Source organism: Varroa jacobsoni, unplaced genomic scaffold (assembly GCF_002532875.2).
Source record: "Varroa jacobsoni isolate VJ856 unplaced genomic scaffold, vjacob_1.0 contig00415, whole genome shotgun sequence".
Lineage (NCBI taxonomy): Eukaryota > Metazoa > Arthropoda > Arachnida > Mesostigmata > Varroidae > Varroa > Varroa jacobsoni.
Window position 1 is genome coordinate 105,929 of NW_019214462.1, and position 52,275 is coordinate 158,203.

General features: G+C 38.3%; 4 protein-coding genes and 1 long non-coding RNA gene across 12 annotated transcripts; 3 read left to right on the forward strand and 2 right to left on the reverse strand.

The window, feature by feature from the left end:
• Positions 1 to 241: 241 nt before the first annotated feature.
• On the forward strand, positions 242 to 3,731 carry LOC111271207 (uncharacterized). Its single transcript, XR_002686746.2, has 2 exons — positions 242 to 960; positions 2,584 to 3,731. It is a non-coding gene; the product is annotated as an uncharacterized LOC111271207 (long non-coding RNA).
• Positions 3,732 to 4,522: 791 nt separating this feature from the next.
• Positions 4,523 to 11,214, reverse strand: LOC111271205 (CCAAT/enhancer-binding protein zeta). The gene is made up of 11 exons (XM_022851868.2): positions 11,034 to 11,214; positions 9,826 to 9,992; positions 8,893 to 9,084; positions 8,403 to 8,643; positions 7,595 to 8,081; positions 7,288 to 7,470; positions 6,713 to 7,156; positions 6,032 to 6,286; positions 5,539 to 5,848; positions 5,104 to 5,294; positions 4,523 to 4,972 (listed from the first exon to the last, which is right to left on the reverse strand). Exons 2-11 carry the CDS (start codon positions 9,974 to 9,976, stop codon positions 4,781 to 4,783), a joined length of 2,646 nt encoding a protein of 881 aa, XP_022707603.1. The 5' UTR covers positions 9,977 to 9,992; positions 11,034 to 11,214; the 3' UTR covers positions 4,523 to 4,780.
• Positions 11,215 to 11,392: 178 nt separating this feature from the next.
• On the forward strand, positions 11,393 to 26,873 carry LOC111271189 (CUE domain-containing protein 2-A). Of its 4 annotated transcripts, none has more exons than XM_022851837.1 (6): positions 11,393 to 11,472; positions 16,437 to 16,538; positions 19,594 to 19,728; positions 22,581 to 22,797; positions 23,139 to 23,383; positions 23,785 to 26,873. In XM_022851837.1, the coding sequence occupies exons 2-6, from the start codon at positions 16,444 to 16,446 to the stop codon at positions 23,942 to 23,944; spliced, it is 852 nt and encodes a 283-aa protein (XP_022707572.1). In that variant the 5' UTR covers positions 11,393 to 11,472; positions 16,437 to 16,443; the 3' UTR covers positions 23,945 to 26,873. The 4 variants fall into 4 exon arrangements, with proteins under 4 accessions (XP_022707572.1, XP_086828966.1, XP_022707570.1 ...); XM_022851835.2 differs by lacking the exon at positions 11,393 to 11,472 and adding an exon at positions 13,694 to 14,251; XM_022851836.2 differs by lacking the exon at positions 11,393 to 11,472 and adding an exon at positions 13,694 to 14,019.
• Positions 26,874 to 27,133: 260 nt separating this feature from the next.
• Gcn2 (eukaryotic translation initiation factor 2 alpha kinase Gcn2) lies at positions 27,134 to 36,826 on the reverse strand. Of its 5 annotated transcripts, XM_086972839.1 has the most exons (8): positions 36,680 to 36,773; positions 35,428 to 35,551; positions 34,746 to 34,884; positions 34,174 to 34,392; positions 33,635 to 33,790; positions 33,159 to 33,315; positions 32,704 to 32,889; positions 27,134 to 32,372 (listed from the first exon to the last, which is right to left on the reverse strand). In XM_086972839.1, the coding sequence occupies exons 3-8, from the start codon at positions 34,845 to 34,847 to the stop codon at positions 28,495 to 28,497; spliced, it is 4,698 nt and encodes a 1,565-aa protein (XP_086828965.1). In that variant the 5' UTR covers positions 34,848 to 34,884; positions 35,428 to 35,551; positions 36,680 to 36,773; the 3' UTR covers positions 27,134 to 28,494. The 5 variants fall into 5 exon arrangements, with proteins under 5 accessions (XP_086828965.1, XP_022707568.1, XP_022707565.1 ...); XM_022851833.2 differs by lacking the exon at positions 35,428 to 35,551 and having other exon boundaries at positions 36,680 to 36,826; XM_022851830.2 differs by having other exon boundaries at positions 34,746 to 35,529; positions 36,680 to 36,800.
• A 413-nt stretch (positions 36,827 to 37,239) lies between these two features.
• ClpX (Caseinolytic protease chaperone subunit) lies at positions 37,240 to 50,068 on the forward strand. Its single transcript, XM_022851834.2, has 8 exons — positions 37,240 to 37,561; positions 41,195 to 41,319; positions 41,983 to 42,193; positions 43,461 to 43,618; positions 43,963 to 44,667; positions 45,257 to 45,510; positions 48,049 to 48,348; positions 48,664 to 50,068. Exons 2-8 carry the CDS (start codon positions 41,253 to 41,255, stop codon positions 48,925 to 48,927), a joined length of 1,959 nt encoding a protein of 652 aa, XP_022707569.1. The 5' UTR covers positions 37,240 to 37,561; positions 41,195 to 41,252; the 3' UTR covers positions 48,928 to 50,068.
• The last annotated feature ends 2,207 nt before the right edge of the window (positions 50,069 to 52,275 follow it).

Below are 52,275 nucleotides of genomic sequence, written 5' to 3' on the forward strand. Positions count from 1 at the left end.
TTGAGTTCGTAACTTATATATATAGAACTGATATATATAGAACAATATAGAACTGATTACCTTCGATGTTGAAAACTCGGTATTATGTTATCCTGCTAGGAAATGCGAAGCAGCGAACTACTAAGTTCTGAACTTCGAACTGCGATTCACATTTCCACCCCATCATCTTGTGCCCACTCGCTTTTTTCTTTGACTGGCGTCATGTTTGGTTCCCCTACGATATTTAGAACAATAGCCTTGTGGGATCTCAGATCCATTTGAGATTTAAATTCTTCTTCCTTCTTTATCGTCTCCAGGATTTAGGCCAAGCCTCCAGTGGCTTACCTTGCCAGGGTCGTTCTCATATTCTTTTTGAGCTGTTGAACCGTCTTCACTATGACATCATGTTTGATAGGATCAACCTTTTGTTCTAACCGCAGTGTGTTAGCGTAAAAGTTGCTTTTTCTTTTTGTGATAAGAATCACGTTATTGTTAGCTGTGTTTCGGTAGCCGTGTCTCTCTTCGGTTTATACGCAGTAATTAGCCCATCAAATTTCTTCGCAGCATAGCATGCTCTGGCATAGTCTGTGGATACCTGGATACTAATCTCTTTATTGTGCTTCCTTCCGTGTTGTTCCGCAGGATACTTTCCTTTTCAAGTCGCTTACGCAACCCCATGTCCGGCTGAGCAACCCATCTTTGGGTGTCTTCATCAACTAGTTTTATCTTTTTGCGTTGTATTTGGATTTTTTTTAATGATAAAATTCCGCATCTGTTTAGCCAGATTAGTAGCGTATGGACTATTACATAGCAGAGGCTGACCGTTTCTCGAATCTCTCCGGATACACCGACCGCGTCCGATTCCATCAAGCGGCTCGCAGCTCTCTCCTTCAGCCGTTCTTTCATTAGGAGGATTTACAAACACAGCACTGCGTTCCAGACTCAAGTCTACGTGTTTTGCTGGCTGATCGTTCTGCCCAGGTAGGTGCGTTGTCGACAGCTACAATTTTGTCTATCAGTTGGGTCCAATGATTACAGGCGACCCAAAAAACAAAAATCTCCTCCGCAGTAACCACAGTTACATAACAGAGAGAAGGCTCTATACTGGTTGTTTTCGACAGCTTCAATCAAGGATCATCTGTTACAACACCTTTCGTAGAGACACTCACAGAAGTTCCACCTTTCAAGAGTAGATAGCCAATTGCTCAACCGCTGTACAACTGTGGTAGCCTTGAAGCACACGTTTGTACAGGAAGTACAATGCAGTCATTGTGAAAAATGTCTTGATTGTCCCTGGCACCAAACGCACTTTACAGATAAAATAGGCTCGAGACAGTAAGGAAAATCTTGTGATTTTCTAAACAATCGTTTTGTTTGTCAGTTCCCGAAATATTATTTACTTCATGCAGCCATGCAAGTACTGCCGTTTTTGAAATTTTTTATTTATATTAAAGCAGTTGAGGGTCAGTTTAACTGCTGAGCACTCAATATGTGTCTGGCATTGTGGAATTCTTATTATTAAATCTGGACTTCGTATAATCGGTGCTCGGTTCGAAACTGATTCGAACATTGCTTCAAGTGCAATGATTATATACACAATATGCCTTGTGAGAGGATTCTAGTTTGGAGAACTTGGTATTCCTATCTGTTTTATTAATCTAGTTGGTTTCGAGCAGTCAGACGCCATTTTCCTCTTTGTGTATTCAGCTAATACAATTGGGAGAAAATTACATATACCCGATTGTTGAATCTTGATTATGAAGGCAACAATTTTGTCCGAACCGGTCTAAATCTATAAACTTTGGTTTTGTGTTGTACGACATTTCATATGGAGATTTGCTAGTGAATTCGGACACTAATGTACTGTGCAGCGGGCTGTTTCCGCGCACAAATTTCAGTTCATCAGGAGACTGTCAGCATAGATTTTGCTTATTTGGTTCTTGCCTCACTTAGGCGTTCGGCTACTCCGTTCTGAGAGGTGAAGTATGGTTAGGTAGTGATTAGTTTGGTTCTCACTTTTTTAATAAGGTTTTATGGCTAACTAACGAGGTTCCTCCGTCGCTGTCAAGCGCCTGGATGTAAATCAGCAGTCTGAATATTCGATCGAAGGAAATAAAATTTCACAAAACTTCGAGTGGCCATTCGTTAGACAAAAAAGTATCTTGCATGTATGGATGATGTGTACTCGGGGCCACACAGATTATTATGAACAACTTGCCTCAAAAATTGGGCATGTTTCGGCTGGTGTGAAGTAGTAAAAGCTTTACTCTGCTTTTCCTGCATATAGGGATCACATTCGATAATGAAGTGGTCAAAAAAACGAAATCTGAAATTGTTTATTAGTGCGGGTCCAGGGCTATATGTAAAGATGCTTTAATCTGCAACTAATTAATCATGCACCCTGCAATATCTATCGCCATATCGGTCCTAAACACAAAGACGTTGCTTTTCTGGAAGTCTAAGGTGGTCCGCATATCATCGTTGTTTGTCCTAATTATCAGATAACGCCATAACGAAATTTAGGTCGTCCATAAACCAACTCATTGACAATATAGTACGTCGAATCCGAAGTACGTAGATAACAACCTCTGTTTTGATTGTTAGGGGGTGACCTTCATCTTGGACCTCGTAGTGGATGCTATCACAACCCACTGGCTGCAGTGTCGGACTTCCGTCAACTCTAACGGCCTGTTCTGCTTCCGTTCTATGGAGCTCTTGCCTATGTTTTGTGTTTCACATCCGATATCGCCGTTAGACATTATCCCACACGGTTGGTTTCCACCGCAGAACGGAGTATGTCTATGCACGGGTTCGAACCTAGATCACAACGTGTCCCCAAGGATAGCAGACAAATACGTTACCCACTAAGCTATCACGGAGATATGAACTCTGGCCTGTTGCTATGAAATATTCTGGTTTGGTGTGGCCCCTTCTTTCGTAACTGCAAACTTTTTCTAATTTTTTTTGTTGGGAACTTTGGCTTACGCGGATTTTTGCTTTTTGATATTCAATATTAATATAATATATATATATGAGATTTTTGATAATTCAAGCGTCAAGCATCCAACTGGCGCTTTCACACGCTACAACACCTGTATTCTCAACGAGGGCACTTATTGGACAACTTAGCTAGGGGGCTAAGCTTCGCATTACCTTCGCACCGAAAGAAACTGAAAGTTGTTTTTACATTAAAGGAGAAGACCTCGGAAAGAGAGTGGCGCAAAAAAATAAGATACAATGCGAGCAATACTGACGTCGCACTCTCATCTCCGGTGCGACGACAAGATATTCACACTTGTAAAACTCTATCATTGTGCGCGTGGAAGGTGCCGCATGGCTGCGTCGACAATACGCATTTGTCTTGGACGTCTAAAAAAAATTATGTTTTTGTTTATAATTTTCCATCGCCCACATTGTAGAAGACACGTTATGGTCCCCCATATCTATTTGGCATGCACAGTATAACAGTCCATGTTCGCACATATATGGCCACGTTCGCAATAAGTGCTTGAAAAAGTTCGCGGGAAAGGTGATGATGACTCACCATACGTGAGCACATGAATTAAGATGATATTAGAACTGCATTGAGCTTGCAAGACCTGCCTCGTATAATGCAAAATTTTGACGTAATGCTTAATCTGACTGAAATTCGTGTTCGCAACATAACGAAGTCGCATTAAATACGATCTACCATCTGTTAATATATTCTATTTTTATCTATGATAAATAAAGAGCACTTAATGGACAGAAAATGTGGATCTGATTTGATCGATATGATATACAGCTTACTATTATACTGCCTTATTGACACCTTAACAACATTTAAATAGGTATCTTCTTCTTGCAGCCACCAAGTTACGTTTGAATGCATAGCCTCACCACTTCGTTAAAAGGCGCGATAAAGCGGTTAACTGGTGTTAGCTAACACAGCGGTAAACAACGTGCCATTGATTTTTAGCACTGTTAAACGTGTGACTACCAATTTTGCCCTACGCACGTAGACTAAAGTAAGAGACCCAACGGAAAGCTGCTCATGGACAAATTTGTGGGTATTTATCTAACTAACGGCATATTGGTATGCATGGATCATACTGCATAAATATTTAACTAGTGTAGTTTAGAAAAGTCCCAAAAATGTGACATTTGTGGGTTTTTGACATACGGGTTGTTTAAACGAACAGTGGCACGTTGATGTTGTATTACTTACAGCACATTTTTTAGTTCTGATATCGTTTGAAGAGGGTTTTTGACAAAGTTCGGTTCTAGGGCCCGAATCAGAACGATACCTTTTAAATTTATATGTATCTGTTATGCATAAATATTTGTCGTATTTATTATGAACGAGAAAAACAAAAGTATGAATCGGCTGACTCGTCTATTAGTGATTTGTAAGTGTTATTGATGGAGCACTATAATGCGGGAAAAGAATCAGTTGAAACTAGCAAGACATCTTAAAATCAATAGCTCTACCGTGTGTGCGCACCCCATGCGCATTTTTGTAGTTCCAAATATATTGTAGCTTCGGTTGGAAAAAGTTGTAATATTACTTTCAACTTATTTATTATCTTTTCAAATACAGCAACATTGAAAGGATGTGTTCTCATATGGTACATATATCACTGATAGCAAGCATCGTCCTCTTGGACTTTTATCACAATACCTTTTTTCAGTTTTATTGTTTCTACCGGTCAAGTAGACGTTGAAAAAGCACTTTTTGTTTCTGTACTCTAAATTGTTCCTATAAAATTAAACAGTAATAATCAATTACTATGTGACAACAGTTCATGAACAACCAACCATTTTATTGATTACCCCTCTGTTTTTTACTCCCTTTTTTGGGAGCGTTAAATTTAATTATGTTCCTATGTGCTTTAAGAGTAGCGGCCTTCTTTACCACTTTTCCTTTTTTAAGCTTCTTGCCTTTCGGTTTTCGTTTCCCAAAAAGCTGAAAATGCCGTTTTCTTTCCCAGTCCAGTTGTTTGGCGTCCGATACCTGTCAACAAATAACAGTACATAATATGATTATTTTATCATTAGGATTGTTCTTGTAATCGGACACACATTTCCACCAAAACGACCTGTCAACGACGTAAGTGGCTTTGGAAAATATTCAATGTAACTAACCTTTCCTGCTGCGGTTTTTGCGGAAAGGGCGTGAAGCGAACCACTGCCATCTAAGCCGCGATTGCTATCCAGCATACTTTGGAACCTATCCGTTGACGCTGTCAGTTCACTAACTTTAAACTTCTTTAGTCTTACGTTCAACGGAAGAGAAAATCCAGGCAATCCTTTAATCGTCGGTTTTGGTTTGAAACCTAAAATGTTGTTAAATAAAAAACAAAAAAAAAACCTATTTTTATACAACTAAATACCAGTAGGTAGCAGCCATGAAGTAAAATTTCTTCGTGATTTATATTAGAGCCCGTGTAATTCAAATATGATATACTGACAATATTGGTATTGTACGATTTTCGATAAAGAAAAGGATTTCTGTCCCTTGAAAAAATTCACCAGAAGCTGGTTCATTAAAATCGTCGTCCACCTCAATGGCTCCATTACCCTTATATCCTTCCTCTTCTTGCTCATCGTCTGCCTCAAACTCGTTGTCTGCGTCCGTCCCACCCAGATGGTTTACAGAACAAAGTGTTTTATCATCAGGACATTTGTCATCTTCATTTTTGTCACCAGTATCTTCTTCGTTACCATAAACACTCTCAGCATCCATTCCTTCTTCCAATTCGTATTCGTCGCTGTTTCCTCCGTCGTATTCATCGTCACTCTTACTATCAGCATTCTCGTTTTCCTTGAGCTTCGCACGTCCATCCTTAAACTCCGAGTAGAAATCCCCGTTTTCACTGTCCATGTCCACCTATGTGAGAGAGAGACAAAAGATGTAAAACCGGAAGAGTCAGTAGACTGTTATCTTCTTTTTTTTATTATTGTTTGATTAGCAATCATTATTTTAGGGTAAGAATAGATGTGTTTAAAAAACGACAGTTCTCTCGTTCCTCCAGCTACGTTTGCAGCGGTGGATGTCGTATAGTGAACTCACGTGATTGTTAATATCGCCGAGAAACTCATCCGCCTCGTCTGAGTCTAGATCTTCAACGTCTTCATCCTTGACTCGGGCATTAATTCCTGTTCCATCCGTACGACGACCACTCTCTACAAAATACCTGAACAAGAAGGCTTCATCGACTGGAATAGCATTCTCATGTTTGGTCATGTACATCGCGGAGCCTACAGGTATGCTGCGAACACCCTTTGGCGCATAATGGTGCGATCGGCCGAATATTTTGTCGTGAGCCTGCGCACCCAAAGATATGAAACCATAAATTGTTTAGAATCTTATAGGTATCGAAGAAGTTCTTATGAGAAAAAAATTTCGATGCGACGCACAGAGATATAGCACACTTTTCATGGGAATAATGGACCTGCATAATTATGCAATAATGGTTCACCTTTACGGCAAAATCAAGGGACTAGCTAAGCTATTTGATTAAAGCAGTTCACGAATGTGGAGAAGATCAATAATACTGTATGAAAATAAGCTATCCATTTCTGCTAGGACATAGCCCTACTCGCATAAGAATTACAACGCAAAGTGCGTCTAATTTAGAGTTATCACCTAAGCAGCTTGTATGAGGCTATCTTACGTCATAGTCGAAGTTCACAATACACCATACTAAAAAATTAAAAAATGAGAGGAACTTAAAGGGTATAGGGGACATACCTCGTTACTTTGAGCTTTTGGATTTCTGTAGACAAATCGGTCAAGAAAATGCATTGTCGTAAAGTCTTTAAGCGGGTCACCGAAGTACTGGACTCCGCTCTTAGTTCGATGGAGTATTTCAGTGGCAAAAAGAGCCACCGAGGGATGGAAGTGCCTCGAAAGAGCGAGTAACTCGTAGCACAATGTGGTTCTAGCATGTGCTTTCAGCGGATTATCGGTGTGCGGATCGTAAATAAGAATGGCATCAGATTTAACATCACTGTTGTCGGCTTTCAGCGGCTTAGTGTATTTTCCGTCTGCGGTTGCACCAGCGAGACTTCCGGGCTTTGTTGGAACCTGAATAGCTTGTGGATAGTTAAGCAGAAGCTGAGGACGCTCCTTCAGAACGTGGGCGATAATAAGTAGCATTGAGCATGCCAAATTGGGTGGGTACGTTAAGCAAAGCTGCAAATATTGAGAAAAATCGTTAGCACTTTTTGTAATATGTATACATATTTATATATATTCAACAGCGGTATTATTGATATCGACCGTCTAGTGTATCAAAAGAGCTGACATAGAACAATTTTACGAACCTGTAGCATTCTTTTGATGAAAGCTGTCACCCGAGATGTATCTTTATCTGCTCTCACAGCCTTGTAAATGAGGTTAAACATCATTAACTGGTGATGTGTCATTACCATATTTGGGTCCTGAATTTTTTTATAGAGCGCGCTGTAGAAACGTGCCGTTAGGCCGGAGTTCTTCTTTGTCAGCACCTGTCAAAATCCCGGTATGATAGAACTAGCTAGACGACATGAATCTGTGGTATACTGTACATTTGTATGATAGTAGTCTCCTAGCCGAGTTCTAAACTTCATATAGGGAATATTAGAAACAAACCTGAAAAAGAAGCGTAAGGCATTGGATGGCGATGGAAAGTGTTGACATATATATGAGTCGAAACAGGACGTCTTCATTTTCGCGTGAAATAAGTTCCTCATTCGTAGAGCAAAACGGGAACGCGCGATTTACACCGGTCAACAGAACAGCCATCAGTTTCGTGTCTGCTTCACCGGCGGCAACGCAGATCTTGAAAAAGTTAAGGTAGATGTGTACAAGCTTTAATGCTAGCTCGTATTCGTCATTTGTCAGCACAATCGTTGATAAATAGCAAAGCGCATAGTATTGTGCTTTAGGGGCAATGTTCTTGCGGAACAGCAGTGATTCCACCTCAGAGAGTACAATAGGCTTCATGGCCGAATGCTTCGCTGTTAGTTCTGATAATAAGTGGGCTGTTTTGGCAGCAATTTTACGCATGGGATCCCCGAATTTGTTGACTAAGCGGGTCAGAAGAAACTGTTCCTGTTCAGGATGCTCGGCCAGCAGCCTAGATAGACAGACGAAACATTGTTATTAAATATAATTGTGCAAACAAATTCGTTTAATAGGTAATAGATTAATCAATGATGTAGTAACTGGTTCTTCTAACATCTTCTAAAGATATTTTGTTTTTTTTTCGTGTAATTTAACTCGCTTGTAGAAAAATAAAGATTTTAAAGATCAAAGATAAAAAGTGTTCTATTTCGAGACTTGGTAAAAAGAAACATAGATTGAAAACTTTTTTCAGCACGTTACGAAAAATGAATTCGCTTTTTAAAATAATTACTTTCATCTACGAGCAGCTTTAAAATTACTAAAACCTACTTACATGTAAAGTGTTTTAACAGCTTTTGACTTTGACGTCTCCGTTTTATCGTAGCTTAACTTCTCAATATTTTCTAGAAAACGCATGTACTTTGTTTTAAGCTGACTTTCAAAGTACCATACAAGGCATTTAGTCTGGTCAGCCCGTTTATTCATATCAAGCTTCTGCAGAGGTCGGAAATTGAACGAGACTAGTTTTCGCGACGGAGGAAGCAGGTAGTGCACAAAGAGATCCGTGAGAGCATCTTGAATAGACAGATATATAAGAACCAAGTCGTTTGTATCATTGCAACTAGTAACAACCGAGACTATATATTTGAGTCATTTTTTTTACCGTTTTAGAGACCTAACCTAGTATTTACGGATAAAGCAATGATAATAGTTGAAAATGTCGCAGATATTTTGGCCAACCACCAGTAGTAATCTTTGCTAAAACGGTAGATGGAAAACGTTTGAAAAAAATACGAGCAAGAGTTCGGAAAAGACTAACTAACCAATTGCGATAAAACATTCTCGTTTTCCTTTTGGGGACACCCATTGAATGAGAATATCTAAGATCTCGAGGTTATGAACGGGTGAATCCTGCAATAAAAGTGAGAAGGCAGCAGCTCGATCCCGAAGCGAACCCTTCCTCCGAACCATATCGACCCAGCGAAAGTCATTCCATGACGGCGACTGCTCCTTATCTAAAAAGTTATATTAAAATACTCCGATTAATCGTATATTTCTAATTATAACCCAATAGACAAACATTCGTACAACTGACAATACAAGATGACCACAGAGATCAAATTGGTAATATAAAGTAGAGAATTTTTCCGAAAAACTGCTTTGTTCCTGTTGCGAACTTTATTATGATGTTGGGCTCGAAGACCGTCTAAGCACTCTTAAGTTCTTCTGCATCTTATTCTTTTATACAAAGTGCCTTTTCGCATAATATGGTTGGGTATATTAAGGTTGGGTTTCGTCGAAATCATTATTATTGTTATTAAAATATCATTATTACTATTTTTGTCACCTATTTACTTTTTATCATAAAACGTGTGTTGTATCATATGGAAAATAACGAATATTTTATTTCGTATTGTGTTTTTATTATTATATGGACAATAATCTTTATAACAAAGACTTGTTACTTTAATTGAAAAGAATCCTTTATACATACAAATTTATGAGAACTACATTACCTTGTTATAAAATAGCATGGATTACAGTATTTATCCAGAAATTTAAACGCAATTAGTTGTGGCACTGATATTTTAATTAATCAGTGTATGCTTTGCGCAAAAATAAATAAATCTTTACATTTCAAAATGAGTTTGCATGCTGAATCTCTTCAAGCCTTATTACTTTTTCCATTATTTGACGACAAGGGTGATAGTCTGATTTGGCGAATAACTCTGTATTATTACACTGTTTATACTTACATGTTTTATAATGCTGAATATCATCCTTAAGTAGTTGATCTTGACATTGCTGTGATAGCTTGTGAACAAGTTGTTCTGCTACGTTACATCGTTCAGGATTCGAAACTTGCTCGAACCAACATGTCCCTGGCTTCACAAGTAACTTATTCATTGTTCCCTGTCATTGACTGTAATAAAAAAAAAAAGTATTTTAAAAGACAATTAAACTGACAGTGACTACTTTAATCCTAGTTCGTTCATGCCGATGATTTCCTGAAGACCAAACAGAAAAATGTGATTGTACTAAAAGAATAATCTGTTTCTCTCTTATCTGATTTTGGAACGAGGACTATGCAACTGTTGGTTCACACATTTTATCTACAAGAGGCAGACCCAACGGCTGACGTTGTTGGCGCTGAACACCAGTATAAAGGTTTTTTTTCAAATCATAAATTATCTGTTCTTCTGAAAAGTGATGAAATGTTCTAGCATAAAGATGTACCATCGAAGATAGGTGCCTGACTATTATCACTGATACGTTTACAGCACGCTCGCTAAAGTGCTCTGTTGATAACGCTAAGCGACAGTGACAAGTATTCCTATACTAGTTTAATCTAAAATAGTTTTCAAAGCAGTCAATTGGCAATATTTAGTTAAAAACATGACATCATAAGTGGTTATGCAAAATTTTTAAACTTGTTTTTACCAACATTCAAGCGTCCACATTTAAGCTCGCCTGGCATTTTAAGTTGTTGGACTTTGTGTTACGTCTTTAAGATGTTGCGGACCCTAAAAACCTACGAATAAGAACAACTTTCTAATCATTTAAACAAACTGACTGTCTTTGTCAGTAAAAAAGCTGCAAAACGCTTATCCTATTTTTTATATGATTTAGGTTTTTTTTTTAGGCATTTTGTTTTACGTTGTTTTTGTCTAACGAATTAAACTATTGTACCTCGAAAAAATCGGTAAAAATACCATCAGTATAATGAATGCTACAAACTTTCATGGCTGTAATTTAAGAAAAGCGAAGAATACTCAAATTACCTAAATAGCGTGATAAAAATCAGTATTAAATTTCAGTTAGGCAAGTTATTTTTAAGTCTTCATCCGAAAATTATCTCGACTCAGTTGGCTTTGTTCTATGCATAGGAGCATTCCTCATTGTCACATTACAGGTAGACGACAGTGATCAAGTCGTGGGCTACATCTTTTTCTGTAGAGCTTACCTTAGGGCGCTCTGAGATAAAGAAGATAGAATATTACTTATCGCTAATAGTTATACCAGTTCAACTGGACTTGGTCTCACTCGGTATTAATTCACTTTTACTACTGATACTAATACACTACAATTCTGAACAGTCTTCAGATTTCACGTGCATTTGTTGACATTCACGGAGCATTACAGTTTTCCCTTCATAGATAATGTGTTCATATTGCAGTTCCCCCTTTCTAAACGAATGGATGCATGGTGAAGGCAAAAACACAAGCTCATTTTGCGCGCACTTACTCCGGGCTATTATGAACGTTGCTGAACCAATTTTCCCTACCCAGAATTCTGCATTCCATTTAGTATTTGGGTACATTAAGGTGATATGCTTTCGCAAAACATATGTTAATAAATGGCCGTAGTACAGCAAGTGGCTGGACATACATGTAAAGATAGATGTAAGTGTTGGATTTAATCTATGTACTTCTGAGACGAAATTTCATATCGATATATAATTACTGTACGATTGGAAGTGACTTACACCTTAAATCAAAGCTATTCTGTTATTTTAAATGGGAAAGAGTTTGTATATGTTAGGCCAATGAGTAACTTTTTGTGGCTGGTATTTTTAACCGTTGCCGTTTCCATTTATTCGGTAATTAGCGGCCAAGTATCTTAACATACGTTAGTGGAAAATTTTGTTGTCTAAGTCCGCTGTCACCGATTTGACCGAATTCCAAAATTTTTTCTCAGCATTGAATTTTTAAATGGATCTTCGATTTTTCGAAATGGTGCAATAACAACACGTCATAAAATAAAAATTGTGACGTGTTAAACTCTTAAGAGTATGATATACGGATTAATAGATAAAAAAAATAACCAAAACGCTTTATAAGAACAATGAAAACAAAAAATTTGGTAAATGACTGAAGGATAACGAATAAAGTTTTGATCTTTTATGCCTATTTGTGGTTGAATAATATTATACATTTTCGTTGCTACCTTTTATTCATTTGTATGGCTATTTTTTAAAATTTATCCTAGCTGTTATTTTATCCTTTAATTAGCTTCGATCTGCCATGTTACATTCTTATCGTTTTCAAAATCTCAAACATGGCTTATATATCATGAAGTATGAAAATTACCATCTCTTAAAAATTTTGATGTCTGCTTCTGGACCCGAACTGAAGATACAACCTTTAATTTGGAAGCGATAACAACAGGCTTTTAAGAGAAGCAAAAGCGTTTTTTAAGATGTGTCATATTTCTAAACTATAAACTGTAAAAAGGAATACGAAGTTTGCTAGAGGGTGCGTCTTTGGCAGTTTTCTCGACAACAGTTAGAATTTTTTGGGGCGAATTCGTTTCCGAATGCCCCTGTTTTCGATTGCCCCCTTTTGACCCTTGGAGGTTGGATACAGAAGTAATGAACGAAAAATAAGATTTTGCTCATTTTTGCTGTGAATCGAGTAGAACGCGGCTAAAAATAGCTACAAAAAAATGGGTGCTTTCATATTGATAACTTATGTAACTTCGCAAAACGACAAATATTCGCATGGAACTGTAAAATTGAAAAACAGATTTCATCTCAGAATAACCAAATAACTGCAAGGGAGTAACGGAAATAAGTCAATATGATTACGGATTATAGTACCACGGTGATGGGTTAACTGTGACGGAATTATTTTGACAATGTTGCAGGAATTCGATATCACTAGAGAAAAGCAAAAGACAATCTAATCTAAATCAGGGTTTTGAATTTATTACCGGAACAGCGTAACGGAATGGAGTACTAGTAACGGAAGCAGATAAAGTGATAGCAATTGAGGAAATAAAGTGTCGGAATGACGAATACAGTGCAGCGGATTATGTTAGACCTACAATACGATAATATGTTATATAGGACTAAGCACCCTTCACTTCAAATATCCCCATTAAATTTCTGATATTATGCGGTAAATAGCATTCAGAACTGCAGTATGATAACCAGCCGAACTGCAAACGATGGGGTGGCGTGGTAGGTTAACAGAAAGACTGCACCAAGTTTCAATTTGTCTTCACTCCGAGTAAGTTCGAACTCGCTCCGGAGAGAGTAATGTTAGGTAGGGTACAGTCTGTGGGAGCGTGTACAAGAAAAGCGTGTATAGGTATACATGCCTGGGTGTTCATAAACACTAATTGTTGAACCCTGTTCGCTACCACAAATGTCCTGGTTAATTTACTATTACGCACACAGTAGTTAAAGCCAAACATCTGCAAAATCTTGCCTAGAGAATTAACCTGATTCTAAATTACCTGCTTTTTCATATCAGTATTCTTTGTTCATGAATGGTTAAATCCATTTTAGTATGTTGCGAAGCTAACACTAGTCTGGCAGAAATTTGTAAACAAAGTGTCCTAATTCGGAGACCTTATATTTGCTCTAAATGTTACTAAGCTACGGACGCGAGGTCCATACAATTCGGGTGCAATATGATTGCCCTGAACTTCACCGTTCAAGATGCTGTCCTATTGCACTGAGAGCAAAAAATTATCTCTCTTCCTCTATCTCTTTTTTTTCCTGAATAAATCTATGTGAGTTCCTTTTAACTATACACCTGAGAAGAAGACAAAACGCAAGCAAGGATTCGTTTATCCGATAAAACGTGTGGCGCCCTCTGGGTGAGGAAACGACAGCCGGGGAAAGATCAGTAGGAGCGAGGGCTCTCGTGGCGCCGTTTGGACAAGAGTCGCTAGTTGGTTGCTCGCTCGGTGTTCATCATCGCTTGACTGATTCGCTGGCAGGTTTCGCTGCTGCAGTTGACACTGTATTCAGTCTGAGCAGTGAATGAGCGTTGGTAGATACTTGCCAGTTGCTCACCTATTCCTTTACTGATTGACTGACTGCCTATGTGGTGCTTATATACCCGCCGACATCAGCCCCCGTTACTGAAAGGTGGCGCGATTGTGAGGTCTGTCGTCAGTCTAGGAGACAGATAGACAGGGACATTCCTGCTGGGGCTATTGTAAGTACTTGCCTGTAGGGATTGCTTTTCTCTTCGGCGAATTCCTCCCGAACAGTGATTGTGCGAGATAGAATCTCTGTAAGCCATCATCGTCAGGATCAGTTGTCAGCTTGACACACAGATGTGGTATTGAAGTCGTGTGAGCTCTACTGTACTGTGCATGTCCTTGTCTGTGTTAACTTGGAAACATTGCCAAAGTGACGGCTGTTATCGTAGTTGGCAACCTAAAAAGGTTAATATCCTTTTCATCTTTTAGACGGAGCAGCCCATATGCGGGCCGGCTGGTTAGTTGTGTAGGTATCTGTACATACATAAAACATCGACTGACAGAAGTGAGGCATAGCTGGATTTTAAACACTGGATGATACAGACGACGGTGATGACAACGACAACAACGAAATCAAATATTTTATTAACGGTCCCGCATCGCCAAGCGATGCGTTCATTTAATGGTATAGAAATTAAAGCGTCCAGCAACTACAAATATTGACTAATATATAAAGTGCTCTCGATGTGGCAGTGTCTTGCAACGTCTGGACAACTAATAAAAAAAAATCTCATCTAAAGACTGCCAAAGTGCTGTTGTATAATAATAAAGTAGTCCGAGCAGGATCTGGCCTGCGTCGGTTCGTCAGTTGCTATAAATAGATTCAAGTGCCGTTATGGCTTGAGACTAGCACTTGGTGTGATTGTTGTATTGTATTGTACAACATTACCTTGCAAGTTGTGGTGACAGCGTGACAAATGTCATATATATGAGTTTTTTCTTATGTTAACATTACACTTAGCCATGGTACTTGCTTATTAGTGTTGATCGACCACTTTAGCGCTAGCGTACAATCAATACATTTACCTTAAAGCAAAGCGCTGTAACTAGCTCCGGTAACCGAAATTAATATAACCGTAGTTTTTCGATATCGTGACAATAGTACAGGTCATACATTCATGATCGGCACTGTCGCTTGACATGGAAGAGCTAATAATGATTGTCCAGTTTTGAGAAGATATTTATAATACAAGTTGCGACTGAGATTTGTCGGCCCTTTGGCTTCTAAAGCTTGAACTGAAACCCGCATCGCGTACCCGTACAACAAAAGCCTTTGCAGGCATTGCACAGCTCTATGAGCATTTATGACACTACCGATCAGCTTTCAAAATGTACTAGATGATACTATGTATTATCCATTCGACATTCATCTAATATATATCGCATCTTTGCTTGATCCAACGTCCATGCTTTTTTACTATAGCTAGAAAATCGCTTAGTCTTGTTCTTCTTGTTTATCTGGTATTTATCTATGCGGTATATGATCTGTTTTTGAAATTGCCCTTTTCACGTGATTTTTGTGTAGAATTTGCTAAAAATGTACTAGACTGTAGCCGGCGGACTTTGCCTCGCGCCTATTTTGTTATTAAATATACGTTGAGCATAGTTTTCCCATACAATATTACTGATTTGCACAGAAACAAACATTTGTACCTTGTACGATGTATCAGGGCTTTAAAATACATTCTGATCTAGGTTAGAACCCGGGCATAGGTACACTTTGTTTCTTTCGTGCTGGCAGAAGCCAGACGTCTGATGAAATGCCTAATGGCAATGCCGGACGTAAAATTCGCACCATACCGAAGATGTATCAGCACGGACGATGCTAGTGGAAACCTTGCAGATGCTACTACGGCGACGGCGGTTGTCAAACATGGAAAACGATAACGAAGCTGTTGCTTACCACCAACTAAATAAACATTACGCTCTAGGACAGAAATGAAGTCTTTCTCTTGAGGGGGTAAAGTAACTGACCGATCGGCTCCATCTTCTGCCTCTGCAGTTTCGTCAAACTAGTGGGATTACCTTTCAGACAATAATACATTGGGATTCTTTTGTACATATATGACAGTGCTTCTCAGAACTGCAGCCAGCGTTTACTTTCATGGCTGGGCCGCACTATTTGTAACTGTCTGCAGCAGAATTCGCTAATACTAGTTAAGTACCGTCTTTTATTATTACTTTAACGTAACATCGACTGGACAGAGCTCTAGGCTGACGTCGTGTAAGTGCAAAGTTACAGCAGCCTCCTTTGCATCAGAAGATGGCATCGCTGGCAAAGCCATTATAACGAGACCATTTTGTCGCTTGCATCTTTCGTGTTTGTTTGTTTCTAAAGGTTAGAGTTATTTTAAGGGTATCAGACAATACACGTTTCCAACTGAGCGGATACGAACTTTTAATGCTAGGAATAGACGCTTGAAGTTGGCGTAGAATTGCTTAATAGGAAAACCGTATGAACGAATTCCTATTTTATTGGAATTGCGAAATAATCAAGGATCTGTATTCGCTCAGTGCAACTGAACTTATTTCAAGCTGGGATGTCATGAAACTAAAATATATCTAATTAACAATATTCATTCTGTTACAGAAGGGATATGAGCAGTGCTGGCAACGAACAAATTGCGGCTGCGAACATGAAGAGGTCGCTGGTGGCTTTTGTAAAACGCCAAACCGGCCTCGATGTTGAAAGGTACAAGTTTGAGCTAGGTACTAGGGACAGACAAGAAAATATTTTTATCTGCCTTCCAATATAGCAGATTCAACATAGATGCGCTCAAAGCTTGGACGACTATACCTTTTTATGCTCACAACTCAGATTTATAACCAGAATCATTAAATATTTTGATTTTATCCAGAAATTGTACTGCAGTTACAAACGTACCCATAAATCGCACAAAGAGCGACCTTACTGAGATGAGCCAAGCATTACTATGCCGAATACTTCATCAACCAGTTCATAAGCAAATCGAGCTATCCTTTAACCTCTGTCATATATATTGAGGAATTCTTACAGCAAATTGACTCGTTTTTTTTTTAATTTCGAGTATGGCTCTATGCGTAATCTGTCTATGGAACACTTGTGCAGGTTATTTGTTTAACTGGCATTCTCTCTTTTTCCCTACGGTGTTAGCTTTGATTGATTTGTATTGCAAAAGTATTGATTCTTTTCATGGTTATCATCGTAAGAACTAACCGAATACTTGTCTAAGCTATGAACGAAGACAATGTTATTTATTGCTGTCGCTATTCTGACAGAGATCCTTTAGGTAAAATGTATTCTAATAATATGTTTAGTAAAGTAACTAAATACATTCAATTAAACGATCACTTTTGAGAACGATTGAAGTGGCAAAGCCAAAATAACATCTTGCATCAACGGGAGGCTCCATGTCTCTATTTTGACCGTTCTAGATAATTGTGACTGTATGACAAGACATTTTTGAAATTCGGTATTCCAGAAACGCGTATTACAAGCACAACGAATGCTAGCCTCGGGTAGTTGTAGTTATTATTATTATTAATTGCACTAAAGACTAAAAGTTGTGGAAAATCGTGGTATTCTTCTCATAAAGCAGCGCAATTGAACTGCATGTGATAGCGTCCCATCCGAAGATGGCTAGGATGTCATCAGAGTATACATTCAAGCAGTGGGGCTATTTTGACGTCGTTTACTTGAGCAAAATGATTTGTTTCGGATTAGGCGAGCAATATATTCTACTGTTTTTTACGTAAGGATAGAGTTTTTGGTTTATTTGACCGGCCTTGCTTATGCTGCCGTATTCTTAGAACCATTACAGGCGACCTGTATTATGTATATATAATTAAGCAGATATTGTCTTAGGGCGTGTCAGCTCGTGTAAAACGTGAGTTCACGTGAAATCCAACCAATCCACTCGTGAGAGTAACCATTTTATCAGGGAAAGCTTAGAGATTCAAACAGCCGCACTGCTGGTACTCATACATGGTAGCTAGGTGAAAGTAGTACCGTCCTCAGCAAAACTTTGCATGTTTTAGATGCTAGCAAATTTGTTAATTTTTCTAACAAGCATCGTTATGTAAAAAGGGTATTATGCTATAACGGGTGTTCATTTTCCTACTGGGAACTACCGCACAAAGATAAGTTACGATTTCGGGCTAGTTTTGTTCTTTTGTGTTTCTTGTAATACAGAACAGTTCATTTCTGAACATTACTGACAGAACCAACAGTCCGTAGCACATGAATCCGACGAAACAATGGTTAATGAACTACCGTCGTATTTGGATAAACGCATACACATGAGTGACAATTTCTCGCCTTTTGCTCATTATAATAATTATAACGTGAAATTTATTAGTCGCTATTATTAGCTGACTTTGATATGTCTATAACTGCCAACTTACATATCACTTGTGTTGTCATAGTTAGGATGTACGCAATAAATATGTTTGCTAATCCTAGGCGGGTGTTATAGTTTAGCGAGGTTGAACTAATTGCACTGTTAATGTGTCGATATAATGACCTGTAGCTTAGACGGGTATGATGACACTCCTACACTTCTGTCTACGGTTCTTTCAACTGCATTAGCAAATTTATGAATAGTTTGAAACTCCATTATTTCCCTTATGAAAGCAAGATTTCACGTCGACCCTGATGAGTAAAATTAAGATTAACTCACTTGTGGCATGAAAGAATTAGACTTTCAATACTTAATGAGTTGTTCTGTACCAGGTGTCATCTTCGTACAAAATATCGCTGAGTGCAGTAAACAAAATATAATTCATGTGACTCACAGATTGCCTGTTTCACCTGCAGAACGGAATACCAAATTTCACCTGAATAATACCCTACCATGCAGCTATATCTTTGCATCGTTTTTCTGTTTCATTGCACCTATCGCGTAGCACATTTTTGTATGTACATAACGTCATGTTGAAAAACCCTTTCCCCAAATAGTTAAGGGTGATTCATGCAGAAAGATACTGTTTCAAGTTCCCCTGTAGGAATCATTCAAATCAGAGTTAAACTTTTGCTGGAAGAATATTTTCTTTCAGCGGATAGATTTAGACGAACAATTTAAATGCGATGCATTTTGATTCCCGTTAGCCTCTGTCTGGTTATCAATATTTACTATGGAATGATCAGATGCCTCATTCTGTTTTTAAGTTTTTGAAGGGACAGTGTTTGTTAAGAGATAAGAGAAAAAGTACGGTATTTAGGTTACATTTGCGCGTAGTTATACTAATATATGAATAGCTCTAGGTAAAGGATTTCATATATAATGAGGCTAACTTGGGAAAAGTGACACAAAACGACGTAAATAATTTATCAACGTATTTAAACCTATCGCAATATACTCGTTTGCCTCTACTTTATACATTGCTACTAAGTCAGCTTTTATGCGAAAGCATATTGATTCGAATTCGTAGAAATGCCGTGATATCAAAAAATGAGACACAGTGTGTGTTTTCTGTTCCAAATATGCCTCGTCACATATATGTAAAATCAATATTTATCATACTTGCATTGATGTTTATTTCGATATGCGTGTGTGGTAGGTTACCCGGGCACAGCTAAAAATAAAACATCTCGGTTCAAGATGGTTATAAAATGAAAAAAAGATTTTCAGTGAACGATCTGAATATCGATTTAGGTATTTAAGAAATTTCAACAGCCTAAAGATAGTCGGCCAATTCAGCTTTATTTGTATATATTTATTAATTGTCTAATAGATTGGCGTAAAATATAATAAATTGTGTTTTTGTAGTGTCATCGATGATATTCTGGTTAAGTATTTACTGGCGATGGTCGACCCCGAGATGATGGACTCCGACGAGTTCGATGTTAATGGTTTACGAGAAATGCTTTCCGCGTACATCCCAGAAGTTGATCAAATAACTGAGTAAGTTTATTCTATTTATAAACGCTGTAACATTTATTTCATTAGCAAAACTAGTGATAATTTATTTTGGTTTAATTTTTTTAACTATAAAATTTCTGGTTAGCTTATTGCTAAAGCAAAATGCATCCTAATTATCGGGCCAATGGACGGTAGTACTAGTACAGTGCTTCAAGGTATTTAAAGTCGTAAACGGTATTTCTAAGTTTCGCAATTATATGCGCTTTTATACTAGGCGAAATATTCAGTAGTAAAGTGGAAACCACGCTAATACCCTATCAAACTACCCTGTTCAACGTGTGCACAACTGACTTAAACATATAAGCACTATAGAGAGATTTTACCATCTTAGTTATCTCTGAAAGTAAAAGGGACCCCGAAACCCAATAGACTCGAAATCTCGGAAATGAATTGCATAAAACAGCCTGCCTATATAATTCAAGTCTCCTGTAATTTATACTCGTACGACGGTTAAATCCTTTTGTAAAGTACCGTGGAGCGTCGTTCAATTATGGAACTCAAAAATGCATATTCGGCATTGCTTTTCTACTATTTTCGTGCCGAAAAAGCGCTGCTACGGCAAAGAAACACTTGGGAGGTCGAAGGCGAATGTCGAATAAGTGTAACCTTTCGACAGTTTTAGTTTATTCGCTTCAAAGCCGGAGATTTCAACTTGAACGACAAACCATGCTGCGGATGGCTACAAAAAACGAATCACCCCAAACTGCAAGCACTTCTTAAGCGAAATGCAGCCTTTTGACCTTAGCCTAGTTAACCTTAGAGCGGTCTGCACCGTTAGAAGTGAGCCAGATGGCTATTGTCAATCACTTGCATGCATACGGAACAATTAAAAAGAAGAAAAAGTATTCACTGAAAAAAAAATAAAAGGACAAATTAAAAAAGACTGGCTGACAATATGTCTATAGCTGCTGGCACGAGAGCAAAGCATGACAATTCTATTCCAGATCTTTATCGGCAACAAAAGACTGACCGCAAACCAGAATAGTTGGAGTACTTCAGTTCGATACGAGAAAAAAATATTCATGGTTAAAAGCTGCACCTCTGCATATTTGTTATATTGTGAGCTACTCAAACCCCAAAAAAAATGATAGGAGACAGTCACTCGAATCAACCCTTCTGTTTGAGCCACGATGTCATAAAATGGTCTTAAACTGGCAAAGGGCGACGTACGGTAATATTGTTGCATGGCGACGCTATATTGCCTACTGCTTTGATAAGCCAGCTCCTAGTGACGAACGTTTAAGGAGAACCTCTGTCGAACTCAATGAACAGCCCGTACACCACTCCATCTAATTTTCAATCGTTTCGGTGTATGTAGTACATTCAGGAAACTAAACACGTGGCCTCACAAAAGAGACCGAAGTATGCAAACGGGGAAACGTATCAATCACTTACGAAGACGAAGCATTTTTTTCGCGAGATACATCAGTTGCCAGAAATATGGGCGAAAATCGTGGTGGGCGAAAGACACTATTTCTACTGAGATGTATCCATCTGTTTAAACGTTACATAAATTAAAACAGAATAAAGATATAACAAGAACTTTTTTTATTAATTTACTAAAGGTAAACCTAAGCTACCCAATTGACCTCTCTCTTTAATATCCGTAAACCTAAAAGCAGTTATCGACTCAGGCACAAAAAGCATTACATTGAGAAAACTAGTTGATTGGCAGTGTTTTACAGTACTAAATAACATCTTTTAACCTCAGTTTGTCACCCTTCACGCTTTTTATCAACGAGCTTTCTTCATGGATCAGGCAACCTCATTTTTTCCTAAAGATGATCTTGTCCGCAGACGACCTTGTTATTTATTGATTTCACCTTCAACAAGCGCTAATATTACGAAACAACCCCGCTCTTGGATTTGATCTTCAAACTAGTAAGACAAAAGGCAGAGGCCGTAAGGTTTAAAAGAAAAAAAAGACTAACAGTAATTATTTTCATCTGAACAGTAATAATAACGGAATTGTTTACTCGATTACGTATCTCGTCTTCACGCTAACGCCAACGGAAAGATTTTTCGCTGACGGTATTGAGGAACAAAGCAGAAAAGCCAGCGGTTGTAGCTGTCAACCTAAAATCGAAAAAAAAAACGTTATTCATCAAAATAGTAACCAAGTTATCTAGTCTAAAAGTTTCGCCCACTGCTAACGCGAGATTCAAATTCTTTGGGAAAGGCGTCTGCGATCTCCTAAATTTGGGTAGAGTAAAGTCGATATTTTGAAGCTGATACTAGACCTACACGCAAGAGCTTGCGACCGTCTAATAGATTAACTGACCGATACTGCGACATTCAAGATAGAAGATATATCAAAAAGAAACAGCTGCACAAAGACAATGAAAACTGAAACGTACAGGACATTTACACAGACACAACGGTTAAATTATGCCAATGTAAATACTTTATTTTTTCATGCCTGAAAAGTATCAATAGCATGTGAAAATAAGCAAGCAAAAGTAGTTTCCATAGTATAACTTGGTTCACAATGAATGGGCTCAGTCACCTTATTTGTGAAACCCACGGGTACCTTGAACCCAATAAAGATTGCATCCGCAATCTATAACCGCCGGTGCAACCTAATTATATTAATTAATTTACTTGCAAACCTAAATATTAGATATATTCATATATGCACAAAACCATATCTTATAGCATATGTTGAATATTTATAACTATTAGTGTATACTGTGTATTTGCAAAAACAGTGTGAAATGGATGAACTATCAAGTCAGTTTATAAATGTGGTCACATTCATTATTGACAAATTTGGTTGTGCCATATAAAAACACGTTGAATTAAATATAGATTTAGCATTGTATTACGTTTTTCAGTGGTCAATTGGCTCAATGGGTGGCAGATACGTCGTCGCTTCTCGTATCTTTAGGAGAAGAATCACCTTCGCCTCCAGAGTCAATGGTCTCGTTTCGCGCCATCGAACCGATCGGGCCCCCAGTCAGCCAGGCCGTCCCGAAAGGACGTAAAGACCAGCCGCCTTCACAAAGTAATGGATACACCCATGACACCGAAATTAAAGCCAAAGGAAAAATTGTAAGTTTTTAAAAACTCTGTTAATGCCTGAATCAGCATAGGTATGACAGCTTTGTGGCCTGTGTAGCTAAGTCTTCGGTTAAAATAACCAAAGTTCCTTGACTTAAGCATTGTCTTATGTTACATTGCATAGGTAAAAATTAAAATATGTATTCAATATGTGACGTAATTCACTAGTTAGGTGATCTGATAAGCTCACTCATTTTTACCGATATATTTACTTTTATTCGGTTGGTGAACTAAAAGCTGAACCCAACATGACGCCGGTATAAACTGGACTGTTAAGTTAAACTCTAAGTCATTTCAAACTGAGCATGACTGTATCACGTGACTCATTTCAGGATGATACTCGGGTGGATGAATTGGCTCTCGAGGCATTAGCAGAGATGTTTCCACACAAGAACGCTCTTCGCATCCGCAAGAGTCTTCTGATCGCTAATGGGGAGGTAGATGCTGCTGCACAGCTGCTTCTTCAAGATGACGGGGTAGCGATGGGCAGTGACGAGTTACTTCTTAGCTCGACACAGATGGCCGCACAAAGAACACATGTCGATGAAAAGACACTCCGCGATCAAATCATTAACCGGTAGGTTAATGGATTCATGAGTCATCAATTATAGAAATGTTGTTATATTTGGTCAAAGTGTACAGCAAGTCACATTCCCGAAAGATCTCATATTAATTTTGCGTGAACGCATTAGAACATACGAAGTTACGGTTCGAGCTTTTAAACAGACAGGAATACGCATACCAGAGTTACTACTACAATGGCAATCAATACTTACGCAATTGTTACGACAATAATAAATTCAATATAACATAACGTTCAACTATTCTTTGCATTCCTATCTGGTCTTTCGTCAGTTGTGTTTCCGATACTGCATTCTCCGTTTCTATATGTAGTATTTATTTTGAACTTCAAATAAAACGTATTTCTCATTGGTTTTATTTAAATTACTTACCTGTCTTTTTGTCCTTTAATTACAGATATGCTTATGTGGACGTTGACGAAGATAAAAAGGAGCATAAGCCAGTTGTGCCTAAGTCTGAACCTAAAAAACTCATTCGTTATCGAGACAACAAAGTGGTCTCCGTTAAGGGTGAACGATTTACTATAGAAAAGAAATCACAAGAGGTCGAGAACTGACGTTCGCCTAAGGGGATGCCTTCAGGTCCCCGAAGTTCGGGTCGGCCAAGGGCTTTTGCTCCCGCCCCTATACCGCCACAGCTAAAGCATACCCAACAAACACTACTACCATTGCCATTATCATTGATTGTACTATTGCTATCTACAAGTCTACAAGTAATATTGCTATTAGTCTTAGTATTATTAATGTTATCACAATTCGTTGTATTGCAATGGACATGTTCGGCATCGAATCAGACGTACAATGCCAGTACAGTTGGTAAGATGTGTCTTTATAAAACCTTGATAAGCGCGCCGGTCGTAACAGATATCTTGATCTTTGTTCAGTATTTCATTAAAACGCTAAATCGTAAAAATACTGAAGCTGATTTATCGCTGCACTTCGCAATCGCGACAACGGCAACAACATGGGAGACAACTGGAAGTGTAGTAAGAGCGATAACAGTGATTATTCTATTGTTGTTATTATTATTATCATTAGAAACTATTCGGTTGAGACAGAAATCGTCATTTGAACTAGAATTATTGGTATGGACAGCGTGTGTCCAGATGAATCCGGCGGATGTGTTCTGGGGCAGTCGACAGTCAGAGGCTTTGAGGATGCGGTAACCCAGGTAGACATTAGGAGGTGTCGACGTTTGACTGTCTTTACATGTTGTTATTGCAATAGCTCTTAATGATCTCTACTCATAGAAAAGTGTAGGCGGTAGCCATGTCTCAAATGCCGGTCGTCCCTTGAATTTATGATGCAGAGGGTAAGCCTACCTCTAGAAAATCAATAGGGAGAAGTACAGAAAGCACAAAAACAGGTTCTGATGGAATACGTAAACGATAATTGCAAATGCTTGAAGGCAGAGTCTAATACTGAACTCAAGAGGATTAGCCCAAAACTAAATCGCATTGGGACCTAACGAACAACCTAAAAATTCTTAAAAGAAGCTATTTAAGGATAGAAAATGTAAGCAGACAATTTACGTCACCATCTCAAAATTCCGCATAATGCACTACCTGCACACAGCGTAACCAAGCCGGTATAGCGCTCTTCAAGTGAAACTACCACTTCCTAGTGGCCACAATATATTTTTACTATACTTGTTTTAAAACAATTATAGTTATTGTGTTCTGGTAATAAAAAGAAGAAACGGCAAAATTGGTTTATAATAAAGACGTGCATTTTTTAACTTCCTGGGTAATTTTCGGGCTGCATTACAAATTAACGCAATCATAATGACAAAAAGGTATTTTGTACAGGCATATCCGTTCTCGATCTGAAAGAATCACAGATCAATTTATGGGCTCTCTTAGACAGCCCATCAAGGGCGACGGCACTAGTGAGACACAATATGGTCACACGAATGTTCTGATTCAGCTTCGTGTGTTACTTTAGCTTTAACTACTCGGCCATTTTCTCTTGTTGTGATACCACCTTAGTATTGTAGAAAAGATAACAGCAGGCTACTTTTTTTTTAGGCATTTAGTTACCTGTATATCTTAAGTAACATAACTTTGTACGTCCCTGCTCTGTAATTGTTGTAGGTTTTTCACCTGCGCCATTTAGTTTTCTTCTTCATGGTTATCAAAATCATGAAACATAATCATCGAAACGAAATGACGTAGCTGACTTAAGGCCAGCGTAACTCTCCAAGAAAAACTTCTGATTTTTCTAAATATAAACAAATCTGCTACAACTTACCCACGTTTATTTATAGTAGAGAATACCTCGGTAAAAAAAAGTTTGGTTGTTTATACGGACCACAATACACCGAGTAAATTTTAGGCTGGTGGAATTTGGATACGTTTGGTTGAAGAAGTCAGTTTGAATCTGCAAACATAGCACTGATCTCGAACGCTAGGCGTCGTAAATAAGTGCTATAAAATTACCAGAACGAAACGAGATGTAAAGTAGTTAATTGGCCCTACTATGCATTCGCAATCTAACCTTTAATCAGTAACCATCAAATTAGGCGGCTTTTGAGCTTCTGAAACTCCAGTACTCTTACGTATTTTATCGTTCGGAAACTTTTGCCAACATCTATACATGTATACATACAGACATATGTAAACAAATTACATAGACGCACATACAAACGTGTACACACAAAAAGCTATCAACGTATGTTCCATTGGTGTTAAATAGACATTAATACAACGGTCGATAAACAAAGAATGGCCCTTAGGTGTTTGTTAACCGAATGTTGTCGACATTACTCCTCAAACAGCCGCCGGACGGTCTGATATTATTGATCGTTGAAATATCGAGTATCGCCTCCTTAAATATGCCAATGGTGCAATCAGAGGCGCCTTACGTAGATCTATTTGATCGTTTTCATGGAGAAAGGTAAAAGAGAAATAATTGGATACGAACTGACTAAATGACCTGATGATGACTCTCTTAAATTGTTCTAGTCGACTGTCTTAGGTTACCAGTGTCGCAATATCATGCATGGATAAGCACAGGTTTGCAATACTACAAATCATCAACATAAACCAAAAACCTATCTCCGAGCCCAATCTTCCGTTATGGTATTAGCAATACCTAAATTTCCCGAGTACACACTTAGTTATACTATCGACTCAGTGTTTGAGCTATGAATGAGTAGTATGGAACCGCTCTTTACGGGTCACTTGAAGAAATGCCGCAAATACTATATACACGCATATTGGAATACCATGTACTTCATTCACCCAATGACGTTTTTATATGGACCTCTCAGATTAGCTATATGGCTAGCATTGGAAGAAACACACTGTAGGTGTGCTGCTAGAAGATAAAAAACCAACTAAAGGTCATCATCAGGCTTGTTTCCTTAAAAAATATATTAGATATATATTCTTCAACGTGGCAGCGTTTATCTATATTCGACTAATTGTCATTGTGGCACAATCCGTAAGCTAAAATATAGCTTTTTATTTCATCGCCGAGCGAGTACTTTTTAATGGTCTTTATTGTGACAGTAGATACAAGTAACGAGTAAGGATGTTCAATGTACCATATATAAGTAACTTTTACTTGTTTTTTATTTTTTAAAAGACTACGTGTACTTAGCATGTGTTTAGTTCCTCTCGAGGTTGTCCGTAATTCACTTTTTATAATTGTAATCATTTACTGAAAACAATTATAATTTAGATTATTAATTTACTTAATATTTAATAGTAATTAAAATAATAAAATAATAAATACATACATCGTGGCTTGTGATACAATTATGCCATTTATTCTCACGCAATACATTTTTTACTACATTTTCTCCTTCGATCTTGTGAAATCACTGAAAAGTATAATTTACTTCAAAAATTATTGGATTTTTACATATAATTTCCAGAACAAAGTGAGTCTATCCCTCTGTCCCTCTCCTTTCCCTTTACAGCCTTTTTTCATCATTAATGAGCCGATATTGTTAGAAGAGCTCTTACTGGTATACTCTCGATGTATTTGAGTCGCGCGCACGAAATCCGCACTTCTCTCACAACAAGTGTCATTTTCATAAACGTCTACTTCTAGCGTTAATGACTTTAACCTATTCAGCAGTCATTGCACGTCGTTAATAAATTGAGCCATATCTGCGTTACTGTAGTGTATATATATGATTACTGGCCATAGTTGGAAAAAATAAAAGTATTCAGTTGCCTTATCTTATTGCTGCTAAAATTAATAATAGAAATATATAATGGTATAAACTATTCGACATTTCCACAAAGTTGATGATGTTTACATTAAAAACTTGCTACAATACCCAATCTTATAAAAAAATGATTTTCTTTTAGAAATTCATGAAAATTATCTTTTAATTGGAGATTTGTAATATAAGCACTATTTAAAATACAAAGAGATTGTGTACACTTCCGCGTCATCATCTTACAGACCAATTGACCTACACTCATATTATTATAATCACTTTTACACTAATTAAATTTTTTTTTAATTTTTATGTATCTTCTTGTAGCATTCTAGCATTACACACTGTGTAATGTAAAACGTGTGAATAACCTGTAACAGTAAATCAACATCGCTGAAGCCATTCAGCTAGATTACATTACACGCAACTCTTCTAACATGACATTATGCACCCTTATATTACATTGATAATCACACCAATTGTCACGCCGTGAAAAAGATTCCAGCTAATGATCGACTGAATTAACTCACATTAAGTGTTTTTGATTTTCCGCGACAGTAGCCATGGAAGAGCTCCCGAAACTGAACAATAATGAAAGACTCAACGAGGCATGAACTTAAATCAATCATCAGTGGGAAAGTAAATAGAAAAACATTTTACTCGCACTAATCACGTAAACGCTTGCATATAGGACACGGCTGCCCTAATAATTCGCATGTACCTTGAATACTATATTTATAAATATCTAGGTGTTATGACACTTGACGCACGTACGCGAGGCATTAGCCCGTGGAAATGCTTGTACGTTAATCTAGGCCTATGACTAGTTAGGCATTGATCTTATCCATTTGTGCACTACCTAGTTCACTCATGTACCTACTTTAGAATACGCCCGTTATTGGACAGATGCAGATCACAGCGTTTATCGGCTTTTTAAAGCCTACAATTGGCAGGACAAACAACTATTTTGAATGAGTTGTCTTTACGACCAAATATTACGAAGGCCGCGCAAACACTATTTTCAAATACGAGTTGTCGAACTCGATCACAGATGATTTCATAATAGGATTTCATCGAAGACGAATCAATTTTTTCGAGTAATTCCTTGACACTCGCTTGAAACGCTTTTTCATCACTTTCAACATTGAGGTTCGCAGCAATATGTCGTACCTGCGGCAAACCCATGTCAACCGCAAGCACCTCGACAAAAAGTTTGTCGTTAATACACTTAAACAGTGGACCCTTGAGAATTGCTACTACATGAGTCTCGGCGCGCTTTCTCTGAAGAGCACTTAGTTTTTCCTGTGACAACAGTGTCACCTTAATGAGACTCTCCAAAGTAGCCGGCCTATCTTCTTTCCTAGTGGTGGTCGCTGAGTCTCTACTTACTGACTGTACTTCCTGTCGGCTCGCAGCAACTAACTCCAGTGCATCTTTGAATGACACTCTTCGTTCACTATATTTATCTTTGTCAAACGTACGCACCTTCACCATTTCTGGATCCGTGTCCTTGAGCAGTAGTATATGGCCCACATTCATTTCCCGGCAGATCTGGGATACCTCTTCGACGCTTAAGGTAGGGTTCATCGTCGTGCTGCTCGTAGACCCAAGCCAAAGGGTCCGCAATACGAGCGCACTCTCTCTATTCATGGCCTTCTGGGCTGTTGTGCAAACAACCGAATCAACGTAAGAAACTTTTTCGAATTCAATAGCTAGCTTGACAAGTTTGTCAACTGTAAAACTTACTCCGACAGCTCGATATTGAGGAAGCACATCCGAACGTGCCAAGCGTACCCGAAAACGATTAATTAGCGTATCATAGCAACCACCGACGGCAAGAACATCTTGACCGCTTTTCAAACGTTTATTTGTGCGGAGCTTCACTTCGAACAACAACCCCGTATTATAAAGACTGGCATTATGTACGAGGCAAGGAACGATTACAACAGGCAGCTTGAATGAGATGCTCTCGAGTAATGTTACGACGGTGTCAAGCTCCTCAAGCGCACTCTTCGCTGCAGCTCCGGCTGCACCTTTGTTGTGAATTATTGAACGGTACATTGCAATAATCTTAGCCATTGAGTCTTCTACTTCCCGGAATTGTGAAATCATGTTGATACAGGTCTCCGGAAGACTCATGTCACTTAGCTGGTTTTGAATTTTCAGCTTGGACACGTATCGGTTTCTCAGTAATTTGAGTATTTTCAATTGCTTAGTCTCATCATTGATACCAGCATATAATAGTAACGATTTTAGTAAGCCATAGTGATTGATGCGCAGATAGGGTCCCAAATCTAACTTGTCCAAAAAAGAAAATTGGCAAATTACTTCTTCAATAACTGAAAACACTTCCATCAGTGGCAGCCGTTCATCGGGGTCGATATGGGTGCTAGCGATATCAAAGCTAGCCTCGAATAGCTCTTTCGGATGACAGCCAAAAATGCGCCTCGAACGGAACACTCTATCTATTGCATATCGTTTAATGAATGGAATGCCCTTTCGAGCAACATATCGCGCAAAAGGGACTCGCGTATTGTGCGGTATACTCACAAGACTTCCTTGATTGTCCATGAGCTCCACCATGTTCTCATCGGCCTCAACACGACCGCTACGCGGCATCAGCAATGGTACGTACACATTTTGGGCCCCATGAAGCTTCATAACGGCTTCAATTCTCTCACGCACACAGCAGAAAATAGCAGAGTTCCGAAGAGATGTATCCGAGTTTTGAACATCGTCCATATCAAAAGTGTACTCCCACACATCGTCCATTTGTTGGCTAAATAATGAGTGCACAAGTTTCTTATAAGTTTTGCTTTGACGATTCGAAACTGTGTGTCGGAGCATTTCATTTAGCTCAGCTTCTTCAATGACCGGGGGGGGCAAATAATCTGAGCTGAGCAAATCAACTGATGTTGGCCTTTTAGAGGGATCGTGATGCAGCAACCATTTAACCAGATGAACTTGTTGATGACTGAGAAAGCTCTCGAAATCCTGTGGCAGCTTAATATCTGGCAGCCGTATATTCCCTAAATTTCTCGCTCGTTCCATCTTGGTTTTGCAAGGATAAGACATTTCGAAGAAAATTACCCCTAATGAGTAAATATCTACTTTCTGTGTATAAACACCCCCTGTTTCGGACTCAGGTGCTGTATAAAGTTCAGTGCCGACCCTTCCCGTCCTGCTTTCGGTTCCGAAATCGGGGGACTTAATGACATCGCCTTCTTCTGGCCTAGTACCCCTAGCTGTTGTAGCTAGACCGAAGTCCCCGATTTTCGCTCGATCGGTCTTACTGAGAAAAATGTTTACCGGCTTGAGGTCTCTATGAATAATTCCTTGTTGGTGAATATGTACAAGGCCTTCAATGATTTCCCGAAATAGCCTCCACATACGATCGGCGTCTTTGTACAGTCCACCGTCGATCGCGTTGCGTAATGTCAACTTGTCACAGAACTCCATTTGAATAAACATATATTGCACCTGACATGCCGAATCTACCTCGCTTACTTCACCTGTGTCATTATCGTTATTGGACGGAGGGCTATTTGCAGAATGCTCGAACATGATGTCCGACGACTCGGACTTGTGCCCTATACCGAAAAGCTCACCTTCGGAACTATCGCTGGATTCTACGGCATTCTTTGGCATTACATAACTCAGAGAGACGCTCCATTCGACCGACGTATCAACCATCGGAGGAGCTTCAAAATGTGGCTCAACCCGGTTCAGCATTAATGATAGTGAATCTGATTTTTTAGGCGATGTTCCTAATTCAGCTTCAATATCAGTCTTCATCGCAACGACTTCGACCCACGAATTGAAGTACCGTACTACATTTTCGTGATTTAGTCGAGATAAAAGACAAACCTCCCTAATGATTTTGCGATTTAAATGCCTATTGGAGGGCTCAAGGAGAATCTGCTTAATTGCGTAGATATTGCTATCAAGCTTGTTTCGCACCTTTAACACTAAACCAAAGCCACCACTGCCGAGAAACTCAAGAATCTGAAATTCAGTTTTTAAGCGAGAAGTACTTGGGAGATCATTGTACGAAACGGGAATATTGTTTGAGCTATTGGCGATCGCACCTTCATCGGCGTTATCCGTTTCAAGAGACTCCAAGTCGGACGTGCTTGAAGGTGTGTTTGAGATCTGGGACTTGTAAATAATTTTCTTCGTAATAAATTTATGTTCTAGCAATTGACTCACTTCCCAACGTTCATTCTCGTTCCTTGCAAAGCACTTTTTAAGAAAATCCTGAAAGTCACTCGGAAACAACGATGAAATTTTAATTATGTTTTCATGAATCCTTGAGCCCTGTGCCAATTCCAACGACAATAGGCCAACTGAGTAAACATCAAGTTTCATGACATTCGTTGGCTTAGACGAGTCTTCACCACCAAATAGACTCCTCATTAAATCATCGAGATTTTTCACTACTCCGAAATCAGAGATTTTAACAACACCTCGTTGGTTAACAAAGACGTTGCTTAGAGTTAAACCTCCATGGCTAAGGTCGTTCTCATGCAAATGAAGAAGTCCGTTCAAGATGTCTTGACAGTAGGAACGCAACACTTGTAGGTCCAGAGGAATACCTTGCGAGATATGCATTTTTAGCGGAGTATGCCCAGTTAGCATTTCCTGCAAAATTGATATCGTTATTTTATCTTTCTGAGGTTCCTGTAAAATTCCGTAGTATCGAACCAGGTTGGGATGTTGAACTCGACAGAGAATACCGAACTGAGAGTCCACCGTACTCAGAAGCATTTGCTGGGACGAGTTCAACTCGAATTCCTTCAAGCGGCTCGAAGCTGTAATAATAAAAACAACTTATTTAGCGGTCTATAAAATTAGCGTTAACTGCCAGAGGGATGATAAAGGAAAAATTGGTACCGTAAATACTATACGTAAAAGCTACGATCATCTCACACAATTATTGTAACTGAGTTAAAATTAAAATCGTTTAGCATTAATTTCACATTTTTATAATATAGATAGGGGTATGTAAAGTAGGATGTAAAGAAAAGCGAAATATAACTATTTGTTAATAATTATATTTCGCTTTTTATATAATCATTTTTCCTATACTGTATTGAATTCCCTATGGCTACTTTTATACGGTATAAAAATATATGAACGTACATTTTTGTGTAAAGATCCATTCATGCAGACAAAAGGTCTCTCCGGTCGCAGCTTCCATAGCAACAAAAGCAACGCTCCCACCCGAAGAATGTCCTAGACAACGACCCCGATGTAATGTTCGTTCTTTACCACTTACTGTGATTTTTACTTGTACAACTTTATGACCCTTGCACGATGTTCCGCTTGCTGGAATTGCACACGAGATATTCCTTTAGTAATTACAATTTCTCTCAAATCCAAAATGCGGTTTTTCGTAGATGATGTATATTACGTTTTCAATTAACATTAACAAGTGATATGCTCTTACGGTTCAATACAAGATATGATACGAAATTATACATTCAGTTTTTATGGTTTTACGCTTGGGTTGAAAAAGAGGAGATAGCTCTATGATTTTGTCCGTGTTAGAATAATTATATGTAGAAAAAACAACTTTATTAATGTTGACTACCCACATTCAGAGTCATCTGGACTCTTGTCCGATGAGTAGCTAAGACGCATATCGTTCTGTCCACTTGAGTTGGCCCTTCGCCGGCGAGCTTCTTCTCTTACTTGCTCCTGTCTCATTTTCACCTGATATGCAAGCTGATCGATTACCTTTCCTTGCTCTTCCTGTCAGATAAGCAATAACGCGAAGGTTGATTTGTCAAAAATAAACCTAGTTGTTTTTCGTAGACTACTGAAAAGACGACCAGTTGTGTGGTAAATTTGCTGTTATTTGGTCAAGCTGCTCTAAACTTTTTGGTGTTTTATTTTTTGAGATAACGAATAAAAAAATAGCGCATTCAGATTGAATTTACTACAAGGATTGTGGAACTAAAATTATCCAATCAGCCAATCATGTATGACCCCAAACTGCATTTCGTAAGCACTTAACCATAAGCTAATTCACCTTAACAATTAAAAGTAATTTTGGTAGTTATTTTATGACCTGCTCCTTAGCTTCAAGAGCTTTTTGCTCCTCTTCCAGTTGCTCCTTCTGTTTGCGTTTGTTCTGCATCATCTCATCGTAGATTGACAGTGCCCTTGGTTTGTTGAAGCGAACGAGATATTCCTGCACATACTGGCACACGTTCAGGATCATTACCTACATTCCCAATCAAGTTATTTCCCGTGAATCTAGATCTAACAAGTCCTACGAATTAAAGAATGACTGATTAATGATGTATCATATTTGGCGGGCCAATGCCATTGAATTGTTTACAAAACTAAATAATAGTAAATCGCTAAACGTTATATGACAAACCAAAGAACAGCAGATAAACGATATTTGCGGTAAAAAAAACGGTGCTTATTGTATTTAAAAAATACAGCCAATTTTCGGTCAAAAGAATTAGTTGTAAATTGACAGTCAATTTGTAAGCTAATCTACTATTATTAGTTACATCTGAAAAATATGTTCACTACTAGAACCCTGTCACACCTACTTTTTAAAGTTAACAAATTTTACAGATGAAATATTAATCGTACCTCTCCTTTTAAATTTTCTGCCATTTTGTTGATCTCTACTATAAGTTGATCTGTCGCACTTGTTGGCACGCCTTTATTATTCAAAACTTCAAATGATGGCACGCTATCAGGGTAAGTCGGACCGCATGTTACGCGTAATGTAAGCTCCGCATGACTTTCCTTGTTGGTCATAGACTTCTGTGGTCTTAGACGAATCTTGACGTCCAAAGGATGCCATATCTAATTATTAAACCCAGCCGGTAGTGAGAAGCAGATACGTTATCTCTGATGGGTTATTTGTTCTCGTATCAAAGCTTTTTTTAGTATACAAAGCTAAATGCTTTCCTACTCATCACTTTGAAGACTTGGCCAACAGCAGTTGTATCTATAGAGTATGAGTTTGCAGAAAGATACATACATGCGAATATATTAATTCGATTACTTGTATCATCAGGTATGAGGGGCCGGAAACGAAACGCTTCAGTAAATGAAGCACTATGATTCCTTATGATTATATTAAAAGCAGAATTATATTTCGCACGAAATTATACAACATGGGAAAATTCCTTTACGCAAAACAGAAGATCATTCACCTTCCATTTAACTTTTTTCGGTCGTAGATCATGAACGTCGTTGACATAGATCGACTGAAGCACCTCGAGCTCTTCGTCCTGTCTCTCACCGTAAGTGGACATCCTCTAAGCTTCCAGCTTCCCTCGTCCGCAACGCCGGCTGAAAATAAAGCCAAACTATACACTGACGCAGTCGATGTTGGTAAACTAAAGTGCTAAAAAACCGGTCTTTCTTTCGGCTGGAATTTGAAAAAAATCATCGAGCATAATGTTTAAAATTTAAATTCGTGCCGCTGGAATAGTCTCGACCACTTCTGCCATGATAAGATACTACTACATACGGAGAGACTGAATGGATCGAAATCTAAAAATAACTTCAACGTCCACAGACGTTTTCATGTTTTGAGCAACTTCTCAATTAAATTTCAATCCAGAAGTTAATCGTATTATATGCGAAGAGGCGGTCAATATAGTTTCATACATCTTCTTAAGGCGCAAAATACTTTCCATTAAGAGCATTCTGCAGGGATCGAAGGTGGTAATCGAAAGGATCAAGATCACTAAGGCACTATACCCTGAGTGGTGCAAAACATCCCAATTAAATTCGTACAATTTTGGCGAGTCACTAAAGGAGCGTGAAGGAGGAAGTTGTCATGATAAAACATGACTCTGCTTTTTCCAGAAACAAAACTTTGACACTCACCCTAAATACACATTCGAGATTTCCATCTTTGAGGACTTGTGCAACTTAAGTGAAACGTGCCATTCAGCCGAACACGGCGCCAAAAGAAGCCGGAAAACAACCCTGCAAATACAGTAATCTACCGCTTCTCTTCCATCACCCAAGTGTGTTTGTTGCGCCAAAAATTTAAACTCATTAACCATGTGTCATAAATCAGTTTGCCTCAACTTTCTCATACCATTCAAGTAGCATATAGTTAGTCATTTTTGAGTACTATATATATGTGCGTTCACTAGTACCATTCTATCAATATAATTTAGGGTCTATACAATTCTACAGTATGTAACAGCAGTGATAGGGTGCTGTTGGTAGCCGTCTAACCGTTGTCAACATACTAGGGTCCTTCATCACAAAATAACACGTGTGCACGTACACTTCATCGCTTGATTTGATGTCCGAACGCACGGATTAAATATGACATAAACAAGCCTTTATTTCAATGACATGAGTATGATACAATTATATGCACGGAGATTAAGCAACATTTCATCAGATGTATATATATATATACGACTCAAATTGTTATTAATATGACAATTATTGTTTTTTATTTTATTTTAACTGATTATTGTTGTTATTATCTAAATAATGTAGCAGTCCTTGTACTGTGGACTGTACGTGATAAAAAGCTTTACGAAGCCTGTACAATCTCGCGCAATGCATAGACTTCGACTGCCGCTACAGAATAAATAAAAAAAAACGTAGACCCACAAAAGACACGCATTAAATACACAATCATCTCAATGGCGGTAATAGGTAACTCTACAATAACATCTGCAGTGCAGTAGATGATAGATTATTTAAACACGGTTGTAAAGACTGGAAGGCTCATCCGAACTATACATGCCGATCGTATTCAGTATTTGGCATCCTAGCTGACACTGTTATTCTATTCAATGAAAACCAGCTGCGGCGTGAAGCCGAGTTAAAACTTGTATCTGAATGCACGACAACAATAACGAGGCGCGAACAAAACAGCACTTCTACAGAAAACCAATTAAGAATTAAGCGTACCGTACTTGTTAATTTCATATATGAGCTATAAATTACCAGTGATCCATGATGATGAAGTGAGTATCTGTTTCACAGACACTGTTAAGACGATATTAAGAACATTTTAGCTATTTTTGTTAGTAGTGAAAGCAAAACCAACTCCTCGAAAAAGGAGATGCAGAAGGATTCGAACAACAAAAACATGAAAACGCCAACTTACATAGCTACATTTGTCTAGAGGTGAACAAAATGTTAACGGTAAGCACTTTTGCACACGTAGTCTCGGAGTTCCACGCACCAACTCTCTGTTTTGCTGTGTTATTTATGTGATACGAATCGAGCCACAAAAAACGTACCGCGCGATGATGTGGTTCGACTGTGATACAAAACAGAGCATTACACACACAGAAAACCTCACTAATGACCAATTCTGTGATTTGACTCTTGTCCAGCGCGTTGTCTGCCTCGCTGCAATTTGTTGTAGTCGCAGCAACCGCATCCGTTTGAGGGATACTTTTTCTTATCCAATAGGCAATACAGTAAGCCAATATCGGTTCTTCAGCAGCATGTGAGCGCCAAATTGAAGGTTGCCATGCGATTCACTTGTATTTACGTGCTTTTTTTTGTGTCTAATGTATATGGAGAGTGTCCGTGTCTGGGTAACACGTTAAATTTCGGAAACTCTTATCAAGGCTGTCGAACTGTTGCAGCGCCACTACTGTACCAGGGAACGAGCAGCAGTAGCAGCTGAGAAGGTACGGCAGCCGCAGTAACAGCAGTCGACTGCCCTGTCGTTACACTATATCAATATCTACGGCAGCAACGTCTATCCATATGCCCGTTTTAGGTCTGTTTATCTGTGTGAAATCGTGTGTCTCTAGGAACAGTTCGTCATAGTCTTCTCTGTGCAGGGGGCTCTGCTTCGAGTGTCTGTTCAGTGATAACGACGACTTTGAAACTCGTTCAGCCCAAGCAAGCTCAAGCTCATGCTTGTGGAGACCCATTTAATTCATCTGTTTTTCATTGGTGGTGCTAGTCCTGCAGACTAACCAGGATAGACACTGGCTCAAATTTCAATCTGGTTATCACCACCTCTGTACAGGTATGCAATAGTCGGGACCCGGAACTACCCGGGTCCCTCTCGACTGATTTGTTATTGTTATTAACGCTGTTACCTCGAACAGCTGCGCACCTAATTACTCTTTTTTTGACGAGCACACCCGTACATCGTTCATAAACAAGGTGCATGAAATACGCACAGAAGAATCCAATAATCATATTAATACATAGTACACAATATTCAATACGAGGGACACATGAAAAGCATCCTTTAGACGATGTTAGTTGAGTGAAGCCTCTCATCTCCTTTAGTTCTGTTGGGCAGTTGTTAAATAGCAGCGTGAAGTACGAGGTAATATTATTCAGTTTTTTGTAATTGTGCCCAACTGATTCTCGTAATTATATCATTTTACACTCTTTCTCGCCGAGCTGTTTGCTGTGGGTTCATAGGCGTATCTTGATTGAGACATTACTATAAATATTTGATCTCAAAAAGTTTCTGTGCAGTTGTGCGTGTTCAGGCGTGTTTGGCAGCTTTGTTTCGTGAGTGTCTTCGGTAGGCATAAACTCAGTAGTTTTTATCGTATTCACTCCCTCTGTTTTCGACACTTTGTTCAAAGCAAAACTCTGTTAAAATTGTTTTTCCTGATAAGAATTTCGCTGCATATCAGTCTTTTTTGGATGGTCAAAAAGGCCGGTACCGTTAAATGTCGAAAATTTCACAGGACTTTACCTGCTTAATATTATTATGCCATTGGAGAAATAACAAAATTAGCTAGGTTACGGTATAGGAGGTAATGTATTACAACTCATAGCTATATTGATTCGAGAGTTAGATAACCTATTCGATGAGTTGGAATCGTGCGTCATGTTGTTGATGTATGAAATGCGAGGGTCGGCCTGTGGATATTTTTGTATAGGATCTTGTACGTCTTGTGGACATTGAAGGAATGAACTAGCAGCAATACAGTCAGCATGCGTTGTGACCTTGCAGTGGGCCCTACAACCACTGCGTTGCCATTGCGTCGCTTTCAGACAAGGCGGCTCCGTGTCAAGGTTACCGGCATACCCCTCCCCCGATGGCAGAGGTTACGCGTGTACGTTATAACGCATAGGTTTATTTCAGTTGTGAATTAATGAACAGTAAAAATTAACAGAACCTCTGTATTTGTCATAAAAAGGAATTCCACCTGTGATATTTCTATTTTTGTATATTTCTAGATGTTTGACGATTATTATATCATATATATAAAATATATGTATGCTGTGAAGATGTGCAAAATGTTAGTCAACCGTTTTTATGCTGGCAAATTGACTGAAGTTGCCTATCGAAGATGTTTTTTACGCGCGGAGTGTATGAAGTATCTGTCAGCTGGTGCTACCGTTTACAGTTAGCGGGTATGCATCTGATACAGCAATATCTTTAGGTTGTTTCCCAGTTGTACATTTTTGTCGTTTAGAATACAAATGTTAAAAAATATGGGGCGTCATTTCGAGACCTTTTCTATCAGCGATACCTATGTCATTGATGGCTCACACGTTTCATTTCCTCACATTCGAGAATAAAACTTTGGTAGGAAGTGTGTTATCTATGTTTATATGTATGTACCTAATTATCTATATTTGAACGTGTGTTATTAGCCCTGTGACTGCATTTTCGCGACTACACGCAGTTGACCACACGGTTTAACCACACTTTCTACTTTTTCTTTCGCGTTTCCGTGCACTCACCGAAGTCACAGATATCTCACTTATCCCCCCCCCCCCCCCCGCATCCAATCGGCCTCACAGACTTTAGTACAACAATGAATTTTTTGTGTTAGCTAACCCATCGACAGATAATCATATTTGCTATACTTTTTTGGCCTATTAACCTTCTTCTTATATCCTCGTTAATACGTCATCGGTGACGTCATCTCTGTTAAGAAACGCATACACAGGGCTTTAAGTATTGTTGCTTTAGGTCACGATGCGCGCGTAGATCATCACAGCTGATCGATGTTTGGTTCAGACTGTCAGCTCCTAACACAGGCTGAACATAGCAGTATATCGCACTTACTTAAGCAGTAACGGATATAATAGAATACTAATAACAATAATAAGCGCAATATAAAGTATCATTGCAAAGAAGTGTTAACGGTTAATAACAAACCCGTATACTTTGGGTTCAAAGGCATTGTTTACGAACATGGCTCTTCTAGAAAGGGTAAGCGAGCTGACAGGGCTATATTAGAGCTACATTTTCTTATTTCTATATAAATATATATATATATATATATATATATATAGTGTATAAATTTAGAAACAACGAATCCATGAGATTCCACCTGCTAAGCGGCGAGTGTCACATCCGAATTAAAGCACTAAAGTTTTGTCTGGATGAAATCAATTTTTAGGCAATAGATTATAGGGTTCTAAGTGATGTATAGGCTGTGTGTTGGTGAGGTACATCATTACTTGCCTTTAGGATATTACCTATAAGGACTGCCCTTAAAGTGAAAAAATTTTAAAAACTATTTTAATTATTTAAAACGTGGTTTTTAAAATACATGTACGATTTTACCATAGAAATAGGTAAGATATTTTAGACGTTTTGATTCCTTTATTATCGCTCTAAGAGCTAGTAGATTATGCTTCCTATACTTAAATATTTAGTCCATGTATTTTCAAATTTTTGCATTACAGTCCTAAATAATTATTAAAATTTTTTTAATAATAACAATTAATTAATTTTTTTCAATTTAAAAACTGGTAACTTTTTTTTAACCTCATTGTGTAGTCAATGGGAAAACGGTAGCTGAGGCTTGAACTTCTGCGTTTCATAACGTACATTACATGATAGGGTAGCATTAAATATGGGCATTCTAAAGCGGGCTCAAAGAGCTGCGCAAAGGACAGTAGAGAAAAGTGGGTTCAGTTCGACATTTGAAAACAATAAAGGAAGTTTTGCTTATGGCCTGCAGATCTGTTTATTGTATCTACTGCGCATTGCTATCTACAGCATGTTGTGGCCTAAGTTGTCTCGCGCAAGTTTAACTTCATCTTACGTTCGGCTATAACTCCGTCGAATCCTCACAAATACGACCACGAAGACATATAACACCCATAACTACAAATAATGACATGAAAAGAATTCTTGAAAAATCTCAGCCTAATAAATTCCGGTAACTTATGAGATTTTCCATAGCTTACGAGTGACGATATGAGAGTCTAAGGACGATTTTCTGTGAAAGGTGTTCAAGTCTGTGGACCTGTGTAAATTCAATTGTGAATGAAATTGTGAGATATTTTCAATCCTGTATCAGTAACACTGTATTTAATAGCTGTGTAACAGCATATAGTTTCGTTGGTACTGGTATGAAATGCCTTATTAACGAAATGACGAGAATTACTGTATGTTGGGGAATACACAAGGATTTCTAAACGTACTTGGAGCGTGTGGTAGTGTCCTGTATTTGGGCATAAATACGATTAACTCTAAGCGACGAATCATTATTGGGTATTGGTACTGCCTTAACAGCTATCGATCCTGGTAACCACTATTTACCATTATAATGCAATAGCTACGAAGTATTACTTTCAACTAATTCTACTTTTCCAACTGACTAATGAGCGACAAACGCAAATTCTATGTTTTAAAGAGAGCAAAATTTGCTATTTTGTTGTCTGTTCACAGGTGACAGTATAACCAAACGTTACAGAAGTTTAAAGCGAAAAGTTCAAGCTGATTCAAAATGTCGGCTCTTCGCTGTTCGTTTCAACGTACGCGGAGCCTCTTAATGGTTTCATCGTCTCATCGAGGTGAATTGTTGGGTTTCTAGTGGTTCATCACTTAGGTTTCATCATTATAATATTGATTACATATATTTTTACACAATCTTCAAAGGACTAGCACAGACTCTTAATAAAAATAGCACTTTGAGCAGCCTTTAGCAATTATTCGATTTCTCTCTGAATCTTTTGTCTAGAGGCATATCAGTCTTGAACATTATATCATTTCTTCCCTCCAAATTTACTTAGTTGTTGCACTGCTCATTGTTGTTACGAAAAATAAATGTAATTCAGTACTTTAAGCTAGCCGTATGTAGTCCCAACATGTAGCCCTTCCCTAAAACGGAGCAAATTCTAAAACGAAAGCAGGGAGAAATTTAACACATGCTACTTTTCAGGTTTCCTAATGAATTTTTCGTTTGAAAAAAATTGGCCACAAATACTCGTTTTCAATAAAATAATAAAAATGGAGTAAATACGTTAGTTCAAAGCTGTTATACTATTGTTTAACGAAAAATGTAAGAATGATGTGAATACGTAAAGTAGATCGGTCAAATTTTAGCCGTTCAACTGGCCAAACAGCAAAAACATGAGCTTTTGAGCTAAAACGCATAGTTCTGAGTGAATGATACTTAGAAAAGCTGAGATGCCTAATGAACTTCACAAAAATAACCTTCACGTCTTCACTTATAGGTCGAACTCTACACCGGCTACGGCACACTACCCCATTTCCTGTGCGATGTCTTTCATTAAGTCCAGCCTGTCGAAGGAATCTTGGGAATGTAATAAACTATCTGGATACCGAGGAGTTTGGACTGCCTGCTATTACAAAGGCACCTTCTAAGACTGAAATCACTAGTCAACGAGGCAGTAATAGTCCTTCAGGCGGCGATGGAATTCATAGGTGATGACTTGATTGTGTCTCGGTTATCCCATTTGAACATACCAACACTGCTTAACAAAGCGCGAACAAAGACAGTGGATGATCAGTGACTAATTTGTTCATTTATTGCATTTTCCGTCTGCTCGATGAAAAATGTTGCTTCTTCAACAAGTAAAAAGAAATGTGTTACAATTTGGTGCCATTCGCTAGCTGTCTGCAAAAAATTTTCTATTTGGATGGTTATATTACTGATGGATACAGTTTTTTAACAATTTTTTCGATTATATATATATGGTAGTTTAAGGATAGGCTGCATATTCATGAAAATACTGGGTTTTATTTAGACATAATTTTGTGGTAAAAGGTAATGTTTCGCTATTAATAATCAAACTTACATGACCGACGATACTAATCTCTAACATGATTTGCATGCTAGACACAAAAAAGAAAAATACATAGTATGAATTTCCACTACTTAAAGCAGCATAAAACGCGTGCTTTAAATTATGCGATTAATGATGTTAAAAATGAGAATACAAGCTTCGTGTCTATGGAAGTTATAATAACACCGAACGCTGTATCATTAGATTACTACTCGCCACCATCTCCGACAAGAAGCGACAGATTTACCCGCAAAAGGTTCCTTTAACTTTCATCCATCCTTAGCGCCTTTATCTATCGATTGAATGGGATTAGGGTTTTGACCAAAATTGATTAGTAATAATGACCGTAAAATATTAAGTAACTCCTGATCTTAATTTGCCGGAAGTACAGTGTGGGGCACGCAAATCAGTGTAACGCGGAACAATTGCACTTAATTTACGTACGGTTAAGTTCTTAGTAAGCAAAAACCAGTGGAAGTGGAAAACAATCTAGAACTGCAATGCATAACTAATTGAGTATTACTAGTTGGTTCTATGAATTGTATCTATCGTGTTTATGTAATTTTTCCTACTATTCTTAGTCACGAGCTTCCAACAGAAAGGGTAAAGTTTATAAATGATCGCGAATAGCAGATGTTTTACGAACTCTCTTATTTCGATGATGTCTTTGAGTTTATAGTCGGGCTATAAGATATATAATTTTCTAAATTGAAGCCAAAACAAAATATTATATGGAGCTCTAAGAGTGCATGTATTCTAAATGAGGCTAGTGCTAGCATTGAGATATGACAGATGAACCTAGACATTCACTATTAATAGAATATTAATCGATTGACTTACTGCGTCCGCGCCTACGCTTCTTGTACATTTTTATGTGGTGATTATACGGTATTCGCGATAAACAGAAGCCGAAGTACAACGTTGGGTAGCGGTCCTCCAACGGCATCAGGAGCAGGCGGTACAAGTGGCACAACACCGAGTGGAGGTGGATCCGGTGGAGATAAGAATGGCTACCGCTGCCAGAAATGTGGCAGCCAATGTACACACGTTGGAACATTCGTCTGTAAGCAGAACTTCTCGGTTCTTTAGTCCTTTGTGATTTCAACTTGGCTGGTTGTTTTATAAAACAGTGCTATCCATTCTTAGGTTTGTATGTACTATGCATAGGATATTAAGTTTTCGTTTCCCTCCCGTCTCTTTCAAATCTACTTTCATATTGTGTGGCCTATGTTCTCTGCTCAGATATAGATGCTAGGTCACTGCGACAGCCGCAGTTACTATTAAAAATAGTGGTCTTATAAACGAGTTTTTTTGGTTTGGTATTACGGATTATTCGTTAGATATTAGGGGTTATGGGCTATGCCCTTATTATTTCATATTAAGCAGTGATCTTATGTGACATTACAGCAACAACCCGTTTCGTAAAATGTGAAAAATGCCATCATTTCTTTGTTGTCGACCCAGAGGGGGAGAACAAGAGATCAGCGAAGGAATCATCTTTGAATAAACCATCGGCACCCGTTACCCGGAAAGCTCCACCTCCGCCCAAGAAAATTTATGAGTATCTAGATCGGCATGTCATCGGACAGGATCAAGCGAAAAAAGTACTCTCAGTAGCTGTATATAACCACTATAAACGTATCTATAATAATCTAGCGAAGAATCAAACATCCGGAGATCCACCATTAAGTACGGAGGCTACTTCAGCACAACCTACGACATACGCGCCATTTACGCTGCGGGATTCCCCCATTCAACTGGTGCATATTCCAGGACCACACGGTTCTGCTGTTTCCAACGCTGCGTTTGGCCAGTCGGCAGCTGAAGCTGATCAACAAAAAATAGCCTCAGGAAGTCAAACACGTGGCGGAGAGGTTCTTGAAAATATCACGCAAGATATACGACTAGAAAAAAGTAACATTCTGCTTCTGGGACCAACGGGCTCAGGAAAGACGCTTCTTGCACAGACAATTGCACGCTGCCTCGAGGTCCCGTTCGCAATTTGCGACTGTACAACGCTTACCCAGGCTGGTTACGTTGGTGAAGATATTGAGAGCGTGATTGGCAAGCTGCTTCAAGATGCCAACTTTAATGTCGAACGAGCACAGCAAGGCAAGTATATAAGTACATGCAGCACTGGACCAGCGCAACAATAAGATACATTCAAAGTAATTTCAAGATATTTTAGCGTGGAATTTCTAGGCCGGCTTTTTTCTTATGCAGTACGTCTGCATCCATTTTTGTCTCCTTCTTATTTAGAAATATGCTTTCCTACCATCCATATTGCACTTTATATAACTTTTATAACTCAGTTAACAAAAAGCACGAATCGTATGCCAAAATTTCTAGATATTTAGTATAACTTAAATGCAGGTATATTTGCGAAGACTGAGGACACATTCAAGGTTTGTTAATACTCCTAGCTAATTCTAATCTCGTTTAATTTAAATGATCCTGTATGACAATGTCATGTTTTATTAAATATAAATTCATAGTAAGTTAAAACATCAGATTTTATCTTGTTATGCGTCGAAATAATTTTGGAAGCGGACTGACTATTAGATCTTGAAAAACAGCCAGAACCGAAAGCATAAATCATGTGCTTTAGAATATACGGAGTAATTAAGATGAGCGGTTACATTATTTTTCCCATTTAAAACGTATTGAAACTGAAATGACACATGCTTTGACCCTCGTTCAGGCATCGTATTTCTGGATGAAGTTGATAAAATCGGTGCAGTGCCAGGTATTCACCAGCTTCGAGATGTTGGAGGTGAGGGCGTTCAACAAGGCATGCTGAAGATGCTTGAAGGCACACTTGTTAACGTTCCTGAAAGGAATTCACGTAAGCTCCGAGGTGAAAGCCTGACGGTTGATACTACGAATATTTTGTTTGTTGCTTCGGGCGCATTCAATGGACTGGATAGGCTCGTCAGTCGCCGGAAAACTCATAAGGTATGCAGCAAAGCTACAGCGTGAAAGCAGCATCACGATATATAGACCAATTATCGGGACATAAGACCGCCATGCTAAGCATTAATCTGCGAAAGTAAAGAGATCCACATTTAAAGGGTAGCAGTTATTTCAACAGAGTCACAGCACCAAAATGGTACAGAAAAGTGAGCCAGATAGAAAATAACCATAACTCTTTGCTCTTTGGCACATTGCATCCCTGGACGTGAGCTCGTTGGCCTTATTGGTACACCTCAAGAGGCTCCTTTTTTATCTTGCCTATTAAACTAGTGTTGACGGTCTTTGACAAATGTGTGGCTATTTAATATTGGTTTAGACCAATAACTGATCCCGTGTTCGTTTATATTGGTCTAGCTATTTCAGTTCTATGGTTTTTGCGTGACACCGATCTAGTTCCTAAATTTTCTATCATAGCATTCTCTTAAGAAACGTTTAAATTGATTGATACAAACTTTAAATGGATCAAATAACTAAATTCCGTGTCCATCCTGGGTTTTGCACTCAACCGGGCATCAGTCCACTTCCTAATAAGACCAGCTAAACAAAATGTCTAGTGCTTTGAAGCTGTTTTTATCGATGAGGTATCTGAACTCCTAATTATTCCTGTAACCTTATCCATGTTCTTCTAATTCTGCTAGGTATAGCGCTCATAAAATGGGTGACGTTGTAAAACCTGTTGGTTACTTTTTGCCGTCTTGAGCTATTTGGATTCATCTTTTTGTGGCATATAATTAAGCTCTTGTTCTTTTGCAGTAAATTGATTATTGCGATTAATGTTGTACTAGTATTTAATGGAGCTTACTCCCGTTGACTCTAGTACTTGTTCTAGTAGTATCAAAAAAGGCATATGTTAGTATTTTAAACTGGTTCTAAGCCAGTCTCTATCATCGATATCAATACGAGGATATTGTCATCTTCTCGTCTACCCGTTTTAAGTTCAATTTGCATTTCCTCCAAGAATTCCTGTTTGTCCATCCATTCATACCTCTTTCCATTCTGCTGCAATAATTATCGTTATTCTGTATCGGATAACGGATATTGCGATGGATCGGTAGGCTGTAAAGGTTTCCTTCCTGGATGAACTTCTCTGTAGTTGAAATATTCTTTCAGCCTAATCGCATGGAAGTTTATCCATTCTAGCTAGGATAATATTTTAAATAGGTTTTCTGTATATGCGTATTTCAGCTCGCTCGGTTTTATTTGATATTGTTGCCGGTATCCCGTCTAGTCCTGTAGCAAACCTACTTGACACCGTACCCAACATTTTCTGCACTTCTTATGCGCCGTTATCGTCTTCGAGTTTCGTTGTGTTACGGGTTGTGTTTAAGTTAGTAGTTTCAAAAGTTTGTGTGATCGCTTGTTAAATCATTAGTCGATTTCGTTTGCAGCTTTCTTGTTGTCGACTATTTATGTTAGACTTGTTTCGTTTTTGGGAGCAAGAGCATTTAGGTAGAAAGGAAGCGATGTGGTCGAGACCTTTATGTGAAGCTTTGATTTTTTCTTCACCATGTGAAGCACGTATTATAATATACGATACAATCAAATTACAAACGCTCTATCCCATATTTGTTCCTTTACATCTTTCCATTTTGTTTATTCTGGTTAGTCTCGTTTTGACCGCTAATGATTATAGAAGCCTCCTTCTCTGGAAGATAACTTTTGGCCATTCCAGTCACCACAGATATCATAACAACCTGTACCCTGATTTTTGTGGTCATAAAAACCCTCGTTAGCCTGAGATTCGTGTCGATTAGTTCGTGTTTCTTGTACGTATACAGCTGTGAGAAACCTAAATCTAAATGCCTATCTTGGTGTTGATAGCTATCCAGTCTTCGCTTTTATTGTCAGTAAAGCGTTTCTTTAATATGAGAGCACTTCCCATTCTGTGATTTGACTGGGAGGTAATCAGACAAGATGACGCCGAATCCACCTCGGCCTATGTTCTGACGTTCAATTTTTTGATTTGAGCATTTTCGCTATTGCCACCCAATGGTGTTTTTCAGATGGGTTTCGCTAAACGCTAACATAGGATAGCGTTTTTTAATACGGGAACATTTTCTACCTTCGTTTAATAATAAGTTTAATTCTATTTCTGTTCCTCTCACGGCTACTCTTTGTGTCATCCCGCCTTTGCAACCCTGTTGTAATAAGTACAATGTACTAGATCGTATTGATAGCGGTCTTTTGAACGTACTTATGCAAAACCATTCTATGCTCCACTGAAACTTTCAGATAAATCGTTTGAATTGCAAATTCGCTGATTCGGCTGAAATAATCTATTTTTAAAATATTTTGATTTGCAAACATTTCTATGCAACCTGTTACGATTTTTGGGCACATTCATGCCCCTAATGGTAATTTTAGTAAGTTTGTCTGGCCAATAGTCATAGTGGTTTTGTTTAACTAAAGTTATGCTGCTGCATGATAAATTTCATTGTATACAAGACAAGCTAGAAGCAATGCACTTCGTGTTTCATATGCATATTAAGTATTCTTTGTGGTTTTTTGGCTCCTCTACAGTACTTAGGCTTTGGGGCAGCAGTTCTCGAGTCTCGAGGGCGACGAGCGGCCGCTTCCGAGGATATGGCTAACAGCGCTGCTCATGAATCTGCCGAAAATGAAAATCTGGAGAAAGATGCAATGCTGAAGGCAGTTGAAGCTCGTGATTTAATCGAGTTTGGCATGATACCAGAATTCGTTGGCCGTTTTCCCGTTATTGTGCCGTTCCATTCTCTAACAGAAAATATGCTCATACAAATTCTAACCGAGCCTCAGAATGCGCTTCTTCCGCAATTCCAAGTACTTCTTAGTATGGACAAGGTGAGAAGACTAATAGTTTAACATTTTTTTTTATATATTCTTCTCAAGTATTTTATGTAAAGAATATCTCGTCTGCTATATCTCTTATTTGCCCCTCTTCAATCAAGCCACGATTGCAGCCAGCTTTGCCCGATATGTCTTTCCATGTTTACCTTTCTTGTTTTCCGGCGCGCAATATGAGAAACTTAAAAAAACTGAAGCAGACGTACCAACAGTAGTCGTACTTGCGGCGGCATCGAGTCCAGTGCTGTCTGAACCTTTCCATTGTTTAGCTTAACTATGGAATTACGTTTATTTCCTACGTACATATTTCAGTGCGAATTGACGTTCGATGAAGCAGCTTTACGCTCGATTTCCCACCTTGCCATGGAACGAAAAACAGGTGCCCGAGGACTTCGAGCCATCATGGAAAAGATTCTGCTCGATCCCATGTTCGAAATACCTGGCAGCGACATCACCGGAGTACATATTTCGAAAGAGGTGGTTGAGGGCACAGCGCCACCTACTTATGTGCGGCAAGGCAACAAAAGCGCGGAGGATGAGGAAAGTCCACAGGGCGCACGTGCGATTAATTCCTGAATGAAGTAGTGGATCTGCACTACCCTGCGAGTACATTGAAAAATTTTCTCTCTACCAGCGAAAAAAGTGATGAATAGAAGGAATTTGAATGCAAAATCCGAAATATAGGGCCACCATTAGAGGTAGCGCGAAACCGATGAAACACGCAATTGTACGCATGAGGTGGTTATATGGGCAAAGGCCAGAACGCACTCATGTCAAACTTCGCTAACTCAGAAGACGAAATACAGCATACCTATGTGGATAAGACTGCATAGGTTTTGCAATGATTGTTTAGATGTAATTCCGGGCTTCTTGTAGCTATCAGGACCAGTATATATAAACATATATGCCTAAGGCAAAAAAGGCTGCTTCTCCATTTTAGACAGGAAATAAGCGAAGTTTTTGGAAGTTACGATCTCGCTTTATACATGAGGTTTTCATGTTTCATTATCCAAAGCGATGACCGCAATAGTGTAATTCTGTTCCATTGTTCGCCAACAGATGTGTTGAGCCGATGCGCAAGACATTTTTACTCGTTATGAAAACCTAAGACAACATCGTAGCATATCTGCCCTATTTTAATATTAAAATACATAGTATTTCGAAAAGAACTTTTTGCAGAGTAACGTGTATTGCTTCATTTAATGTGCAAACGAGCTAAGTAGGGCCAACGGGATAAATCAGTCATGAGGACTCGTGTTGTAAAGCTGTTCTCTCAATATTTGAGTGCGTTAAAGCATTTCGGGAATGTTTTTCGTTGGTGACGTACCTGAGACTGCGGTGATCAGCGACATCAAGAAGAGGTACCGAAAAAAGCTTACTCATCTGTTTTCGAAATGGCATTTGTATTTTCACAAAACCTTCCTATCAAACGTTTGGAATGAGAGCCGAAGGTCATACATCAGTTGGTCCGAATAAATATATATATTAAAAAGCTTGAAATTGTAAATAGATGTTTGGTTAATACGACACAAACATGTGATGGAGCGGTATTTGGACGAGTAGATCATCACGATATTGACATGCGAATACCGAAAGTTCATCTCAAGAGGTGTAAACAGTTGGTTATCTCCAAGCTAAAGTTTTTACTCCTAATCACAAATAAATTGAGACGGGGGTGAAGTCGGTGCTTGTAAATAAAACAATCTAGCCACTCATACTCTTTTCGTTTTAATACAATTAGTTCCTTAAGCAAGTGATAACGGCATGCTGTTTTGCAAAATTGCACACGAGGCATGTGTCAGCAAAATTAAGTGTGTGATATATGAAGAAGGAGATCATTTTAAAGTGACAGTTTGAAGTTTGTGATAGAATTCTTCACTCCTCTATCAGACAATCCGCTTAAGTGATTTATTATAATCTAGTAAATGATCTCACCCAAATCCGTAAAGTAAACGTTTGGGAAGTTCGGCTACGAGGTTCGGAATGAGTGCGGTTTTCGCGCGAAGGATCCCAAGTTTGTTTTACTTTATAGACTTGGATATTGCTTTATTTTTTAATAATATTTTTTGTTAAATTCAATAACATTATTGATAAGTCGTGGGTAACGTTAATTAACAAAGCACACTTTGCTTCTACGAAGTGTGACTGATTGGGCGTCTATTCCTGACACAATCATCAAATACCTTTTTACATATTTTAGTTTGTATCGAAAGGTTTATTACAGAAACACGTAGTTTCAGCATAACCCTTAGTTACCATTTGGAATATGCGCCATTATACCCAATTGCAATTACTGTTCATGTAGTCTGATGTTCTAATCGTGATATCTGAACTTGGTTCCCAATAACGCCTATTTCCTAAGAATTCTAGAATAATTCGTGTCTTTCTTTTATCATATCTTTACATCTTTAGCGCGTAGACACCCAACGTAGTTTGTTTTCTGTGATACTGAAGTTAATATTTACCAATGCAATAACAACATTATCAAAAAAGGACGCCGTTATTGTTGTAAAAACGTTGCTTTATTTAGTAGCAAGTCTGGTTAATACAAACGTCTCTTACAATAAATATAAAGATGGCAATACATCAGTATTGTCATTTTGACATTTAATTAATGCGCAAATATATTATAGTTTGATTATTATGTGACTAGGATGTATGAATTAAATAAATGCCTAGTCTACAAGGAATAAAACCTAGTCTTACGTGCTTAAGAATTAGAATAAAATCAATTTAAAATCTGATATTTCCGACAATTTTGGGATTCTAAGTTAAAAAATTATTTCATATTATTCTGTTTCGTCTATCATGCATGCAATAGTGTACTTGTGGGAGATCGATAGAAACTACAGGCTTTTGTCAATAGGAACGAGGCATTTCGGGGTGTTTTAAGGGAGCGGATCCCCGTTTTACACACAATACCAATGTTTTTGTTCCCCATTTTAGCAAGAACAATAATACACAACATACATGTAATTTAAAAAAAACCGTAGATGGTAATAGATCGTACTTTAGTTTTAAAAATAAAGTTACCATAGATGAGCACTGGGGACCCGTTACCTCGAAAAACCACATAGGAGACCCATACGAAGTTGCTTCCATTACTATTAAGGATTAAAACACAGTCTGCAACAACCAAAATCAATTTTTGATTACTTTTGATCAATATCGTACAGATATTACTGTCTACATCGTTTGGATATTCCCAAATGGGAATATCCAAACGATGTAGGCAGTTACGATACGTTTATTCGTTATGATATCTATCTGTGGCTTACAGTGGTGTTATACATCAGTATGTACATCGTATGTTGTAAATATATAATTTGATTATCAGAGTATTCATCATTGGCGGGTATAATGTCATAACACAACATAACGACTGTTTCTAAGCGTTAATTCAAGGCTGTGTTCTGACAACTTTATGAGCATTTATTATCTATTTATGATCACAAAGACAAAAACTAAACACTATGATGATCGTTTGTTACTAAATTATCTCAAAAGTGTCTCACGGGTATGGCGTAAATCTTTGGCGAACAGGCTTTGGCAAGCTGAGTTAACATTGGCATAATTGCTGCGCAAAGCTTAAAAACATATGGGTAAGGGATCGATGCAAGCCATTTGCATCATCTTATGTTTGACGGCGGTCTTCGTACGACTTAGCACAAAAGTAGATCTCCTGTCCTGCCATTGAGTTTTTTGAGCTTGTTTTTTGATGACTGATGCCACAAGTTGGTTAATTGGCTATGGCGAAAAGTGCAATAACACTGACGCGCATTACGCAGAAGCGCATAACATCACTTAGAATAAACCGATACAGACGTTATAGCTAAAGCTGTAACATAGCCGCTATGCATTTACCACTATGGCTTGAATACATGAAACAGACAAATTATCTGACGATAGGCAACACGAAAGCTT

Coding starts and splice junctions, on each gene's coding strand:
- LOC111271205 (XM_022851868.2), bottom strand. CDS start 9,976: ATGAATAAGTTACTTGTGAAGCCAGGGACATGTTGGTTCGAGCAAGTT. Junction 8,644..8,892: donor AGAATGTTTTATCGCAATTG/GTTAGTTAGTCT, acceptor TGTCTATTCAAG/ATGCTCTCACGGATCTCTTT. Junction 4,973..5,103: donor CAAAAACCGCAGCAGGAAAG/GTTAGTTACATT, acceptor ATTTGTTGACAG/GTATCGGACGCCAAACAACT.
- LOC111271189 (XM_022851837.1), top strand. CDS start 16,444: ATGAGCAGTGCTGGCAACGAACAAATTGCGGCTGCGAACATGAAGAGG. Junction 16,539..19,593: donor ACCGGCCTCGATGTTGAAAG/GTACAAGTTTGA, acceptor GTGTTTTTGTAG/TGTCATCGATGATATTCTGG. Junction 23,384..23,784: donor CGCGATCAAATCATTAACCG/GTAGGTTAATGG, acceptor CTTTAATTACAG/ATATGCTTATGTGGACGTTG.
- Gcn2 (XM_022851833.2), bottom strand. CDS start 34,847: ATGTCCACTTACGGTGAGAGACAGGACGAAGAGCTCGAGGTGCTTCAG. Junction 33,316..33,634: donor CTCTTGAAGCTAAGGAGCAG/GTCATAAAATAA, acceptor CTTATCTGACAG/GAAGAGCAAGGAAAGGTAAT. Junction 32,890..33,158: donor GAGTCCAGATGACTCTGAAT/GTGGGTAGTCAA, acceptor GTGCAATTCCAG/CAAGCGGAACATCGTGCAAG.
- ClpX (XM_022851834.2), top strand. CDS start 41,253: ATGTCGGCTCTTCGCTGTTCGTTTCAACGTACGCGGAGCCTCTTAATG. Junction 43,619..43,962: donor ACACGTTGGAACATTCGTCT/GTAAGCAGAACT, acceptor GTGACATTACAG/CAACAACCCGTTTCGTAAAA. Junction 44,668..45,256: donor TGTCGAACGAGCACAGCAAG/GCAAGTATATAA, acceptor ACCCTCGTTCAG/GCATCGTATTTCTGGATGAA.